This window comes from Anticarsia gemmatalis, chromosome 3 (genome assembly GCF_050436995.1).
Source record: "Anticarsia gemmatalis isolate Benzon Research Colony breed Stoneville strain chromosome 3, ilAntGemm2 primary, whole genome shotgun sequence".
NCBI lineage: Eukaryota > Metazoa > Arthropoda > Insecta > Lepidoptera > Erebidae > Anticarsia > Anticarsia gemmatalis.
The window spans coordinates 10,357,815-10,429,903 of NC_134747.1; the positions used below are offsets into that span (position 1 = coordinate 10,357,815).

The 72,089-nt window shown below is 35.2% G+C and overlaps 3 protein-coding genes across 3 annotated transcripts; all 3 read right to left on the minus strand.

The window, feature by feature from the left end:
• Positions 1-776: 776 nt before the first annotated feature.
• On the minus strand, positions 777-4,037 carry Axud1 (AXIN1 up-regulated 1). Its single transcript, XM_076136487.1, has 2 exons — positions 3,383-4,037; positions 777-3,111 (listed from the first exon to the last, which is right to left on the minus strand). Exon 2 carries the CDS (start codon positions 3,099-3,101, stop codon positions 849-851), a length of 2,253 nt encoding a protein of 750 aa, XP_075992602.1. The 5' UTR covers positions 3,102-3,111; positions 3,383-4,037; the 3' UTR covers positions 777-848.
• A 15,070-nt stretch (positions 4,038-19,107) lies between these two features.
• On the minus strand, positions 19,108-25,713 carry Oli (basic helix-loop-helix family member olig). Its single transcript, XM_076136488.1, has 4 exons — positions 25,354-25,713; positions 22,888-22,984; positions 22,413-22,552; positions 19,108-22,295 (listed from the first exon to the last, which is right to left on the minus strand). Exons 1-4 carry the CDS (start codon positions 25,554-25,556, stop codon positions 22,151-22,153), a joined length of 585 nt encoding a protein of 194 aa, XP_075992603.1. The 5' UTR covers positions 25,557-25,713; the 3' UTR covers positions 19,108-22,150.
• Positions 25,714-27,310: 1,597 nt separating this feature from the next.
• Positions 27,311-44,343, minus strand: LOC142987610 (ras-related and estrogen-regulated growth inhibitor-like protein). The gene is made up of 7 exons (XM_076136490.1): positions 44,126-44,343; positions 35,431-35,524; positions 34,495-34,551; positions 34,303-34,403; positions 31,326-31,520; positions 29,316-29,493; positions 27,311-29,198 (listed from the first exon to the last, which is right to left on the minus strand). The coding sequence occupies exons 2-7, from the start codon at positions 35,501-35,503 to the stop codon at positions 29,095-29,097; spliced, it is 708 nt and encodes a 235-aa protein (XP_075992605.1). The 5' UTR covers positions 35,504-35,524; positions 44,126-44,343; the 3' UTR covers positions 27,311-29,094.
• Positions 44,344-72,089: the final 27,746 nt, after the last annotated feature.

The window sequence follows — 72,089 nt, forward strand, 5'->3', positions numbered from 1 at the left end:
CTTATTAATCTAAGGAGATAGTAGAGCAATTGACTAATCGTTTTTATTCCGGGTTATTTGTAAGAATCGACCGAGGTAGTAATTTAGAGAATGAGGTTGACAACCTGTGTTCACTAGAGCACTAGGTACGTATACGTAATCTACAGAGCCATCAAGATAATAAGTATCGTTTTTAGTTCAGTACATAGAAATCAATGTAGCTAACCCCTTTATGAGCTGTCTAATGCTAATAGCAGTCCTAATATTACACATAAAGATGATATATATCAAGCACAGTAGCAAATAGCGGATAAATTTTAAAATTAGTGTACAACCAGTCACGCGATTTTGTACCAAAACATTCTAAAATACGCCGGTGATTCACGTCGATTCTACTCTTATGTGATGGGATACGATACTCATTTGTAAGTGACGTCACAAATATTGTGCCAACTGCTCAGTTACTTACAACAATTTTTGTAAACAATTTAAATGACGAGCTCACTGATTATCTTGTTTTTAATTTCGTCTAAACGATTCTTATTCAAGCCAATTCACAGTCTTCATTTCAAATGAATGCCGAAGTTTTTGCAACACACTCATTTCTGTTATACATTTGTGTTGTTCAACTTCGCACATATAGTTTGTTATATGCGAACTTAATCATGTTATGAACCGTAACCACGATACGCATTTAGCTATCACAGTTTACTGATATGAGTTCACTTGTTTATTTATGGAGATAAATCATATTATAGGTGACCCTCACGGTGAGACATTTCAATAAATGAAGTCAGTAAATTTACCAATTAATATAATTAAAAATTTCATAACATGATAATTAAGACGATTAAAATACAACAAGTAATCTACACAGTAACAGACTCTACCATAGTTTTCTTAATTAGTTCACCAAAGTTCTCAGTAGCCTCGGTATTATTGGTGTCCGTGGGCGCGGGCGCGGCGTGCGCGTGCAGCTCGGAAGCGTCCTGCGTCGTCTGGTCGGAGTGGTCCAGGTTCAGCAGCGTGTTGTGACTGAACCAATTCTCATCATTTTCTACAGGTTGCATCTTATTACTAGGTTGATATGGCAATGTCATCAAAGTAGTATAATGAGTATCACTTTTATTTTCATTATTTACACACTCAGAATTGTTCTTGTACATCTCATAGTGGTTTTGTTGTGCACTATGATACTGCAGCGCAGCGTGCCCGTGAACATTTGCATTAGTTTTATGTAAATAGTCGGGTACATACATGTGTCCATAATGACTAAACATGGACATCTGAGAGCTGTGAGCGAATTCCTCGAAGCTTGTAGCGGAAAAGCTTTGCAAGCCTTTAAAATGATGATTTTCAGTTTGTTGCTCGTAAGCGTAATTGAGATCACATTGAAATCTTTGCATGTTATTTGTAATAGTATCGAAGCCCATGGTGTTCGTTGCGGGATAAGGCGGACCTTTTCCTTGAAGTATGTTCGACGTGTAGGGGTCATTGTGATGTTGATGGTTACTTGTATTCTCGAAATGCATGGTGTTGGAGCTGTTCACATTGTTGTGGTTCGAAGCGTCACTTCTATAACCGTATGACATATCGTCCGCCATGCTAGTCTGAGCTGTGGAATTATTCATATCACAATGAACGTTGTTGAAACTCCCCGTGTTAACGCAAGACTCGACTTCCACTCGGGGAGTGAGACTTACATCACGCAACATTCCATCTTCTTGACCAAGACAGCGCTCTCTCTCGTATGACGAGTTAGAGGAACACGACGCGGAGTTACTGTTGTGCGCTTCGAGCCACTGTCTCTTAGCAGCTTCTTGATTTTCTTCATTTTTCTTTTCTAAACCTATTCTCATAAGAGTTTGAATGAAATGGGTTCTAACTCTTACTGGATTGAACTCTATCCGCCCAGTCGTGTTACAGCATCCCTCTCTAGTGCATCCACACGGAAAGTTTAATCTGTCCACTTGGCATTTTATGCCCGCTAGACTACATGAACAATTCTCTGGATTACAAGTTCCTTTACAGGCGCAGCCACAAAATTCTCGCGAAGTTCTTATGTCTCTACACTCGTCTTTTTCGTAACCTTCTATTTTTCTCACGCCAGCCGCTCGTAAAAGAGCTCTCCTTTGTCTTGTTGGAACCGGTTGTAGAAAGAAATAGCTGTCTAAATCTAGCTCTGATTCGGAAATATCGCTTGCTTCTTCTTCCGTATCACTGTCTTCACTGGACGATATAGACGCGCCTTGTAATGAATGACGTTCACTCTTCAGTTGCTGCAGTATTTGTCTATGTAATCTTCTTTGTTCTATAGCATGTTCTGCTAAGGTAAACTTTTGTATATGAGTATGTTCCCATTCCATTCCTAATGTAGAGCCTCCTTGTGAGGGAACGCATGAAAAGCCCTGGGCTCTAGGAAAATAAAATACAGTAACATTATCGAACTTAATGTTCTCTTTTCGTTTCTTAGGCTGTGGTTCATTTTTGTTGTCATCACTCCATTTTCTCTTAAGACTACTTTTAAGGGGTATCTTAACTTGTGCTACAGTATTATGGCTTTTATCTACATTATTCTCACTACAGCTAGCGTCATCATTGTTATGTTCTGGCGTGTCTTGTGTGTTTACATTCTTTAGACTACTTGTGCATGGCAGTGCAAGGTTGAAACTGGGTATTTTTACATCTTCTATTGCTTCCGATCCGAGGCCTGAGTCACTACCCTCTGACCTCTCTTGAGCTTCTTCTTCCCTATCGTTAAGAGCACTGTCTGGCGGCAGACTGCCGAGTGCTGAGTCTTCGCTGTCAGCCGAAGCACTGTCCGTTTTTATATCGTCAATGTCACTAAGAGTATCATTATCATCTATTTTTACAGCATAGTCCATTTTACTGTCACTATTCTCATAAAACTGAGAGTTACTACTACTGATTACATTACTTTGTTCATCATTAGAACTAAGGTCCTCACTGGGGGCGTCACTATCACTACTTTTTTCATCTTTCATCGCCAGAAAACTTTCCTCTTCTCTTTGCTCCGCAACAGTTTCTTTATCACACTCGTTCAAATCTGCCTCGCGTTGCTCTTTCGGCTCAAAGCCTGCCTCTGGTATGGCGTCCCCCATGACTCAGAATCTGTAAATATGAACAAAAAAGGGTTCTTATAATAATTGTTTTTTCGAACGGTCCGCGTAGTTATACGTTATAGAACTTTGGGATTAATTCAAAGTAGAATAACATGGGCATCTATTTATTAACAATAGTAAAGTAGAGTTGCCATCATTTGTTATAATAATACATAAATGCTTTTGTAATAATCGTTGCGATAGAAGAGTGCAAGCCACCTGCACCCGTCTGAACCGAGCACTATTATAAATCAAACAAAATGATAATTCAAAACCGGTACCTATTTCAAAAGGCTGTGGCCTCGACTAACTCCACCGGTATGCTCGTGCGCGCCAGCGGATCCTCCGTTTCATGATGATCACGCACACACGAATACGATCACCGGTTTTTCACTCTCATAATTGATAAAAATCAGTAAACTCAATCATTTATTTCAGCACAATTCGGTCATCACCCATAACGTTGCTACTCAAAAGTCACTCTTATTACACCGGTACAATAAGGTCTTCTTTTATATCACAGCTCACAGCGCGCCGTTGTGTTTTAACCCTATTTATTTATTTTCCGCCTTATTTTGACAGCGACGTTCTTTACTTTTCAGAAGGCGTTGCAATTGTCAGTTCTGGCCAGAAATAACTTGAATTAGTTTATCTGATATACAACCTCACGTGAATTGATTGGTCCACAAAATAATAAAGTTGATATCACCACTACACTAGCACAGAGAGAGGCCACTTTTACTACACCGATCTCACAGCAGTTCCCACCTCGCGTAATCGCGTTGGACGACTCGCTCGACGCAGGCAAGTTTTAAACCGGAACGTTACGAGAGTCAGGTAAACGCGTGCAAACGGGGTACGCGGTGCGGTCTTCTGAATTTAGCAGCGTATGGGCTGCGTTGTTCGACGTGACGTTGCCTCCCCCCGCTCGCCCCGCTCCGGCCTTGCGACCCTCCGCACCGCGTCCACCCGTCGAGTTCGCGCAAGCGCGTTCCGTTTCTTGTGAATGCAATGATACCAACGTGGTATTTACAGATTCCCCAAGTTGCGTTTAATATTATTTTATACTCGAATTTTTAGCTGTTAATACTTGATTGTAGTACATGGTAGAGTTCGAGAGACAAGTAATTAATATTAATTGATACTTTTTGTAAGTCACTGTAAAATAACGTAATTTTGCCCATTCATTGTTATTACTAGTTATCAGATAAAGAAAAATGTGAGTTGTGATTGCGTAGAGTCGTAAATAGTTTTAGATTACTGGAAAAATATACATTTGAACTTTGTAAAGAAGAAAGTTGCTCAAAAAGTAATGATGAGAATGCTTACCAAGACTCTACCGCTAAAAACAAAACGTAATGATATGCATCTTGCGTACATTCTCGAAATAATTTGCTTTGAATAGTTAATAACTGTGGGGTAAATCAACGTTTTTCCCTTCCCTTCAAAACAAAGTCCTTGTTTTGAAGATGTAGAGTTCATGTGAACTATGGTGATGAGGCACCTATATTACCTAATGATCTCAATGAAGACTTTTATTTCGCTATTTGAGTTAAATTCTGTAATTTTGAATGAATATGTTTTAGCAAGCACATCGAATACAGGCAGAAACGCTATATTTCCATGCATAGCCGATATACATACCTACATAATAATATAGTTAAATAAATCCATATAAACAGGCAAAGAATATTTATGACCAATTTCTATATAGTACCTAAATAGATGATTTGAAACTTCTCTTTTTAAACACAATTTTTTTTTAACCAATCTTTCCTTCATCCTATCTAAAGAGTTCTACTTCACCACTACTAAACACTATCGGTGAATAACAAAAAGATCAAGAAAACTGTTGTACATAAATAAATGCAATAACTTGCCCTCAAGATAGGAACAAATAGGATGGCAACACAGGTTCACAACCTTTAGCTCTCGGGCCAGCTCGACAGGTCTCGACCGACATAAATGTACGTCTGCGTCATGTCATCGCTGCTATGCATATATGCCTCATACTTATTGATAACATATCTTCATATACATGCTATGTCGAGCATTACGACGACTTTATTCCACACAAAGAACTATGAGAAGCACTCTACACTGTCAATGAACGGCTATTTCTGAACCCTTTCAGTTTTTCATAAGTTAACTATCTGGGTACTATTTATAAGATTTGCCTGCTACACACATTGCCAATCTGTTTACATGAACAGGTGTACGTAGGTGGTCATGACGTCTGCTATGGTCGCGTCACTGCAGCCGAGTACAGCTTGCTCGGCTCACTACGAGCATTCTTCAAATAAATTGGCACTCGACGGCAGTCGACATAATACAGGGCGAGGTGGCAGACTATACATACCAACCCGCACGTATACGATAATCAATAGATATTTTCAGGAGGCTTTCGTGGAGAGAGAAAGCGACACAGCCATAGCTCTCTCTCGCTCCCTCCTGTAATTTACATAGCATACGGCAAAAAGCACGATGTTGGATTAAAACTTTGTTTTTATAACATCATTCTGTTGTAGTTTATTGACAACGTTTAATATTTGTATTTTGTAGAGAACAGACAGTTTACAGATAGTTTGCAATGCAAAATAACCTCATAAATATTATTCAAATTCAAGTCTTTCTGTTTTTAAGGTTTACATTTCCATTTAGTAAAAACTTAGGCTACTACCATGTTGATTAAAATAAAACTAACATATGACATGGGCATACTCTTAATTGTTAAACTTACATATTGAATCAGATTTGATGTTAGTGCTACCCATCTTTTTAATAAAAAATAATTATTCATAAACACCACAACTAATATGGAGTTAAGAGCGGCTAATCCAATATTGTTAAACCCAATCTCAGGTAAGAATTCAGTAAATACGCGCTACTTATGTTCCCAACGGGCGAGTGATTCACAGAAGCAGACCAGCTCTACAACAATCGAACAAGTTTTTGTTCGTGTCACTATATTGTGTGTAACCAGTTTTTTATCTCATTTCTAACGGTTGGCTACGTCGCCGCCGGTCCTTGTATAGGACATACCTACTAGTACCTAGTACGTAGGTAGGTCACCCACCGCCGTCGTATCGTTCCGTACCTAGGTACTGCCGAGTCTGGCTATAGGGCGTATTAATCGTTCACATGGTAACGTCGGCGAAAAACAAACTTCCTAGCTATACAACAGTCATTACGCGAGTGTATAAGTGTATACCCATCAAAGACGCGCATTAGCATGAATAAATTATTTGTTCGTATAGATGTGTGCACGTCGCTAGATAGATGTAGCTAGGTGTTCGTGCCGGGGGTGGCGAGGAGGCGTCGGGTGGCAGACGGGGGTAGATTAAATTTCGAAGCACACCGCTAGCTGCCTCGAGCTCGCTTGTATTCATCACCGTTAGGGTTGCAATTGCTTCCCGGTGTATTTCAGCTCACTACACTCTCTAGCACATGTTCAGTAACTGAGCGCTTTGTATCCTTGCCTCATTCAGTGCATTCGATTTCAGACTTACGGAACAGACACAACATTAAATTGTAACGGAATAAAATATAACTAAATCAATAAGCTCGCTGCGCTGCGCTTGGTTCGTTATAAATAGCCGTATGATAAATAATTATAACGAGAGAATGCTGAACCGACTTATTATTTATGACGAGTTTTATGTTCTAAAATAACAAGCGGGATCCGCGAATCGCTTACGGTAACCGACTCTAAATCTCAGACATTTCACTCTGCAATCTTGAAAAATCTCATCCGCAAATATTTTGTTTAATTGTCCGTTATTTTTATGTTTGCACACGTCGTGTTGCTTGTTAAAATTGATATTCGTATTTCCGATCATCCTACTTTATTTTACAAAATCATTAGATTGGGAAAACATATTATGTTTAATACACTTCGTAATTAATACAAAAAATATTTACGAGAGCAGTGCAATAATGTTTTCTGGTACGTACAATTGTGTGCAGAGGTTTTATGACTTGAGGTCGTTCGATCCTAGAAGGCTGGAGCAACATCGTTTATGCCCTTGCATAAAGACAACGCTCTCGAGAGTCTGTGCTGAACTCAAGGCCATCGTTTGATCAGTATGCCAGTTATAATGTGTGAGAATGTTATTGAAAGGTGAGAGTGCCAAGTGTTAGTGCATTTGTGTACAATAATAATGTACGGTCAGTCTGTATGTATGTGCAGGTGCACGTCTACAGTATCGAGAATAGATATACCTACTTCGTGTAGGTGTACCTACAATCGAGAGGAGCAATGCCCTTATACGTTTTGATGTCTGGAGTGTGTTTCCCTCATTAAGCAAAATTATAAGGTATTTGGAATCTAGTAATTTACTGATGAATTGTGCGTAAGATAGCGATGATATTCGTTGCAATTATGACGCGAATTTAGTCATAGTTTATGTAGAGTTCATGTTTATGTTCCCAGACCAGGACGGCTTGTATTGTTTAATGTCTGGTAAGTATTTTATGAAGAAGAATTAAATTAGTAGGCAAAACATTAATCAAAGATAACATAGATGTACCTACCTAACAAACTTTCCTTATTTGCTTTTAAAATTACTGATATTATTTGATTAAGGATATACAAAATCAAAATCAATATTATATAACTTAGAATTATTGTTTACCAGCGGCTCGCCATCATCAACATGGGTACAAAATATAAGCCCTCCTCAGGAATCGCTCTATTTATTACTAAAAAGTGAATGAAAATCTATTCAGTAAATTTTTAGTTTTCGCGAAAAGACAAATAGACGCGGCAAGGGGACTACCTTTTATATTATATTATAATTATTATGTTAGTGACCATGTTATTACTGCAAGTACATTAATATAACGGCATAAAAACTATAAGCAAAGGTAACAAGCCACAAAAACGTTATCTAACGGTTAAACTGCAGCCTAGAGTAGAGCAATACTGTTTAATATTAATGCTAATAATTACTGTCTCAATATTAATCACTATGAAGGTTGTGCTTATTACATTGATTTCATTGTCGTAATCCTAGTGGCTGTTTCTATTCATTGACTGCAACTCTAATTCCTTGTTGACCTAGAGTTATGTATAAAGCATAAAAGTAATTGGAAGTTTTGTTGTCAGAGATACGTTACCTATCTCTAGATAAAATACACTATCTATGTACCTTGCCATAATATTTCCTAAAATGTTATTTACTGAATGTCTTTTAACTAAATACTTTTAGCAGTAAAACATTTGCTTATGTGTTTATTGTTATTTTTTAGGAGCTGAAATAGAAGCTCCTAATTTTCTTATACATATTATAACATAAATAAATAAAATCATGCTTATTTCTGTAGGGGAAACCAGGTAGAAACATACCAAAAGTAGAATTGAATAACATACTTTATCATATAAGTATGCAATACGATTCATATTAGACTAAAACTTTAAACATCGTGGTTATATTTAAAAGGAATGTTATCTCTTACAATTTGTTCATTTACATTGTATCGTGTTGGGGTCCGCGCGCTGTCTGTCTTGCCTTTTTCTACCGTCGTGCTTTAAGTACTGCCACGCCCATACACTATGCCGATGTATTTTTCTCGACGGAACATAATATATGGAGGTATAGATAACATTAATGTGGAGTACAAGTTGTAATTTGTTTTTGCCTTGATTGGTGATCATAATGTAATAATGTAGAGGTAATAAGTGCCTCTATTTCTGAAAATAAGACCGAGATTGGGTTTAATTTAAAATTCATATGTAACTTCACGCCTGATGTACTCGAAAGCTTAGGTAGAGGTGTATGAAATACTCCCATATTTCGCCGTTAGCCATGTAAGTCCCATGTAATAGAGGGCGAGTTTAATGCCAATTGCAAATCTGGTAAGATAAATCTGCATACTACGAAACTTGGACACATTATTGTATTCTGTAGTTATTAGTTCTAATAATAATATGAGAATAGTGCCCTTAATCTAAAACAAATATTTGAAAGTTTCGAAATCGTAGGTAGGTACTTGCTCATTAATGTCGGAGTTTCTAACGGTAAATCTGTAGGCGCGTTATCAAAATGCACAAAAAATGGTGGGTCGCTATTAGAAATGTATATCAATTTTACGTTTTAGAAAAGTAACATGGTGGTTTTGTGTTGCGTGTCTGAGATTTGAAGGTGGTTTATGAAGACATGAGAGGGTTGATTTTCTACGAATAGTGTGCTGTACAAGTCTTCAAGAGAGAACAATGTTGATGTTAGGTTCATACACTCACATCAATAACATTAATTTTTAAATTAAGTATTTTATATACATTCTACGTTAGTCGCATGTCTTAGTTCCACATAACCGTCCATTAAAAAGAAAAAAACTAAGAAGGACTCATCATAATAATCACAGCATCGTAAATCAAGCAAAGTACTCTGTTTATAAAAGCAATTACAATAAAAAACATAATAATATAATGAAGTTGTTGACGTAGTGAGGCGTCAATCAATAAATCATTACGGTGGGTGTACAGCACACAGTGAACACCTACTCGCTTACACCAAGCGTTGACGACAGGATGATAGGCTTCTATTCATTTACCCTGATTTTGTTGTTAAATAGATACACTATTTACTTCGTTTGTATGCTATCAAGAACAAGAAAATTAAAAGCATCACACTTTTGGACGGTTTCTTTTGCTCTCATGACGATTCTGATAATTCCACCAAATTATTTCCTATACGTTAAAAAAACTATATAATTAATGTCATATTTATTGTGAGGATACTGTCGCGTTATGCTTATTAAAAAAAGGAATTTAAAAAAAGAATAATGTAGAAAACATGATAGTGTGTACATATTTTTGCTTGGACAGTACTATAGGTAAATATGAAAGTTTATTGATGAATCCATATTAGTCGAGTCCTTGAGGGTAGACCTTCGAAACGGCAAATGTAGACGCCCTAACCTGGATGAAACTTACTCGCTAAACGACAGTATAAAGTTAACGAACACTCGGCCAAAACAATAAAAAACCGACATAGTTACATCACTAAAAAGGAAAGAACTCAAAATTATAATAATAATCTTATTTTAGTTCTTAATCTTATTTTTCGTAGTTAATAGTTAATTTATGCACTTGCCTAGATCTTAACATTATTATAACCTTTTATTTTGTAGCACAAGAAAAAAATGCTGAACAACATAATAAATCAAGAAGAATCGGTTCATTTTTTGCAGTGTTCGTTTAATGACTAGCTGCAGAACTTGCCTATGTCTTAACATTTTTACAACCCTTATTAAGTTTATATCTTAGAGCAATAACTTTGTACATACTTATCTGATTAGACTAGTTGCCGAACTCATACACCCAGTTGGTAATAAAGTTAGGCCGAAGGAAAGGTGAAGATAGACATAAACCTACATACTCTTAGTACTAGAACTTACCCAAATGTAGGCTAGGTAAGTCTATGCTAAGTTGGTTTATTGCTTCAGGATAGGATTATTTTCTCAGGGTATAACGTAATTGAAAGTAACAGATGTGAGCTATATAAAATCAAAAATTTTTGCGCATGGTTTGAATACGTATAAAGTAGAATTAACTTTGTGTGTGCTTCGTATGCTGGTGCGGTAGAGTCGATCTTCATTAATTGCAAATAAGAAATGGTAAGCTTAATAGAAAAATTACAAATCATCCCACACTTTAGCTGTTAGATGGAAAAACTCATAGTTACATAGGTAGGCGGGTAAATTTGCCTAAAGTATCAGTTCCTTACGAATCTCTCTTCGATAATTCTATTTAAAAAACCACACAGTATCAGGGTCTGCTTTGTATAATATGATGAGATCTTCAGGAGCTAATATTTTTGTAACTGTTTTTACCCGTGACTGCTGAGCAAGAGTCCCGAATGAAGGTAATTTTTCATACTGTCACAATATATATGCACGGTTTCACTGTTTCTGAGTAAGAATCTTAAGCTAGCTTAACAGTTTGGTTCTCATATATTGCTAACACTTAATCCGTCAGATAGGCTATCCATCACTAATCCATGAGAAGTGTAACTAGCTCTTTATCTTTAGCCCGTTATCTTTGAAATGTAATCATATTATGTAAACAAGTGGTATCAAGTACAAAAGTTAATACGTATACGTAATTGTCAATTTGCCGAGTGGTTTCCGCAAGTACGGTGGCTGTCTATTAGAGAGCTTCCCGTGGGTGTCGTATGGCGTCGCGCAGGGATCCGCGACATTATGACTGCATTAAAACTTGACTAGTGATCATGGTACACATACTCCATGGAGACTGTTCTATATGCCTATGTTTTGTAATGGTTCGGTTACATTGTATTTGTATTGATGCGTTCATAGCCAGTTGTGCTCACCGATCGATAAACGATATGTGGGTTAAGCAACGGTTGGCGCGGTCATTCTATAGATGGGTGACCGCATAGTGGTATTTGAACTGAGCGTCTCCGTGCTTCGGAGGGTACGTAAAAAGCCGGTCCCGGTTGTTGTCAATTAAGATAACAGTCGTTAAGCCATGTCAAAGGCCTTTCGGGCGGCATGAACAACTTTGACACTAGGTTGACCACTTACCAAACGATAAAGAAAGAAAGAACTGCATTATAACTTGACTAGTGATCACGGTACACATACTCAGTGGAGACTGTTCTGTTCTATATGCCTATGTTTTGCAATGGTTCGGTTACATTGTATTTTTTACTCGGACGCTTCTTAGCTGGTGTGATGACACCAGTTGTTCTATGTTCACTTGTCTCAGTTCTTGTCTTCGTCGTGTAATGGTTGCCGAGGTAAATAATTCAGATTATAAACTATTTGTGTAAAACTTCATCATCATCAGTTTAGAAGTTTTTGCGTAAAAGAGTAGCAAACATACATACATAATATACATATGTATGTACGTATCTTCACAAAGTTTTGCATGTAAATAAGGTTTTCATTGAAAAATCAATATTGTCTGAATTGTGAAATTGAAACGTTTCATCCAGTAACTATGCTGCGTTATTATATAGCTGTGTTATAAGAATCCTTTTCTAAGCAAATCATACGTCTTGTAGTGAGATACAAGTTACAATGATAGTAAGATAAATATTTTCTATATTTTTGTATGTTTGTAACTTCCCACGTCACAAGATCATACAGAGTGTGGGAGTCATCTTAAAAAAAACGCCTCGATAGCAATTTCCTGTTAGCAACTTCCTCATAATTTCGCTTATTCACTAATAGAATAAGTTGGCGGAATTCTAAGGAAAAGCTTGCTTTATATTCTATAAGTAGATACTTATATAGTGAAAGAAAGAGGAACATGTATAGTAAATATCATTTTACATAGGAAACCGTATTCTGAAACGCTCATGAGATCCTAGTTATGCTATAAGAGAGGGACAGAGTGATACAGAGCGTATAGAGACATCTCTTTCGAACAGCAGAACTTGGATGATTCGAGCACCTCGAAGTACAGCATCAGATGTCAGTGGTCACAATCCACTAGCGGTCGAAAGACTCCCTTCTATCCTTTAATTGAAACCTGTAGCTTAATTCTCTACTCTAATTGACTATAGTCAACCTGATAGCTATTGAGTAATTTTACACGAAAATCTGTTTAGCGCCTCTACCGGACTCCATAAAAACTATTTTGGTAATACATTTTAAATGTCAAGCTCTCGATACTCAACAGTACGGACTGTAGTAGAATTGCGCTACTGATAGTTTCTTTAACTGTCGTTCTACAACTGAGTCGAATATTTAAAAAGGATAACCAAACTAAGCTGTCTGAAAGCAGTAAAAACGTCTACATTGACATATATTCTCAATTCACCGCTGAAAGTAATATCACAAAAAGTAAATCAATGTTCAGTCATGACCTTCGTACCAGATTTGTTATATATTATGTTGTTAGTCGTAAAAATGAACTAGTCTGGGTGACGTAACCCCTTGATTACTCTATTGTTCAAACTACACATGCGTGCGTCTGCGTAGGCCCCCGAAACAGTAGTAAACTCGTGCCTCAATGTCTCACGTGAATTGTATTATAATGATCTTGTAATTGATACTATTATATTAACTGTAATAGTGTGCAAAATCCGGCATTTAATGGGTACTTAGATTTTATTTTACTTTTATACTCTAATGCTTAGTGTTTTTTAATCATTTGAATTCGTAGCTGGAAGTACCTGCTACACTTCTGCTTTTATTACTTATTTAGATCGCAAAGAAGTCTACTTTCCTAATTACAGCACCGCGCTGTCAGGGATCTAAAAATGTTTACTAAACAAAAAGCTTTTATTTCTAAAGCCTTAAGCGTTTACAGCAAGCAGTACTTCGCTATAAAGCAGACTTAATTTGCGGTCCTTATATCCGAATCCTTTACCTATACAACCTAGAAGAATACATGATAATCACAGTTATAACTAAACCTAAAAAAAAGCTATAAGTATTAGTCAAGGAGCTAACGATCGCAATTCCCCTAGGTAAGCCTTCCAACCCTCAACAGTGACATGTATTCCACAAGTAACACTCGACAGTCTCTCATTACTTTACCTTTGTTAGGCGAGTAGTGATAGCTCAGTATCACAGCATACATGTACAGTACGAACACACAACGATGAAACTCCATTCTGAAATATCAAGTAACGCACAGGGGTGCGGTGACGTTGCACAATGAAGGCGCACACATATGCGACGTACTACATAGCTGTGTAGGTATACTGGTACATACATTTAGGGCGGCCCCTTCACATAGCTAGCATATGCTGTAAGCACTGAAATACATGGATGCGTCTACTGAATATTGTATAGGCTTTAGGAAAATGATTGCTTCGCCAATTACGTTAGTATCTTTTGTGATGGTGAGCTCTCGTTTCCGGATAATTACTAATTAAACAAACTAGATCTGAATATAAAGTATGGATAAACTTTACATAAAAAATAGTAGAGCCATATTAAATTATAGGTACTTAAGCATCTAACCAATTATCATAATGTCTTTTACCACCGATGATAAACATAATGTTTATGCATGTACATAATTACGTAAATATGTTTATGTTGTAATCATTAATGTATGCTTTGATCAAAATATCGCCTATTGATTTCCGCGTTATCGCAACATTTTATCATCTATAGATAAAAAGATAATATTCGCCTGTGAAAATAAATTGAATATCGAGTTCTGAAGGTAAAGTTTAATAAGTAACGTAAATCTGCCATTAAGTTGGACTACTTCAATTAATTCTATTGATTTACGACTGAAGAAAAGCAATTAGTTAAATGTACCTGCTTCCAAGATGTCTCGGGCTTAAAACTTTACTCTTCAAACTTACTAACCCCCTTTACAATTAGTACGATTCGTATTTTGGCGCTACCTCCAACGTGTACTTGCGATGGCAATATAATAATTAAAACTGAATTTCTTTTATAAATCTTGTAACTGGTGAATTTGTAAGCCTTTTGAAATTGTGATTGTGTTTGTGTTTCGTCTGACTTGTTTTTATTTACAGCCATGCTAAGTATATACTTGGAATAACGACGATCAGGATCATTTGTACCGCGATTTTTAAATCACATTTCAGCAAAATTAGCCTTAGTTATGTTGGTAAGCTTTTAATATAGCTTTTTAATTGATAACTTTACTGTAATTTTGATATTTCGCAAGTCTAAATCTGTTCTCACTAATCAGTTTCTTTGAACCTAAACGTACAAGTAGAGTGGAATTGCAGTTTCAGCAGATATGCACAAACAGCTTACTGATTCACAGGTTGTAGAGTTAGCTTTCAGCTTCAGTTCCGACCTCGTTCGGTAAACCTTCACGTAGCATTATAAATGTATTATTTTATAACATGTATAGGGCAAAGATATCTATCAATATTTGACAATTATCTAATTTGTAATGCGTCATAGATAACAGTACTTTTTTGTATACCTAGAAGTGCATCCTTCTTTCATAGATATCTGTATTACTGCGATACATAGTAGTACCTACACGTTGTTTTATTTTAGAAAATATAGAAAATACGATTGTGATTATTAGTAGAACAAGAAATCTCTCGAACTCCCACTACAGTATTTTAGAGAGGGGAAGTAGAAATGCTTGCGTCTAGAATCTTAGAAGAAGTTACTTTAGAGTAAAGAATAATAACAAGTTAAATACAGACTAGATTTAAAACTTGCTCAGATTTAAAAGTGACAATTATATTAGTTGTAGGTTTTCATTAACAATAATTACATACCTTATCACAAATACACTGACAAACAACGCATTCTGTTAATAAAATTAAAACGTGATGCGACTTGTTATTAAATAAGTAACACAATGTTATTGATATTTATTTACATTAGGTACCTACTGGTATTAATATTAAAAATATAATAACATGTAAATGAGCAGTGAATATAACTGGCATTACCTGCACACAAATAAGATGACGTTTTTGTTGTTTTTGATGTTTCTAAAAATAAACCTCGGTGTTTTGAGATTACGCATAAAAGCTTTTGAAATAACTTGATACTGTTTTCCGATTGTAGCTAGATCCTATATAAGATATGCAAGGGATATGTTATAATGTAAGTATGATTCATAAACATCTGTTTAAGTTTAATTTTTCGTTAATTTAAAATCTGGCTGCTAAACAAATCTAGCTCAAAATACTGCAAGCACCAAAGTGCTTTTCTTTCTCGCCAGAGTTGTGACAATGGACACTATGTCTGATTTACGAGAACATAAGTGTTTAAGTAATCAATTATTGTGACGTCTTTACTATGACCTTTTAACACTTCACGTTCAAAAGTGGACGAGTGTAGTTTCATTAAATTCTATCGACCTGTCTAATATTAGGTGTGATGAAACAAATGAGTGTGGCTGGATTCATTTAAGTGAATCACTTGAGACTTGTGAGACATCCTTTCTTGTAGCAACATGTTTGGACAAGCTGTTGTATCTAGAATATGATATACTTTGTGGAAAATACACTTTAGGTCATAACGTGATGTACATATTTTAATCATAATATTATTCAATTGCGTTTAATACCCATTGCATTATTAGGTATAATATTACGTGTACTAGTCGCGAGAGTTTAAAATCGTTACTTACTAGGTTTTTTTTATCTTTTTAAAATGGCAACTATTTTTCTTTTTTTTAAAGCAAATCCCGCACTAAGCATTGCTCTTAAGTTACGGAGTCTTTACAAACATGCACAACGTTTTTAAAATACAAGAAAGCAAATAAAGGTTTCATTAATTATTTTATGAAAACGAATTTAGCTGAAGATGGTTACACCTTTCTTCAATCAATATTTTGCTAAGGTTGTCCTTTATCTGTTTGGTGTTCATTCATTTTCACTTCAAACCATTGAACCGGACAATTTCGTAACAAATACGGCATCGATCTCAATTTCACAACTTGTACCATGAGAAGACGAAGATGCTGCTTCAGTTTCTTAACTGTACCTATAGCAGAAATTATCCACCAAGACTGACCAAGACTGACTGATCGTAAGGTTGCGTACATAATTGTCGGAATTAATACAGAAAGTCACATAATTACATGATTGTATAATAACACTATGATTAATCTACGTGTATCCCACCAAGTAGGCACTTCTCTCTTGGTACTTACTCACACAAGGATTCCCCATGTTTTCGATTAAAATAAAAGCGTTCTGCAGATGTATTTTATATTTGTGTTTTGTGTTGCATAACGAAATTACTTGTACTTTTTCCTTATGAGGTTCGGTGAAAAGGAACGAAAGGAATGTACGGGCAAAGGTCCAGAGTAATAATAAAATGGTGAAAGTTTGTTATTGATTACTACTATTATACTGATGAATCATTCTTCCATATCGTTAAGAATAAATAATGAGAAGATGACAACAACAGTATATGTATTTATACATTTATATATTATATATTAATTACTTGTATGATGAGCCTAGTATAAGTAATCCCAATTAGTCCCAGTTGGAATATTATTTTCATATAATAGTGTTGATTGTTACGGTTTTGTCCCTTCACATTTTGCATTTAATATAACTCTACTTAGAGAAGAAAATAGGACATGGATCACCGCTCATTCTGGGGTGGTGTTATAAGTTTACACCATCGAGAAACTAAATAAAGTATTAGTAGATTTAAACAAAATACTCTTATAAACACAGTCCTAAGATGAGATGTTTGATAAATGATCGTGTGCAAGTAAATTGACTATGCGATGCTAAGTGATGTATGTATATAGAGTTGAGTGCAGATATCGATTGACCCGTCAGCTCTGTTCTGTGGGCATGGGTCTCTAAGTTTTAATGGTGATCATTCTCTTAACATAGAATCTGAAGTTATGCATTTGATGCTTAAACTACATTGATCTTAAGTAAACTAAAAGCCGTTTGCATGTCTTCTGGATAATGATCGGTTAGGTTACCACCTAGATTTTTTCATACATTTGCTGTTACTTTATCTATTAGGTAGCTTATCTGCCTCTTATTCAGAAGTGAACTAGTCGTAAATTTAATACAATTTCGTTGTCAATAGTAGACATTAAAGGGCGTCCTAAAGAACAAATAGTTAGAACAAAACGGCTATTTTCAAAATATATACTGGCGGTAGGGAAACAGACCTCTTACGGTTATCAATATAAAAATATTAAGGCAACTAAATTGTAGTCAGCCTGTCTCTCACAAGCAATACAAAAAGAAGCGGTCTCCTTGGGCTACGGGTAATTTCGATCATAATGTTTCTGTGGTTTTCCTTATATCAATAGAAATTACAAATAGCCAGCAAATGCCTACTTTCCAAATTTGCTACATTTCTTAACACTAAAATGTGATTTTATAATCAAACAACTTATAAAATAAAGCTTTATTTGGCTAATATGCAAGAACCTACTAGTAAGGTTCTGTAAAATTAAGAACGTCAGTGACCTGAGGCTTTTGCAACTGATGATAGCCTGTATGATATAGCTACTGTATTTTGGAAATACACAGAACCATCGATTATAATCTAGATAAATCTTGCACGCCAAGTTCTCTCCCAAGTTGTAAGTGTAAGGGCAGGAGGATAAAATTTCATAAATAAAAATAAATGTTGTTTTATTTTTATTTATGAAATCGATAATGTATTTAACGTCACAACAAAATCGAGGAAAAAATGTGCTCTCATTATTATCAGGGCCGTTGTCCCCGAGCAGATAAGTTTTAACGTGACTAATTTACTAAATAGGATACATAGCACCAATGTTGATGTTTTTGTTTCCTACATACATACAGGCTGGTGAATCAGACGATCTAATAATACATACATACATCGTATTATATCGTTGTGCAGAAGGCGTACATCAATACAGTGTTGCTATACCTTAAAGAATATAATATAAGTACGTGAATGTACTTTCTTGCTTAATATATTACGACACTAATATGTTAGCAATTATGCAATGCTTTTATTCGGGACAGTAATTTTGTGTTGCATATATCAAAATAATTATGTTACGAACAGTCTTTGTAGCGCCATCTTCTGGCCAGTTTGGGAACTTTCTGTGAGTGTAGTTGTTTAGAATCGTGGATGTATTACTAAGACTGAACGAACTCTACGTAGTACCGAATTTTACCGCGGTATGGCTTTACATTACGTAGAGTAATATTTTTAGAAAATATGTTTCTTCTACCTTAGCACTCAAAAAGGGTAGAAGCCCTCAGGTGTAAGGGCATACAATGATTACTAAACTATCAGTGTTCTACACACTGAGCAAAGCAACTTTAATGTGGTCGGCCTTTGTATGCCAACTTAGTCATAATTACCTACTCAGCGCATGGAAATGTAGAGTCGTCAATCGAAATACTCTAATAACATCAACATTATATTGATCACATATGTACCTACAATCAAAGAGTAAACGATTAGACTATAAGTACTACATCACATTTTTAGGCTTTTCTTTAGCCAATAGGTGTTATTTCGCCAAAGCCCATTTATTTAATACTTTTACGAAAAATGCGGGAAGGATGTATATTTTGTTAAATCAAAAACACAAATATTTTCCAGTTACGTATTTATTTATGATTGACATTAGCTTAGAAACTAAAGCAATTCTTTGACAATCGTAAATGGGATTACATCGAATTATATTAATATCTTAATACCAGTCGTAGGTTTTTAAATAATAATAAATATTGCTAATAACAATCACATTTCACTTTGGCTTAATTCTAATACTTTAAAATAGATAAATTATATAAACTTGAAATATACTTAGGGTTGTTTATCGTCAGTAGAAAATAAAAAGGTGCATTTACATATCCGAATCTCATTTTGACATAAATTAACATTATTATTAAATTTAAAAAAATATGACACAAAATCAGAGTTTTTCTTAATTTTTTTCTTTTTTTCCGAAAAATTAAATTCAAAACTAATCTTTGGCAATGCAATGCCAGTCGCATCTGCGAACTCACTGATTTACAGAATCAGTAATAAATAATATACTTATGTTGTTATGTATTCTAATTATAGGTTATACATAAGTTACTACGTTCCTTACACCTAAATAATACATGGATTGCTACAGACTTATCTATAGATGTTTAAATAAACGCCAGATGGCGCGTCTGTATTAGTACGAAGTCTTCACTTTATGAGCACATTAAATTATTATTTACTCGTATGTACCTACTAAAAGCATTCATCTGCAACTGAATAGGGTAATTTTACACGATATTAAAAGATTTCAGTAGTCCTTAGACTGTAAAAAAGGAGCTTATTATAATCTTTTCAATAATTATGATTTAGGGATTAAGAAAGTATTATTTGCAGAATACCTCGAGGTAATTAAAATTAAATAGTTTAAGAATAGTAGACTTTATCTACATTCGACCGTTTGAGCTAATAGGGGATAATCAGGCTGAAACCTGGCTTATGGAAATGATTTTCGAAAGGGCTAATTTCAATCTTATCGATACTCCGATTACAAGGGAGGTTTTGTTGACCACTTTCATGTTGACCGACCTTATACTTATTTATTATATAATTATTAAGTATTCGTAAACACTAATATTATGTTTTATTTTACAACTAATTCATTTTGGCACATGCTTCACATCTTGTCTCTGGAAAACTCACAGAGACGCTAAAACTATATTATTTCTAACCATTACTTTCAAATTCATGGTGTTTTAAAATATAGCTATATAATATTTAATCGTATAATACCTATAATAAGGTTTAATACTAAGGTACTTGAGAAATCATTGATACACCAAAAATGTTAAGCATTTTTTAGTGTTCCAAGTCACAGGAAACGAAAAACAGGTATAATTTATAATATGCCAACCACTGATTAATAAAGCATTATTTAAATTAATTTTAGCAAAATAGTCTAAAGATACAAATATTAGATGTTTAATAAGCAGGTTTTCAATTTCAAAACATTTTCGTCAACATTATAATAATATCCTTAAAGAATTACCGTAAAGAACTTCTGACAGTTGTTGGACGGCCTAAGAAGAAAGATTATACTTCTACAAAGTTTAATTTAGATATTAGTTTATGATAGGAAGAATACCTATATGTTCCTATTTTACATTATAACTATGTCCATATCTATTTTATAATAATGAATGTTAACAAAACTAACGTAATATGCTTTAGTATTGCTATAAAATATTTGTATAATTGTTATCAATATGAAGAACTCAAATAACTACGGTAAGAAAGCATTTTTTTTTGATACTGATAGAAAACAAAAACTTTAAAAGGGAAAACATAAACGTAAATATATTATGGTTACTCCTAGCCTTAAGTACTAGACTAACCTAATACCATCAAGATCTGGTAAGACCCTTCAGGCAATTTGTCTGTTATTTCATTCATCATCGTGTATCATCATTATAGCAGTGACAAATCATTTAGAATACACACGTTACTTCTAAGGTCAGAGGTGTGTGCCCGAACCTCCTTCGTAACGAGTAACGTTCATCAGGCTATCACTGCTCGGTTGTTAATTATTATAATAATATCTCTAGGGTTTGATTTTTCTATCATTAGATAAGACTATTTGAGAACATAGTCAAAATGATCTGAAAATCTTTCCATAAAGTCAATTTAATTGTGAAAAAAACAATTTCATGGTTTTATCGAATAAGTTTTGGTAAGCTTTCAGGTGGATTTTTTACCCGTTTGTTTGTACGTTTGCTATATCTATCGGAAAGATTTCCCCAGACTTATCCATAGGTAGTGAAACCGGACCTCGAATTAACTTATATCTATTGACTCCTTCATCTCGTATGTTTTCATATTGAGTAGATGCGACTGCAGCAGTCGCTGGAATCTTACAACTAATTTGGCAAGTGACTGCATGAACATTACATTCTCTTTGGTATTTAATATCTATTAATTTAAATAAATGTATGTATGTACACTTATCTTAATTTATAAGTCGACTTTGAGTTCTATCCTCAGGTTTGTTTGATTTTATTTACATAGTGTTAAAGTTAAGAGTAAAATCTACGTTTTAACCTAGTATCTAGGAATATTAGAAGGAATCGATAGAGTGGTCCATTCAATCCAGATTTACATTATATCGTATATTTTAGTGAGAACATAATAATGTAACATCCACATCGTTTTTGGATGAAAAGTGATGAGACTTTTTATGTCACTCACGCGATTTTTACGTATATAGTAACTTTTACAAGTTTACGCAAATAATATTTAATTGAAGATTGCCTTTTGACATAACAGACACAATAGAAAATACATCAGTTCTCGAATTGATTACTGTTTAAGCATTCCATAGGTTAAGTTTAGTCTGGCTCGCGTTGTCTGTCCGTTTAGCGCCGTGTGCATCCTTCAAGATTGTTTAATTAAAGCTGAATATTGAAAAAGAGCCCAGTAGCTTATAATGTAGTTATTTTTATTAATATTTTTGGTTACCTTAACAAATATTGCATAGATATTAAGACTTAACTTGTCACGTCAAGCTATCATACACTAGCTAATTAAAAGCAATCTGGACAGAATGGACTAAAGGTAAAATAAATTTAGTTTTAACCTTGCAATCAAGGTAGTTCTAGTTTGACAGGTATATCTCAAGACGGTGGATCAGGCGGGATTGGCGGGCCAGGCACCGGACCTTGCAGGAGTTTGGCGGCCGCTGGGAACCCGGTCAAATCGAACCCTGGAGGAGGAACGATACCCGCTGCCGTTGCTGTACTTTGCAGGTATGCTACCAATCTGTAAAGTCAAAATTTAATACGTAAATGTGACGTGGCAGTAGAAAGGCAGGAGTTTTTTTTTTAATTTATCATTATTATAATATTTGACAGGGTGCATGGAATGCACTCAACTCACCGTCTCAGCTCTTCCAAGGCGCTTGCTTGCATTAGGATGTAATTCTTGGCTAGCAGCAGCGTGGCTATCTTGGACAATTTGCGGACTGATGGCGAGTGAGCGTATGGGATCACTCCACGCAGCTCGTCTAAAGCATCATTCTGGAACCACACCAAAACCATCACTTATAAATGATATAATTCTATTGCGATTTCCGCGAATGCCGTTTGCATAACACATACAATTCTCGAAATAAACAATTATTTAGATTTGTTTAACACTAACTGGTGATACATTACACAGACTGCAGCACGAGGGTTAAGGTCAACAAACATTCAGTATTTGGATTAATTGGTAAAGTACCGCTTATAAGTGCCTCAGTGATAGGTAATGACTGGGAGATATATGCTCACTTACTCCTGATTTATTAATCAAATATTAGGTCAGTAGTGAAATTAGCGTGATACGAAATTAAATTAGAAATGATAATACTTACAAGATCGTGCATGCGGCGTCGCTCTCGTGCATTGATGTTAAGTCGCACGTTCTTCCCTTGACGCATCTTCTGTTTTGATTTCGCCTCATTGATCGGTCTGTGATGAATAAATAATTCATTTACAAGTCATAAATATAATTTGATAGGTTCATAATTCAGTAGACATAATATTTAGTTTAGAATTTCAAAGCCAACAGCAGATTACTGAGTGGATCCGCGTCCGTCAGATGATATACTGGCGAACTTATTTTTACTTCCTTGCAAATCTAAAAATAGAGGGAGTTGAACAGAAATAGCTTTGTCATATTTAAAAACAACGGCATTTTATTAGTCGACATCAAAAATATGTGACAAGTTCATTAAACTAAGGTGGAGCATAATTTAACATTTATTTTTGGATCGCGAATAAATCATAAGGTGACGTTGTTAAAAAGTAGAGTAATAGCCTCAAGATCCACATTGTCAGGAACAGATTAATTTGTCTCGTGTTTCGTATAAATAATTCAAGTGTTTATGATTGAATCTATTTCGAGATGGAAACGGACGCGCTATTTCAGAGCGGACAGTGATCGAATGTTGACGACAAATAAATACAATGAAAGTAAGTAGGTATTGCGTATTTGGTGGTCCCCTCAGTTAGAATTCGATAAGGGTTCGCGGTGACGTAGAGCGGAACAAGTGGCAAATACTCTTTGTTGAACATTGAATGGGTTTGTATGTCGGACGATAACGAGGGAGAGGGGTAGCTGCGGGAGTTCGGGTGCGGAATATTAATGCACGTTTGGTACTTGATACCCCTACCAACAGCAGAGATTATGGAGCCTGTTAGATAGAGCACAGTGATTCATAGATATATTAAGAATTAATAGGAAAATATTTTTTGGTAAATATACCGATATTTGTTGTATTTGATAATCCTGTTAGTCTATAAATTGTCTTCAAGCCAGAAGTGTTTTTATGCAAACGGCTTATGTAAGCTTTGATTTAGCACTTCGGCCTATCGTTTGATAGATCATCACGTTTTCAACAATCTGCTTAAAAACCTATAAGAAGATTATAAATAGATAGCGCATATGTGTTTTACCTTTAGTTATGCGTAAAGCGGATCCTATTAACGATTTTGCAAAATCTATGTGTCAAACAATCTGTAATGCTGATGAAATGTAAACCTTAATGGTATCTGCTCTTTGTGATATTTATGAGCTTTTCGTTTGTTTATTTAGTGTTTGTTTAAACAATGCTAAATATAATAGCAACGAAATGTTCTGAAATGTGTTGAGATATATTAATACGTATCTGGTTTAAATCGGTACATGGGGAACATATTTAGTTATACTTATGGCGACAAAAAGCTTTGAAGTTTCGTTAAGGTCAAATTTTAAAAGTAATTCATGATTGCGTTGGGGTGTCTTTATATCTATGGTAATATGGCGGTCATTGCGAACAAAATACTTGTCGTATAGGGGAGGATTTTAAATAATAGGGCTCTATTGTGCACAGATGCTCTACAAACGATTGCACTGTATACGATCAGATTTCCGAACATGTGTGCGTTTTGTGACAGATTTGGTGCAACAAAAATACGACAAAAAAATTTAATTATTTTTATGTACGTACATGAGTCTAGTCTACATTACTCTACAACATAGATAAGTAGTTTCAAGTATAAAAATAATATATTTTTGGTATTAGAATATTTGTGGTAAATTTAAATTATTATAAGTTATTTATAAGTTTGGGTTAAATTCATTTATTTGTTTGTACAATGTTATAAGTCTATTTTGACCTACTTGCTCATTGAGCTGAAATTTTGCTTACATGTGCAAATGCCATAACAATTCGATAATATTAGTTGCTTTGCTTTACTCAAGCCAAAATACTGTGCATTCCGCCAAATGCTATCATTTCTATAGTAATATGCCGCGTTCGATGTATTCTAATTCTTAAACATACATAAAATCACGCCGTTTTCGCTTGAGGTTAGGCAGAGACCAGAGAGAGATCCTTACAAACTTCTCTTGCTTCATCTTTAACCATACATCTAGTCACACAGGAAATTGTCTTTCTATTATTAGTAAGAAAATTAAAAAAAGCTTCATAGATAAAATTCATAACATAAAATTGTAGCTTTTTCTGCAACATGGGTTTTTATATATTTTTGTATGCTTTATATTTTATCAGACGATTTACGAATGTTAAGGGTGGATAGTTTATTAATGAAATAGATTTTAAGATTCATTTCAATATTATAGGTACCGAACATCTCTAGTTTGTGTTGTGCCCTAGTGCGCATGCGTAAAAACCGTATGTTCAAAATAAATATACAGCCGTACAGAATGTAGTATTGCAGATAAAACGCTCAAAAATACGTTCTTTTCCTAGATTTTTTGATAAATGGTATCTAGAAGGGTGCTAGAACATTATCTGTAGCATAAGACATGACTAGGTGCAAGTAAATTTACTAACCTCTGTGCATAGCTGGTCCCTGGTTCCGGCTGGTTCTCGTCCGTGGGGTAGCAGTGTTGCGGGGGCGGCGGAGGCTGGCCACCTTGCATGTAGAAGCCGCCGAGTCCCACGGCTCCCAGCGGGGTCCTTCGCCCCGGCACCGACTGTGGTGGTGAATGTGACTCGCCCAACGGCACGCCATCCCAAGTCCTCCGCCCCTCCATTGAAGAAAAATAAAATTAACGCATAACACTGACTGAAACCACTATTTTATTTTTTTTGTTATTTTTTGCGGGACGGTGTAAGGGACGTTTGTATTTGAGGCCGCTTTGACAGACAATGTGTCGTGTATGGCGGAGTGGTCCACAGATCGATCGCTGTACGCAGCTGGGGCGCGCACCCCTCTCATCTCTCCCGTGCGACCATTGTTCTGAGATGCGATTGTGATTTATTTCACCGGCGCGTGTGCGACCGGCCGGCGACGGAAAATTCGATTATTAATGCATCTCAACTGATAATTGGGTTATAGGTTGAATACAACGGATCATTTACATTATGTTCTCAATTTTTAAAAACGGGACAGTCTTAATAATCTCTTGTTACAATCATGATCGCCGAACGCCGAAAGCCATTTTCGTAGTCTTGCAAACTAAACTGCTAAAGTATGTTTAGTTATTAGACATTAATTATATTAATATTAAGATCACGCCATACAAAAATCTTGGCTGGAACGTCCGATGACACTGAATAATGTGCCAGATAATCTGTATTTTAATGCCATATACGTTTATATTCCTGAAAAGGCGAACCTGCATAAATTATATGGAGAATCCAGGTAGTGAAGCTATTAAACGAACAGGAGCCTTAAACGGAGCAGAGTTCAATGACCTGTGATCGTTAATCCCAGGTCGAATGTGGTGTAAAGACGCGTCCACAAAACTATAACGTTATTGAACTAATCTTTCAAAGTTATGTAAGTCCCGCCTTGAGCAAAAGCTCTTTAAAATAATTACAACTTTTTTATTTTTTCACTACGAACAAAAATTTTAAAAGGCTCTACGTAAATAACAAAATTAAAAACAAAACATAAATAAATTGACCTGTCAGTTAACAGTTACACTTTTTCAATCAGACATGATATAAAGAGTTAATAATCTGTTTAGAAATTCTCAATCGAAGTTGTTTTTAGCCAATAAAAATCTCACTAATTTGGTACCCAGCACCGTCCCATGTGCACACATCCCATTTCTATACAAAGATAATTTATTTGGCGTATCAGCAACTGGGTTAACTAAATACGACTGAACGGGAGATAAAAACATTCGCATTTATCATTCCTCAGTGGGTTTAGCATCCATTTAGATTATATTATATGAGGTAACAGTGTTCCCTGTCTATTTGAGAGGATATATAAATTAGAACTCTTTTGTAGTGTATTTTTTTTTCTTCTCGTTTATAGAATATACAAAGTTTAATTTGATTTCGTTTGATATATAGGCGTCGAGAGTAAAATAATGGGGCGTTATTTATTTTGTTCCGTATTTGTGTACTTATTTGAATTGTATACTTAAGTGCGGATTAGTGCTGTTACTCACTATGTGCTATTTATGGGTTTGCCAATTTGATGTTTATAAACAGTGTAGAAATCTTGATTGAAAGGTTGTTTTTTCCTCGTTTAATTGGGGAGCGTAGTCGTATTAGAAAACATCTGTATCATTTTGCTCCTTGATGCTTTGATAAAGATCCATACATGGTTTGTGATGTGATCCATACATGTTTGATATCATCTCATTAACCATGGGGCTCCGGAGACTTAGGTTTAAGACCACCAAGCTTTAAGTACGTTTTCTCCTTATTTCCTTGTAGTGTATAAAGATGACTCATTGTAAATTGTGAACAGTCATCATTAGACATATCTCTCTGCAAAAATGTTTAAAATTTTCGGTGGGTAAAGGATATAAGAAAGAAAAGAAAAATATAATTATTATAAACGTTTAATATTATTAAAGCTAATCAATTAAATTTATTTACAACTTATTCCAATCAGTTCCGACATTTTAGTCCCTTTAACAATTTACAAATATTTACAATTCACTCCTTGACTTGTTCTCATCAATATTCTTGTGGAATAGACAATTTAAACAGTGGCTAGATAACTACATAGCTAATATTAATATGTAAGGCATACAGTATACACATTACAAGTCCACCGCTCGACCACGAATACGATACACAATTACTTAAATATTATAATCATTACATTCAGAATAATAACATCTGATCGATGTATAAACATTATTGATTATTGCTAGCTACAGTGAGAGCGGCGGCCATCAGTAAACCTAGCAAAAATCACAAATCACTACTGAACACGTGTCTTTAGCTACACGACTTTTACAGTATATTAGCTTTACAGTTCATTCACTTGCTAGGCCTACTGACTATTAATAACAATATTCCACTAACCGAAAGTTTTCCTTCATTCCACTACTCCTAAACTACCCACAGTCACAACTGTGTCACAATACTTGCAGGTTACATTCATCTTTGGTTATCCAGACTGTCTCGTAAATCATTCCACTCCAAAACATTCTAAATGTCTTTTCACAGCCCTTAATCTATGACTAGAAGATGACTATAATGCTTTAGAAATAATAGCATACACGTACGTATAACAATATGACGGCTAGCTACTGATGCTAGACCTTGGAAACATACAAATTGTAGTAACGATACATTTTCTATAAACTGCTGAATTACACTATTTTACAACAACGGCTAATATTGAAATTGCTTGATATTAACCCCTAATTCATTACTGTTTAGGCCGAATAAAAGGCTTGAATCAATTTTTATCCAAAATATTTCAGAAATATTTTGTTTCTGAGAATCGAAAGTTTTTTATCATAGAGACGTAATGAAATAGGGTCATACATGAGTAAATTACAAGATTCATAGGTGCTTAGCCTATAGAAAACTTATATTAATAATACTGTGAAAAAGTAGAAAAATTTAGGCCATATCAAGTTGATATACACGCATAAGAAGGTACATGCAGTACAGAGAGTCAGGCACCTTATCACAAATATCATTATTATATGTATAAGGTACTCGAACGTTTTACACGTTTATATTATAGGTATTTTATCTACGAATATAACTTTTTGTTTATCTCTATAGACATTTCATAAACATTTTATAATATGTAACAGCAAATTATGTAGTGTTGATATTATGCAAATGAGTATTTAATTACTGAGTTAATAAAAGGTCTTAATTTTTAGATTTGTAAGTAAACACTTTCTTCGATGAATTAATACATATTAGGAGATCTTTGGCACTTACGTATCAGCGTTGAAACACGACATCGTAGCTACTAATATTATAGCAATTATTGTCAAAATTACCTAAACATCAAATTCATATAACTGATCAAATAAAAATGTCACTTTGGTTTTGATACAGCGCGAGATCCAAGCACAAAATGAATAAAAGCTCAGCGTGCATCTGTCATCATATGCACATCATATAATTTATATTATTGACTAGGATGGTCTTTGGCGACAAGTCCACGAGGTTAACGCGAGTCGAGCACCGTCTGAGCACTACCACGAAGAAACATCACTTATTGTTTGTTCAAATAATAGTGGCGGAGAGCTGCTGTGGCGGAGCGAAGCGAGCGGCCACGGGCAAGCAGGCGAGCCAGACGGCGCCGGCGCCGGCGAGGCATCAGCGCGCGCGATGCGCGGGCGCGGCGCCCGGTCAGGGTGCAGCCGCCGCCAGCGGGGGCCGCGCCGGCGCGGGCACGCGCGGGCACGCCACCACCGACCCGCTGCGGTTTGTCTGACTGTTATTTGTTGCACCACCTGTAACCAATACAAACATTTTGCATAAGTAACTCGTACAATCACGGTTGAAAAGATAAAAAAAAGATTTTTCCAATAGAATATTATTATTATTTAATTGATAATTAGTATAATTACCTATTAGTGAACCGAGCATCTTGGTGACCGAGAACTTGCGCGTACGCTGTGGCGTACGGACTTCAGCGAGCAAGCGGTCCACGGCGCGGTATAGATCACCGGAGTTGTCTGCTACGCTCGCCTCGCTGAAAGAAGCGCCGTGAGCTGCACTTATCGCCTGGCCTTCTTTTGTTGTAACCTGTTGACAAATATAATGATTTGTTAAAACTCGTTCCAATTATTTCTAGCCTAACTACGAGCACAATAACGCTACCTACGTCAGAAAGTATTTAAATCTAAATGGCGATTTGATCCTTTCCAACTGGAGTCAAGTATCACGGTGTTGTTGGACAGTAATGAATTCGAAGTAAACTTTGTAAAGCCGTTGTTTAAATTACGCAAATTTTGTTACATAATGAAACAAGGTCAGGAGTGTGTACTACCTACTTTTATTTTCAGAGTGTTTACATGGCCTTCGTGATATAATATTTAATCAGCTTTACTTTGTCGTTGAAAGTTTAAAGTTGTCACGGAGGCGTGAATAAAGTTATAATAACTTAAAATTCCTCAAAAAGGGCACGAGGAAAGATCTCTTTATTTATAATAAAGTTATGAAACCGACAAAGATGTACACGTGGGGTGTTAATAACACTTGATATTGCCGTTATATCAAAGGCCTGTCTGTCGAGCTTTCAGGCGACAAGCAAAGTTTCACAGATATGAGTTTGAGCGTTCAGTTTCTAAGCGCGTCCCTGTCTACCTATTATGCGGTACACAAAAGCTGTCTGTTACTAACTCTATGTATACCTGTACTTCTGCCATTCAGTGAGAGCTCAAAAGACTCAATAGCGATAGAGGACTGTCTCGTGTCTTTGCCGCTATACAAACAACGTGAAACTTTACAATTCTGCTTATCATCATTTTGTATTGGACTTCTACAAAGGTTTCTAAAAATACTATTCCAAAAATGATTTGTTGGCGCTAATTTTAAAGTTTACAAAAACACTATATGGGCCCAATCGAAATTTGTGTGAAAGCTCTTGATAAAACATATGAACGTATTACAAATGTTATACTATTGAATTGAGAAATCAATGGTAGTAAAATTGTAAACGGTTGTAAAGGTGTATAAATCGGAGTCGACTTCTAAAACTAGATTTCCTAAACCAAGATAGGCAGGAACATGTCAATCTTCCCAATATTGATGTTACGTGATCGTTATGTAATCGTGACAGCGATCCTGTATCGACTTATTTCGATCGCTGAAAGGTGAAGGTCGACCTCCTCAAATATTCTAGAAATATCGTGATCAATCTCCAGTACAAAGGAGTAATAGATTCCTATTTACAGTTAAAAAGGTTCGTGTTCAAGCTTCAGATAACATCTGTATTTACGTGCAAATTAAATTATTCTCGAACAAAAACAGCATTATTTATAACAAAGGTGATATAAATAAGTAAGGAAGATGTAATAGAAAAGGAAAATTTATTGTTATTATTTCTTTTGAAGTTAAACGTAAGTAACTAAATTAAATTAGTACAATATACTATATGATATTGTGAATACTCATCAAGTGTCGGAAACACCATTACTTTTAAAGAAATTAACGTGTGTACCAAATAAATATTCGGTATTACGTATTTTAAATGAAGTACATCTCCTGAATATAACTACGGCTAGACGTGGCGTCGTAGACATTTGCATTGATCGTAATTTACTTAGAAAGATCGTTATCAAAAATGCGTGGCGCTTTCAAGCTCGATATTTTTGCGAACACGTTCGTCCTATGAAATACGGGACGGGTCATGCACGAGTTATTTTAAAAATAAGCATTATAACTAACGCCGATATAAGAGTATAAAATACACAAGGCTACGAAAGTGTAATTACGTCTGCATGTGCAAAATATACCAGTGAAATAAAGTATGTCGTCTACATTGGAATAGATATATTTTCTATAAACTTTTCCGCCGGGGTTGGCGTGGAAATCAATACACACTTGAAATGTTATCGATGTTATGAGATACTGACCTGTCTCAAGTGGTCGAGGTCTGTTTTGTTCCCGAGCAGCGCGAGTGGCATGGGCGCGGCGGCGCCGGCGGGCCCGTGTGCCGGGCTGCCGCCGGTCGGCGCGCGTTTCAGCGCGCTCAGCACTTCAGTGGCGTACTCGAAGCTGCTGCGGTCTGTCACCGCGTACACTAACAGGCAAGCATCTGCCCACTGGATCTGTAACAAGGAAGGTTTCATTTTATTCTGAACTGATATGTGAAAACTGTTTTAATAATACTAAGTCTATGATTTTTTTTATTTATTTTAAGAATAAATTATTCAAGATGTCATCGTATATAAAATTATGAAATCCGCATTTTAGTTCACGCGCAAATTTATCGACTACGTTTTAGATTCCTTTACAAACTAACTCGATAAAATTTATGTTGTGTTTCGGTTTGGATGACGGAAGTATGAAATGAAATTCATGTTAACACATAATTATGAATATCTATCAGAGCGTACGTAAACTCGTAAACTTCTAATATTAGTGGATAGTGTAATCGATTAAATCGAACATCTGAACTAATCTTAAACTCTATAATGGCTAAGGAGAGTTTTTATAGGTCACATCTGTTGTGATCATTGGATATCTACCTAATTAACTGTCCAAGGAATGCGCTTGTGCCAGATTTGACATTTCTACTTCAATCCAAAATAATAGATGTCGGCATTTTAACGATTTCGAATTTCGTCTTCCTCATTCTTCATCTGTACGATAAGGAATGAAAGTGTGAGATATAATGATATTTAATGTCTACTTCGTTTGAAAAATTTGAAATATATAGAGTTGTGTACAAAGACAATTTAAGCGCATCAGCGAGCCGTTTTCCAAATGCTTTGCATGAAAGAGGCTAGACGAAGAAGAATGTTTAATTAATGCGGCGTCGTCGAGCCAACATTCCGGCTTAAAATTAGCCGTGCAAGCGATTCACGGGCGCACCCACGCGACTCCAGCTACGCCGCGACACACGTCCCACACCGGCGACCTATACGAGTGTACGCACTCATTGTTGTCGAAACACCATCGCACCGCTACATTTGTTTTTGTCGATCAAAACACCCAACAGGAAGTTCGAATTGACGTTAACAAAGGTCATTAATACTAAACCTTACAAATATCGAGTTCACAAAACCAATGATTTGGAATTAAAACATAAGTGCGCAATATTGGTCAATAGCATTTACAAATTATGTTTCATATTACATTTTTCCCAAGTTCTTTGGCGTTGTAATTGAACGGCTTCTGTTATATGCTTTGTTTTGCTCAGGACAATAAACCAAGAAAAAGTTTTTAATTATATATGTAAGACTTCTTTCGAGGTAACGTTTATTACGGAACTTCAAAGTAAGCTTGTAAGACTTTCTACAAGAAATTGCGCAGCTCCTCATATTTGTGTTCATCGATTAGACCTTGCTAGAGTTATAAAACCGCTAAAACCTAATAAGGTAACGGTGCAATAGAGATACAATTACCAAAGGATGCTACGATTTGTGTGAAATAGAGTGGTTTTCTTTCGGTTTCGAAAGTCGAGTGGTTCGAAATAAATAATACAAATTGTAGACGTCCAAAAAAGCATTAGCATAAAAGCAGACCTCTATAATCGAAATATAGACAATAGCGCTAAAGGAAGACTCAGAAGCTCTGTTTCGTAAAGTGTCGTGGACACGCGTCCATATCTCGCCATTCACGGTCCACTCACAAAGACTGATTTTACGATGAACATTGAAATATGGTGCGTACTTCTCACAAAGCTGGGTCTGCTCAACTACTCAAAGGAACTATTTTTAAGGATGCCCAGAAAAATATTTTTGTAAACTTCAGACGATATTCTAATTTCACAGTGCGGGGCGGTCGTCGTTCGGATTCCAACTGTTTAACTGACAATCAAATATCAAGTTGAGGTGTTCGAATTTGAGATAGTGTAACGGCTATTAATAATATCAGTGTTAGCTGTGAGTCATCGTATTCATAGTGCGGTCACTGGAGCGGCTCCTGCAGCCATTTTATGCTGCTAGTATTATTTGAGGCGATTAACCCAGTTATATGCACATAAAGCGTGTTCAGACTACGGACACCAGTGCGTTTTGTTTGCGGAAGGGCTCGGATCAATGGTTTGACGTGTTGTGAAACTTTGTTGCTAGAATCCGAGAATATCTAATCTATTTATCAGTACCAGTAGTATGGTAGCAACCGTTCCTTTTACATCGACTCTATAATAAAATGATTGGACTATTTTTATAAAACGGCTGATCTTTCAGTGTTTCTGTTCAAAATGAAACGTAAAAATATAATTAGCTGTGTTACGGTTACGAAAATATCAACAATTTTTGTTTAATCCTGTCTAAATTGGTGCCGTCATAAAATATTATTCTCGAGTCAAAAGAATGTTGGACATAAAATAGTTGAAAAAATTTGACCTTCCAGACTGAATACTCGACATCCTTAAGCTTTCTCTGATTTGTGAACTTATTTATTGTTTAGAAACTAGAGGTCGAAGTGGTTTAGTTTACACTTTAATTTGTTGAAGGTGAAGATTAGTAGGCATCGGACAAGGTTCCGGTGTATTAACCTACATTTATACACTCGTTCACTGTTGATAATATTTTAACGTTAGTGTTATTTCAGAGTACCTTTGAAATACAGTATTTTCACTGCTTTGGTCAAAGTGAAGGCTAAAGTTTACGATGGTTCGTGTCGTGCTCACAACTGGTGAGCGTTGTTTGTTTTAGTGCTGGAGGGTCAATAACTACGTAAATATTTTAAATGCCGTTATAAACTATTTCATTGCTGAACTCCTCGGTTCATACACAGTTACAACACATGCTTACACAAATATTTAACGATCAAAGAGAAAATTCCTCTTCATGTTGTCGTCGGTTTATTTTACTGTAACCTTCGACGTGTAGTTAAGGTTCCATAACAATATAAAAGCAATATATTAAACAAGATATTTACCTGTTCGGCGGGGAATTTGTCTGAATTAGAACCGGATACATCTATAACTTCTAGTTCAACCGGAGTGCCGTTAATTGGTACTGTTTGTCGGTACAACAGATCTGAAAGGAAATCGTAAAGTCAGTGAATTGTTCCACTTGTTACGTGATTTTATATATTATTATCAGTTTACATGCTTGCGTAAATACTAACCTGTATTTGAATGGTATTCGCCGATGTATCTTCTGGTAAGATACCGGACTATAAGAGCTGAAACAAAAAGAAAATATTGATAGAATTTCACCGAGAAATTGAAAGTTAATGTACCGTACAAATATACACATCATTTTGTTTACGTAACTAGCTGTTTTTTCAAGAGGAAAAACAAAAGATATTTGGATGTTACAATAATATAAAAGAGTAACAGTTAGTGTAGTGACAGGTTGACTGACACTCGCGAAAATAAGTATGATTGAAGTTACACGGTATTATATCATCTAGGTCATTAGGCTGTTGGCCTAGCACAGTTTATATAACACCATGTAGGTCAGATTCCTTAGATATTCGGTCAAGGCTTGTAACTCAAATTTTGTTTATTGTTTAACTAAATTATTCGTTTGCAGTAGTTTATTCTCGATCAATCTAGTTAACAATTCTTCAAGGACTGAATTTGTTTCGAGTTGTTTACAACAGTTATTCAAGGAAATAAGCCTATTTAATATGTAATTGTTGATGTTTAAAACGTAATTTAATTAAGATTTATTTATTTTATATTTCTGGTATCTATGTCCGATTCGATATACCTATACCTAATTATTATGTCGGCTAACTGTATAATAGCTATTGTCAAAAGTGTTTAAATTTAAACTTTGCTGTGATAAAATTATAGGGAAAATCCATTGATTTAACTCTAGTAAGTGGAAAAATATTCGTCGAGTACGATTCCGTGGAATATGAAATCCATCAAACGATGACAAGTACTCTCAAACATTTGGGTCACAACAATTAAATTAAAATATTAGGATTTTTCCTGAACATTTTTTTGATATATTATTTTTACTTGTCCTATAAACTGGGTTTTGATGACTTCTGTAAGTGCTTCGTGATAGAGATGTTATGTATGAGAGGAGAGTATATAATTTCACTCACCGGACTTGCCAACTCTGGAGCTGCCAATGACGGCGATGCGCACGCGCGGGAGGCTGGCACGTTCGTCCTTCATGGCCGATATTTTGGCGTTGATCTAAAACAAAGGTATAACAATATTAATAAAAATTCAACGAAAATTATATACAGGTCAAGTCTAATGAAAAGTTACACACATTATTAATAAAGAAGGCAGGTCTTTATTCGAGATTATCATTATGTTACGCATTTTCCTAACTGTTATTTCATTAAATCGTTACTAACGATCATTAGAATGGTTTCGAGTGCGAATCACAACGAGATAAATTCACGTGGTGTTTAGTTGGCGAGCTTCAGTTTCATTCATTACTCGGTCTCGCTTCCATGACGCGCGCTCAGCTAATGACCGGCTAACCACGTCAGAAACCAACGCTCGTTTACACTTGTTTCAAATCAGATAAGATTTCACGCAACATTTACACTACGCCATTATTTTAAAAACTCTTCATTATTCAGTGGTCACCGACACCTGGACGAATGTTATAACAAATTATTTTACAGATTTCGTATTACAACCTCGAAATCCTACGCAGATGTTATAACATTAAACATACGGAAAGGCTTAAAGAATAAAACAAAAGTTTATGTAACAGTTGATGTGCGAATTTGATAGTTGACCTTCGCCTTGGTTTTATTTGCTGACCTCGACAGAAATGATATTATACCCTTCAGATTCGACACAGTATTTCCCCGTAGAGCCACGTCATTTGTTTTAGTTATGGAATGGGAAAACTGGCACTTTTTTGCTACAAAAACAACATTAGAGCGACATGCATGTTCGGAAATATTTATAGATCGGATACGCCTCTGCGTCAGCAGCTGCCGCTGAATGGTTGAATAACCCTAGAAATCAACGTGATTAAATTCATCGGAACTCCGCACATCTGTTTGACAACATTGCAGAAATTAAATAAAAACGTATACGTACTCGTATATAATCATGTTACGTAAATGAATAGCAGAACACTTTTGTTTCGAGTTCTTTGTTGATGATTATTCGTTATTTTTGTGCGTACATTGAAAATAAACAAAAAACATTTTTGCACGTGAAGTTTGGCAAGAAACATCACAATTCAAACATTTTTTTTGTAAAATTGTTTTTAGATTTTCAGAAAATAATACTGTTTGGATTTGAAATGAAGTCTGATCAGCAGCCGTAGGACGTAAATAAAGCATTCGCATTGGTACGTGTACCCACGATAGTTGTGTAAATTAATATCACAGGCGTCTTTGTATCGTAAACAACGTGCCATGACGTATTAGAGCTGCTATTATATTATATTATAAAGCATTCAATCAACAATCACTGATCGTAATCCTAATGACGTTTCAGTGACTACGCTAAGAGCTTACGATTGTTTACAATCTCGATTTCTTGCGAGCTTACATAATATTTATATTACATTTTCATCGAAACAATTTTGCCGATCCGGTGACACATTTTCATTCCGTTTATTTTTCCCTCCTTCATCGGATGCTGATTTTTTGTTTATTGTGAATCATAACAATCATCTTACGTGTCAGATCCATTTTTAGAACCAGTGAGTTATAACAAAGTAAGCTATGTATTTAATAATGTCAAGTAAAAGCTTTGTGTTACCATGCTGCTAACTTTAGATGTATAATAAAGAAAATAATTTCAATAGAATGAAATATGGAGTCGACGTTTTAACGCAGAATTATTTTTGTAATATGCGTGTTAAAAATGCAGTGGCATCTCTTGATAGCTCACCAAGAATAATGTATCAGTGGCGACAACGACGCCGTTTTTATTTACGTTTGGCGCCAAATAATATCGTTCAGTCGCGTCTTGCTGCCAAAAGAAATATAGAGTTTTAAATTAACTTTCCGTGTTACATAAATAATTTGAGGAGAGTACGTTTTAATATATAAATAATTCAAAAGTGTGACGCTGCACTCATTTTATAAATGGAAACTCAATAGATTCATTTGGGTCGTAAAAAGCGCGAGTTAAATCAATTACGGAGCTTCAGTCGTGTGACCCGCACGTATCACCTATCTACGTATGTATCTACCAAACAAAACGTGTGTGGCTGAAATTCGTTTATGATGAAAGTAACGAATATTTGATTTACAGAGCGTAATGTACTTTGCTTATAAATATGAATGTGTAAGAGTCTACGAGGATTTTTATGTCACATTGGCAGGGATTATAGGGCAACTATTTTGCAATAAAAACAATGTATTTTTATAAGCTTTTATCGAAAGTCGGTTTGCGTGGGTGAGTATTTGTACCGCTGTTTACTATAGAACGATGTGGAAGGCTGATATCAGTAGCGCGGCTAGACTTTGTTTTCGTTTACTGCACGTTTCCATCACTTATACAATATTGTGAATTTATTCGCAATAAATAACTGTTTAAAAATAAACTAGTATAATAAATCGTAAAATCTAGACAATAACGTTAAAAGGGGCGTTCGTGGGCGCACAGCTCTTTCCGTGGGCGGACTCATCTGCCTTGCAGGGATTTACAAGCGAAAATGTGGGATGTAATACCAAGTTCGTCTGAAATATCACGTCCTTATTTACTTGTCCTTCAACAGTTTTACTAACAGGAGTTATAAATTATTAATTGAAGGAGGAAGAATATTCCGACACGTGTGTAATGTGTGTATGTCTATACAAATTGATCCAACACTCGAGAAATGTAACGTAATAAGTCCTTGATGGGAAGTGTGACCGTGGGACCTTCACCGCGAAATCGTTCACGGCATCAATACCCCAAGGCCTGGCGGACCCGCGAGTCCTACTCAAAGGACATAGCCTTGGCAACAAATCGGCGGATCACAGTATTAATTTCCCTCTTAGAAGGTTACCAGCCAAGGACTCCACTCCGCTTGTTGACAATGACACTGACGACTATGATAAATAGCTTTGACGTCGTGTAACAAGAGATTGAACAGTAATTGAGGTTTGTTTACAGAAACGGATAAGTCCCCGTTGGATACAAACTATCTATATTAAACGAGTATTGAAGGACGAAAGCCACTATCGTGATAGGTAGTAAAAGATGAGGCTTTAGATAAAACGCTGAAACCGTGCTGCGTTGTTATTGCAAAACAGATTTATGTCTGATAGTGTGATGTCTTTCTCGGTAGTCATGCAAAGTGGTGTGACATTAAAGTCTACTGAAAACACTCGGTGAATTTATCGCTAACCTCAATTTTTGTACATAAAAAGAATAAACCCATTGATTTTGTAACAATTCCAAATAATGTTATCGACAGTTTGATCGGCCACTTTGCGGTATATCAGGCAAAGAACAACAAACAACTTGCTAATAAACCTAGTGAACGAGTTTTCAAATCGAATACCTACCATAGTTCACGACCTGAATCTTGTAATTATTGTTCTCATTCCTCACGAACACAAATTGCATTAAGTAGGTGATTTCGATATTGTTAATAAGGTGTTCTAAACTCGAAACAAAACGCTACATAACACCTGCTTGAGAAAACTTGAGGCAGAGTTTAATAAGTTGTGATATGAAACACAATCGATCATGATCGATACAAACTTCACACTCGCACTCGAAGTACATAACTTCTTAAGAACTTTATACGTTGGCGTCAGTAGAAAATTTTCTCAGCGAGTATGACCCATCTTTGTTATCTCAACATCGCTACGAAAATTTCAAACGTAAGTCCTATATTTCATCTGAATATCTCTTTAGTTAATATTGTCGTGACCGAGATCTTGAATTCAAAGCGAAATATTCTGTGAGATAACATCATATCCGCAACATCATGTCACGTAATACGGTCAGTTCTCGGGGCCATTTTGTAATATGATTACATAGAGTTGAGCGAAGATATTCACGCAAATTTTGTGAGGAGGAATACCTTTTACTACACATATAATGACGTACCAACACGTCCATAATTATAAGCGTAGCAAGCTTTATACATATTTGATTTTAGTGCATTGTTTTTCCTGTAAACTGTACTATGTCTATATTTTAAGTTCTTCGATTAATAGTACAATATAAAACTTGGAACGTTTACATTAAACAAGGGACGGGCTTATTACTTGCACATACATTACGTTACAGCAATGTCGTAAAGGCTATGTTTTGTGTTGAAACGTACGAGCAAGCCTATAAAATAGTTAATCGGGTAGCGCGGGATACGCGAATTACTCTTCCTAATGTCTTGAAATGTTGTGAAGTTGACTGTGTGTTACCTTATTACTTTGATGGGGTCATTGGCTTCCGTCATTACTCGCTAGACTCAGTGTTGTGATCAAACGTATATTCTATGGTGTATTTTTGCATATGCTCACTTCACAATAGAGTTAAATGTTACAAATTTCAGAACATATTTGACGAAGAGTTCTTAGCCATTACTCATAGATCTAAAAAAAACTGAGAACGTTATGTTAAACACACGTCATTTGCCTCGGTCGCTTGAGGGGCTGTTTACGTGTTATAATTAATTTAAAATAATTACAGCAAAAATTTCCATGATTTATAACAGAGTACGTTGTAAATGATGTAATTTAACCAACCATATTGTGTTTCAGTACGTGTTATTATCGCTACATGTAATTAATGTTTCATCTCAGTGTAGAGCGGAGCAGATTCCAGTGACCCCCGCATGACCTGCATCGATCCGTAACCCGGTCATACTCGCTCACCTGAGACCTAGCACTATTACCCATAACGTGTACTTAAAAGCTCTTAGTAAAGATTATATTATTGTTACCGCAAGTCTGATTCATTTTAGTTATGAAATATTCATGGCCAGTGCGTTATTCAGTACCTAAGCTCTCCGATGAGCTGTCGATTTAGTGCATATTGGTATTTATTTTACAGCTCACTGAATCTCAATGCTAGGAACTGTGTGTAGTCAAATAACTGTAGGAAATTCCCCGTGCTCTTGATGTTAAAAATACAGTCTGTTTCTAACGTGAGCCCCAACAGAGAAATCGATACCGTAAACTGTTTATACTTAACAATCGCGAATTTAATCTCGTTTTATAACGAGCCGGTATCAAATTTTACGTTATTATAAGTGTAAATTTCGCTAAAATTAAACCCAAACACACCTTTTTCGACCTCAGCCTGGTATGTTCAAGAAGGTCGGCGTATGACTTTCTTACGAAAATACATTTTGCAGTAAAATTTGGACTATTTATCTTAATTTAATTAAAGTGTAGTAAAGTATCTAAGAGCGGTATTGCGTCGTAACACTAATTCCGTCCGCACCGATACCTCAAGAGATTTACGATCGAACTGTTGCTCCAGTACTCCGATAGGAAAGTTACAAAGTTGTTTATGGATCGACGTAGTCCGCACCTGATCCCGCTTCGGAAAACTTGTACACGATTGGCTTTTGCCCGGGTTTTCAATAAGAATGCTGGCTCGCGGTATTAAGGTTGAAAATCCATGGTAATGCTTAGTGGTCAGGTTTGTTTGAGCTGTCAGCGCGCAGGTGTGAATCAGTAATCGAACATCAAACTTGTATGACGAACAATGCTAGTTTTGTTGTTTATTATATGTTTATTTATGAGTACTAACCACACTGAAGTGCTTCTTATTTCAAAGAACGAAAAAATCAATCAAACGTGATTTAACAGGATTGCTCACGTTTGATTTAGTAAAATGCATAAATAACTCTGATAATGATATTCTAGAAGCAGAAAAAGAGCTAGTAAACGATTTATTTATAGCCAATTTTAAATGTTTTACCTTAACGATTTGGTTTAAAGTAAAGAAATAGATTTAAATTAGATCAATGAAATGAGCCAACAATTTACGAAACCTACTTAACAACAGATAGATATAAATAGCTGTAGCAGAGTTCTAATACTGAGTTCCCAGGTACACCTAATAACTGAAATTATTTAAATGCCGGGTGTATTGAGTGAAATAAATTCGGTAAGTCTGTTGCGACGCGGATAAAGTGTAGCCGTTTTCAATTATACCCGGATACATTTATAGTCTTGTGTTGAATTTATATTGAGCACTTAATACGTTTTCTAAAACTGTTTGATCGAGAAAGCTATAAAATTTAGAAGATACAAAACATAGTGTAACAAACTGTATGTCTGTAACTGTCCGCTGCATATGTAGGCGAAGGGCACAATTTGAACTCCTCATTAGCCAAATGTAATTCATGTGTATTGGATGCATGACAGCCGAGAGTGTTGCAACTTTCATAACTGGGTTACAACTCGCTCAGTAACAATATTTGGGTCAAGTTTAACCGAAATAACGCACAAAGCTTTTTCAAAATCGTTTGTTTTTTTTGAAAGAAAATAAACCTTTAATTGACATTGAACTTTCATTTGTAAGGAGTATTTTGCAAGTAATCGTGCACAGCTGTTACTGTTTCCAGTGAACATTATAATATTGGGTCAAGTACAATTATACTTTGGAGAATTCTGTAAATTCTGTTCCAACATTGAATTAATAATGTTAGTTAACCTTTCGGGGTTGAAAAACTAAATCATATAATTATGGATGTATTTTAAGAAGTAAAATGTTTGTCGGCGCCTTTCAATTTTCTGTATTCTTAATATTATAGCACGCCAACATTTTACAAATTAAAATACTTACAAATTCTTGCTGGCATTTTCATAATGTTTAAACATTGTGAATATTCGAGGTACAATTCGTAACGTCAGTAGTTTTTTCCTCACAATATTTATTAGGTGTAATCTACTCATTCATGAGGGAATGAGCGATAGTGAACGCGCTGACGTTGGTCAGACATACAAAATATTTATCTTAGCGTTTTCCTACGTAAAGATGGACTAAAATTATAATCCGTTCGTAATGAGTATAGGAGAGGGTCGGCGTGCTTTGAATACTTGGCAGTCTGATCGCGTCTTCACCGGATATTCTCCGGTCCATCCCTTCATCTTTATTAAGGCGACTTTGACCCGAGGAACTGGGTTGTCAGCTGTGTAAACCTCATTTACACGTGAAACAAAATATTTGGAAAATTACGTCGGCCATTTATCTTTTGATGTGGACGAGTTAATTTAGCGGGAGTTTGTGCACAATGAAAATGAATGGTTACGGTGCTCCCGTTCAGGTGGCAACCGCTTGATACGTAATAATATGTTTAATTGGCTTTACTGCTTTTTTCAGGGTCGTGTTATGACGAGGCAATTACGGAACTCACGGAATACATGTTCGGCACGATTTAATGAAAGCCTGTCAAGTTTTGTTAATTTATACAAATTTCCCTACACGTGTTCGCCATGAAATCGTACATTGTATACATAACGAATTTACACTCGTATTTATAAACACATTTTCACGCTGTATATTAAATTAATTAATTATAAATTTTACTTTGTAACAAGCTTTCTTGATGTATCGGTGCCATTATGAAAAGTGTTACTTCAGAGAAAAGTACTTCGTTACAGCGAAGAGTTACCTAACTGATTTTTATAAATAAATATTTATTGAACCTTATCTAAAAATCTTAAATTCATCTTAAGTTTTTGGAACTGATAGTTTTCATCTACTATCACATAACGGTTAATTTACTTTCAATCAATATCTAATATTCGATTCATAAAGGATGAAAGTTTTCGCTACCACAAACAAAATGAAACCAATAAAGTGATTTTTCATCTAAATTCAAAGTATCCGAAGAATCCATTATAGTTTGATAAAATTGTTCGTTTCGCAGTATTTGCTCTGTCGTGCTCAATAATTGCATTGGGCGGCGGGAGTCCGACAATTTAATTTCATAGCTTTTACACGGTGCAGTGATTTATTACCGAGAAAAGCAAATTCAATGTATTTATCGTTGGAAAACTTCATTTCATTTGATATAAAAGGTTTTCATTTGAAATAGTCGTTCTGATGAATTATTAGGTAGTAAGTAAAAGAATAGCTAGTTATTGACCATCTACACGAGATATAAGAAAAGCAAAATCATATTTTACGAAAGCACAGGTTACGTAGCATTTGAAAAAATATTTTTATTATGTTGATAAATATAACAGCATAGAATATACAATTCAATTGTGAAGTTAAAAAACGATTCTTATCTTTATACGATATTGTAGAATATCATAGTTAGTTAATGGGTTTGTCCATTTCGTAGCATATGTTTTACAACACCATTAGTTAAACGTCATTTATTGCAAATATAGCATTTAAATCTCATATTCGATATTGACGAACCCTGTGAAAACCATTGTTCTCGTGTCTATCATTTCATAATCAAAAATAAGTATATATTCCCTATGAATAAGAAGTGAAATCCAACAAGAAAACAGGATAGAATATTTTGAAACTATCATCTAATAAACGTTATTCGTTCTTTTACTATTACAGATAACATTTTTGTGCACAAATCTTTACAGCTGTTTTACTTGCTACTTAATTCTAAAGATAGCAAACATAAACCTACGAAACGACTCATTACATCAAAGCAATGAATGTAAAATCTTTAAAGAGATGAAAAATGGAAAAGTGTATTTCAGAATGATTAACGACAAAGATGTTCAACAGCCACGTGCATTAGTGCTTACAGAATAACAACTGAATAAAAGAGCAGACGAAATAACACCACTACAAATAAAAATCAATGATTTAAGGAAAGTCCTAGGCATAAACATGAACGGAATGAACTGTAAATGTTTTGAAGCAGACATGAGTTGAATGAAAACTCACCTGATCTAAGTATTGGCGTCCCGGGCTCACAGCTACAGGTCGGCTGAAATCGCCGACGATTCACCACACAGCCAACGAAAATACAAGCAGTCTTAACACAACACTAAACTTGTTCTATTTCACTGTCCTTTAAGTCTTTATTGTAGCAAATGATATTCTTTGATAGCAGAATTGCAGTAGTAAGCGTTGTTGATAGCGACGTGGAGCGCGGAGGAGCGTCAACGTGCGACTGGGCGGCGCGCAGTCGATTCATCCTATATATACGTAGGTAGCTAGCAACGCCGCCCGCCCTCCGCGCGGCTCGTACATGCAAAAATATCGGTGGAATTCAGAGCCTAATTTTCTCTGTCACTGCCTTATGCCGACACAATGAGAGCGTTGATCTCCTCGCCTGCATCAGCGACACTTGACCACATTCTTTTAATCTGGCGGCTTTACGGCGCGGTTACTCATATCTCGGATTTGTTCAAAGCCATATACGGAAGCTTTTAATTATAAATATAGCCGTTAGGACAGGATGTGGCTGTTACTTATTATATGCAATTAATATCTTCTGTGGCAATATTTAATTTGATGTTACAAATCGTGTGTAGGACAGAAAAAGTTATTGAATAAAATTAATTATCAACACTCGCACGTCATTATAATTTGCAAAGGTTGAATTATATTTCTTAATAATATCAAATCGTATAGTATGTATACAAAATAAGCTCCTCGGGTATAAAGCGCGATGAGAAATGATGTCTTTTACGATTTTCACAAGTAACATTGTAACAAGAATGAGTTTATGAAGAAAATATGAAAACATCAGTGCATAACAATAACAAAGAGACTGTGAACAGTTGTGGCTGAAGCAATAAAGTTATCGATAAAAGAGTACCTACACAACGCTCGCATTAATTTTATATAACGCAACACTCAAGGTTCTCGATTCCTCTTAGAACAATATGTAATATTATTTGCTGCGAGAAATCCAGTTAGGATGTTGTTTTCAAAACGCGATTCGCAATTAACAAGCGTTTATATAAATATAACAAATCGGTTCACGGCAGTTTGTTTAAAATAGTGTTCGATCGCTATCACAAGTCATTGCACATAAAATGGAATCAGTTCAAGGATACAAGCTACAACAAACGTCGGAATCTCAGTTTTTATTGTTATTGGCACACACATACATCTTCCTGTAAAATATCGATGACTCATAAAAAACTTTCGCTGTACCATTTAAATTCCCATTTATTACGAATGGAAGCTCTAATGTAGATGCGAAAGATAATCAGTATCAGTCTTTTTGAAATATCGATGGAGTAGAAGAAAGAATAGCAATAAATATCATTGAATTAGTATCGCTTAATGTTTTTTGAGTAACGATTCAAATAATATATGATGGATGATTTCAATTCTAGTTAATCCGCAAGTTGAATAATATTTGCGATGCCGTAAGTTTGGAAAACAAGTTTGATATCCAACAAGAGGCTTGAATATCGGCTGATTGGAAGTCATAGCAACAGTGCGGAATATTACCAGACACAACAAGAAAGTAACTCACAGATGACAAGTACATGAGGTCACTGGAGACTTATTGTTTTACCAGTTAGATTAATATTGGACCGAGTGGACTCATATCCAGCCACCCTACATACTGTCTCGTTCGCAATAAAAGTTTTGTTATAAGATAAAGACCTCGGGTTTGTATCTTTTGTTATAGAACAATAATTACTGTTTAGTTTTTAACGAACGATGACCTCATGAAATTATATAATTCTATATATAAAATAGTATATCAAATATAAAAAGTAGTAATTTTCTTAGATTACATAATTTGATAGCAGTTATTTATTTCTCACTAGTTCATCCTACGCGGCTTTCAAACTTGCTAATGAGTGAAGTGGGTGCACACAAGTTTTTACTTAACTACTCAACATGTATATCTTTTGAGCTTTATTTAATACTAACACGTTATAAATTATTTGACTCAAAATTCGTATTTTCACAAAATAAAGCGTTCTTTCGTTTAGTTGATGACATCCATGACACTGCGTGTGCACAAGGTGCCCGTTAAAAATAAGAAAATACATTATGTGTAAATAACAATTAATTACTCGGACTATTTAGCTGATAAATGTATGAGCTGTTAACAAGCTTCAAACATAAATCATTAAACAGAAAAGAATTTACTCCCAAAAAGTCAATCATGAATTTAGTTCGTGTACAAAACAGATTTATACAAATGCACTCATACCTTTCGGATAAGTGGGCTATTTTCAGCTAACATTGGTTTTAACTTGTTTGTTGATATATGAGATCTTTTATTCAATAACAATTTGGAATCTCCCGCTCGATGTTTTTACCAATAAATTACCTTGAATGTCCTTGTTTATTGATTTTTGTATAGTGGTTAAGCTGTCGATACCATCATCATTAGGGCACATTATCTGTAATTATGTTTGATCGTAAATGTCCCTGAGACCTTGACCGTACACACGACGTTACTTCCACTGAAAGAAATACTCGTACTGAGGAATCGTCTTACCGGCTTCACCTTCAAACCCTCATTTGTACAAATGACATACGCAGTCGGCGATCATTTGAAATTTTCTTGACGTCCATCCGGGCAGTTTGTCTTTTTCTTAAAAAGTCACAAAGACTGAGTAATTTGTGAGGTATAACACATTTGTACAATGTTATCGTGTTTCCAGAGCTGTGATGTCGCCAATATTCTCGCATGTAACGATCGAGGTTTCCGTCCAAGATAATCACACGTTTATTTATTTCGTTTGGACACACCGCGTGGAAACGTGCAGCCATCCTCTTCCTGCGACTGTCCACAGTATTGAGATGCTCAAACTAAATAATGGTTTCATGAATGGAATTACGTGAAGTATAATATGTTAATTCGTTTTTTAAATCAGCATACTTGTTAAAACTACACTTAAGTGGTTTTTTGAAATACTTATTCGCGTATACTCTTCGTAATAATTTGTAAAATTTGTGTTTGTCAAATTACGAATACTTATACAGATTAACTACAATGTACATGCGGATGTTAAAAATTTAGGGTACCCAGAAAATATAAAATGTAATTATATACTTACCAAAAAAAAATATATATAATTAAGCATTATTCAAAAAATACATGGATACGTAAAGAAATGTTAGTAAGTTATTATGTAAAGTTGTCAGAGCTCATGAAGTACGGATTATGAAATATTGCGTATCCGAGGGAACACTTTGTTATTTTATAATAGAGAAGGTAATCGACCTCGAGGACGCTATGTCGTAACGTTGCCGTCGAGTTTTTATTCAAACTACCGAATGATCGCGTCCTTTGTACTAAATTCCACTTAAGGATGTTATGCATTCTATGTACGGTTGAATGTATTATATCGAGGCAGTCGAATGGTATATAACATTGTACAAGCATCGATAATTCTAATGAAATACACCATAACGTGAACTTCAGGAGTTAAACTATTTACAGGACGAATTTCCTTGAATTGAATACATATCGTTATGCAGTAACTCACAGTAGACATAGTAACAAACTATATTAATATTCATTTTAATTTTAGATTTTACATAACCTTTGATACAACGAACATTTTAGTTTCACCAAATCGCTGATAAATAATGACGAGCACTTAAGAGCCGTAGTTATTATTTATTAAAATTGTGTAGGTAAGGCTTAAAATCGCACTTTAAAAACGTGTTTCAGCAATACATTTGGGAAAACGTGGATCACGTCTCTCATGAAGTGTAGGCGTAAAAATAAACTATGATAAACGGGTCCTTGCGCGCTTGTTCAGCTAATATGGTAACACTGGACAGTTTATGAGATATTCTTTGAAACTGAACGACAATACAGACCGTGAAAACATTTCAAGATCGCTAGTTGCATGAGTCAAGTGCGCGATAACGCGCCGGTTCCGGGAAAATGAGAAAATCATGCGAAGCGGCGCTCTCTCGTCGCCGGAGAGTGTTGTTTATTCGCAATATGTTCAACCGCACTGAGATTAAACAGAATCTACGCAATAAATACGATCATATTATACGAATTCGAGTGCTTCCTAAATATGAATATGTTTTCGGAAGTTCTTGTTTGTGTCAGGTTTTTTATGTCAAATACACGGAAAAAATATTGTCCTTTAGTTGATTCATAACTCTTAACTAACTTGTAAAATTTTGTTACTTTACAATAGTATTCTCACGGTTTCTTGGCAAACAAAAATACTTGAGACATTATAATGATCTCAATAATAACAATACATAATCGTCGATGGACCGTTTCCGTTGGCACAGAACTCTCGCATCTATTATCTTAGTGACAAGAGCTTTAAATCAAGTTTTACAAATAATGGCTGCTCAGTTATGAATCTTTTAGTCTGATTACAACATAACATTGTTTTATCGTAAAAATCTTTTTTTTATTATTCCTTAGTCTACTTCTCAAACAAAGTTATGATTGAGGTTAACAAAAGCCTGTTATGAGTGACCCGGATTCTGAAGACTGTGTACTTGTTATTAGAAGGCAATTTAATTCACCAATTAAGTGTGTGTATTCTGTACATTACCGTTTCAGGCTAGGGAACATTTGTAACCTCAATTTCGTAATCATTTCGAGTAGGTTTACTTTTGTCGTTTAACTTGTGATGTTGTCATTTCGTTGCTATTATTCTACAATTATTAAATTGTCTAGAAATCACAAGTTAAATTTTTGATCGGTAGGAACCAGGTTACCAAAGTTAGTAACTGATTTTACCACTGATCGCAAACACAATATTGGTTTTTCGAGCCGTTGTTACAGTTGATGCTAATACTGTTGATGTGAACCGATGACATTTGGTATATAAGATTTTGTTATTTTTTTTTATATTAATAACAAAAAGTAGGTGTATTTCATTTTTCATTGTTCAGGGAAAAGCAAAAAAAAACTAATGACATTTTAAAAGTGAGCTAGGCTGATGCATTGTAACAACCGGCGAATGACTAACAGGAATAATTCATGTTAGTAGCCTCTTTCTGATTGCTGCATTTTCCCAGGCTACGAACACATCTCTAAAGTTAAATCAGCTTTATTATGTGATGACATAATTTATCGCTATCAATCATGCAATATGAAAGGTGAACAAATGTTTTTACTTCGTGCGAAACGTAGGCGTTTGATTAAAAAATCCCAACTCGGTAAAGTTAGTGTAGGCTTAGAATGCCAGCTCCTACGGTCGCCTACGTATCCAGCTTGAGTCATAAAACTTTTTTAGATTGCATTTAAGATACATCGTGCTTGTTCTTACTTGCCCACGCGTTTTCAGCACTTTCCCTAAGGAGCCATGCATCAGTTTGCATATGTGGCCCTTTTTTATATAAGTTTTCATAAAAATATATAAAGTTTTTTGTTAACTGGTGTATGACGTCTTTGCGAAATATTGTGTCCGTCCTAACGTTGAACAAGGAAGATCGTATTGTGACAATCGGGTTTCGCATTGTAATTTTATTTGCCTAAAGCTATAGAAACTAGTAACTACACGTTTGGTTACTTATGTTTTACCGGTATTGGGAATTTTAGGCTACAACATCACTGGGCAGCCCGGAGCAAAGATGTTAATAGTTCATTTACTATCGTTACGAACGTCAATTATATACTTTATAGTATATATTTCATCATAATGTTAGGCAAATGTCACGATTGGATAGTATAAACCTACGCACAAGAACGTTTAACTCATACACATATAATAACGTTTTGTTTAATTATACAACGTACTTTGATTGAAACAAAAACAATACTTTGTAATAATAGAAACTTAAATTTAATCATGACTTTTAGCGGCTTCCGTGTAAAAGATTAGAAAGATCAAATCTTGACGCCATTGGACGACGTAGAAAATAAAATTAGTGACGTGGAAAATTTCCTTTAAAAACAAACAAAATTCAGTCAGAAGGATTAAGAGATTTAGTACAGTTGGTTGAACGCACATAACAACCCACGTCGCTTCAATCCAATCAATAGGTGGTTTGCAATTTACTACGCTACATGAAAATAAAAAATAAAACTCGTTTGATCCAACAATTCAAATAACAAATCTCTCTTAAAGCTTCGTGCACTATCCGATGAATAGGAAATTCATTGGAAACGTTTCTATTGGTACGAGTACTACCTACATGCACATGCCGCTTCACTGGAACCTTTAAAAATCCAGAAATAGATTGGGAAATTCCAGTGATATTGGAGTTCGATACAAGGGGACAAATGCCAGAGTGTTTGTGTTAGGCAATACTCATTTGTGAAGTTTTAGCCGCTACTCCCAATCACTTTATATAAAACTATATCACTACTATGGCATAAAGATTTTTTATAGCCTTCAAATTATTTATTACGTAACTAACCTATTAAATTACTTCTCAGTTCTGAACTATTCTAGAAGTAACAAGGCCGATACATGCGGGTAGGTTCTAGTACAAAGTTTTAGCCTTCGACGGCGCTTTGTGTAGAACACGTTAAGGTCTACGTGGCGTAGCGCGTAGTCGTAGAGCCTTCGTAGACTGTAGAACAATTCGTAGAGGGACGACAAATAGTCTACAATTTCAGTTTTCTCTATTCATACTTACAATAATTTGGCTGAGCGTTTGTCTTGGAATAATGTTCACGTGCACGATACTGCGCAATAGTAACAATGTAATCACGTGCTAGACTTATCTGCTATGTAGGCTGTAGGCGTGTTTGAGTTACTGTTTGTCCATATTGAACGTATACTGTAACAATAACTAATCAAAAGCATGCGTATAATAATTCTATACCTACATCTCACTAACGCTTTAAGGATTCGTGAATCAGCTGTTGTTTACTAGCCCGTGTGGGGAAATCTAAAATATTTTTATAAGATAGTATAAAAAATTATGTAAATATTTTAGTTTTATGACAATATTTACATTCTAGTGCAAAGTGTTTACGTTGGGTACTTGCAAGAAAAAAATGGTCATTAAGTTCGAAATATGTAGGTCAAGTGAAGTCCTTGATCAAATTTTACTAGCGTCTACTTAGTCGAACAACTTGGGGACCATTTTCTTAAGTAACGTATAAATTCACACCGAACGTAACCTCAATTGGGCGGTGAAGTGGTCCAATCGTAACATAGTTTATGTTCCACGCAATCTTGGGCGAGTTTGACACGGTTCCGATAACGAATTGATTGCGTGAGACCCTAAGGGAATTGTCGGCCGATGGCGACGTATCCCGGATATCCCACATTCGATTATTTATTGTTTAAGGCACGCGCAGACAAGTCTCAAACTAATAAAGCTTGTTTACCGCTGACCGTGTTTTTGCGTGCGATATTAGAAGCGCAGATGAACAAAATTAAATACGATAGATAAATTGACGCGATAGTTTTATATCAGAGTTGTCTGAACACTATTCTAAGTGAAATAATTGTCAAAAAATTGCGGGAGATCAACAACAGCTTGAACAACATCGACAAGATTACCTCTTGACAAACGAAACAAATCAAACCATATTTAAATTTACTAAACGCTTGCACATTATACCTAAACGTAGATACACTGAGATGTGATAACGACATAAACGGGTCTGTCTTTGATGTCCTTCAAAAGCTTACATCGCTTAGCTGCGTGCGATGTACGTGCATACGGCAAACATATTACGGTAGGTACTTTACAGAATTCGTAGAACATGCTTATTTCATAACTTTCATACTTTCATGATGTAAAATAAATATCTAATATAATACGAAGATTGACGTGATCATCATTAATTTCCTTGGTTTTCTTAACGTTTTGGACCAGTCGCTCGGGCAGTGGTATTCAACTATCGAATTGACCGAATTTCCATTAGCAATTTAAGTAAAAAGCCTTCGTTCGATACTCAGAAGTGATAGTCAACCTTCATTGTTTACGTGTTTGTATCAATAGGAACCATTGGCGATATCGCGTTTGTATTGAAATCTGTAGATAATAGTCACACAGTTGATAAATCTTATACATGTACATATATTGATATCTGTACGTGTGGCGTCTCGTAAGCGAGGCGCGTTTGAATATCACTTTAACGTCATGTTTTCATGCTAATATTTAATACGACACTCGCAACGCGGCATTTTCGCCTTTCTCATTTGATTTGTTAAAGCGTAAATATAATATATTTTACTCTTGTTATATTTTATTTATGATGGCATTCAGCATTGATTTTGAAGGCGATGAATATGGGCGCTGAAAAGGGGAACGAAAATTGCTATTATTTAGTTAAAAGCTGTTGAAGACGCTCCAAACTTCTTCATCTCTTTGTGCACACAAGAATACACGATAGCACTTAGTTACCTCGACCGTAAATAGGTAAAAACCCCCGGGTAATATGTTAGCCGTGGTATGACCGTGTGGGACGCATCATAATCCAAGCATAGGTAATAAAGAGACATTTCACCTACGATGAAGACGTGACAAGATCCTTGTACAATATTTTCTAAATAATATTCGTTACTGAGTTACGTAAGGTTGTGTAGGCTGTATGTATTTTATCTCAGACTGGGGGCTTTGTTACGAAATGTCCATTGTCCACGTAGCGTGCATAACAGTTACCGGAAAAAGTCCGCACTATCGTTACTTGTGTAATTCTGTCTAGTAGTTATGGTGATAATAGATATGTATATCACATCTAAAGATATACATATCCAACGATACAAATATAAAGATACCTTGTTAGTAAGAAGATAGACATTTTATTTATATCGCGTTAGTAACAAAATCATTACACGTTTCCATGTCTAAATTATAACTTTCGGCTCGAAAACTTTATTCTTTGGCATAAAATCATACGTATTTACTTAGTTGCTAACGTTGCTGTATTACAGACTAAGAGATAGTAAAGGTGAAGCACGTTGACGCCCACTACATACAAGTAAATGGCAGAAGTCAGGAGAGCCGTCCCGAAACAACAATTAAACCACCTACAGTTATTAGTACACTGTGCTTAACGAGCTGCATTAATATTTGAAAAGGTTAAACAATACGAATGTATGATATGTGACTTTAGACATTAGAGCAGTGGGACATAAAGTTGTTGATGCTTTATGATTATGCAGGTAATCTTTATGTAGAACTGGAAATAACATGTATAGTAGTATAATTATTTTTCGTTCGGTGTGACTCAAAAATGTATCGGCTCATATTTTCATGTTTGTTGTCAGTTTATCTATAAGATGAAGTGACTCAAGCAACACATAGAGCCGGACAAGCTAAAATACAAGTGATCGGTTATTAAAATTCTCTTATCATGAACAATGTTGGCAGTAGCAGTGGTTTCATTTAACGTTATTAACTTAATATTTTGAATAATTATGTTTGTTTGGAAATAACCTCGTTAACTGAGTACGAATGATTTAGCACGCGATCAATTAACAACTTTCCTTGTGACGAGTTCAACGACATTTAATTTTCATCAAAACAGAAGTCAACTTTTTTCTTTTCCAGAATCTTTTAAATTTACGCGAAGTTCACTGTGTCAATTATTTCGGTAAAAAATTCCTACAGTTATGAATAAAAAATGGTTGCCGATTTTATAAGAAGTTATGAAGAATTATTTTTAAAATGTATTAATGTATATTTGATGCTCTATTATAAAATTGTAAAGAATGTTATCAAAAATCTGCGACTCAACATCAAATGACGAATCTTTCGTAAAAATCTGCACACAATCTATCTCGCCTAGCCATCAGCAAAGAATTATGTAAGACAACTTTAGAATGAACTATAAATAATATGCAAACAAATGATTTGATAACAACTTGATGGGGTTCATTCATGCAAATACAATTAAGGCTCGAAATAGAAGCGATTTAATTGGAGTGGCTAGTTACCTACATTGTATACATTTACTGTCATTGTATGTGAAGTCACGGCGCGCCGTCAAGTGGGCGCTCCGAGCTCGCCGCTCAGTATCGACTCAGCACTTCACTACATTATAAATAGAAGCCGAGGATTATGAACCACTATAGACATTCATCACTTTAACAGTAGTTTTAATAGTGCAGCCGCTAAATATATCCTAATTTACGATGAACGCTAATTTCTTTGGCCCGTGCTCTTTAGGAAGTGGTTGAAAAGCTTTGAATTATAATGCTATAAAAACTGTGGTGTAGTAAACAGTACATCAAAGAAAGATTTATACATGATTAGTGCTTTTCACATAACGCTTGAGGGTATTATTATATATGTATAGTAATAATAATCATTACTTACGAGAAACAACTTACGTTAGCAGTAATATCCATAGTTACTGAGAAACAACTTGTGCGCAGACCTTGGATCATTATTTTATTAAAATGTGGTACTTATTTAGTTCATAATCAATGTAAACATCATCCGTTATGAATTCATACAATGTCTTTGTCCCAGTTGCAGGATGAAGGAAGTTATTTTAATATTATGCCCTTCGGTTCTCATCCTGGTTCCAATGTTATTTATAGAAGTTGATGAAAAATTCTGACGATCGTCTGGTATTAGTATGTTCTAATAGCACCATTTGCTTCACTATAAGATAATAAGAATAATGTAGGTACGCTTTTGTTAAGACGTAGAGTTGGCCGTCGACACGACAGCATGTTCGTAGTTTGGTCATTAGCGTATGTCAGCAGCTAGGAAGACGCCCGTTATATTTAATGAACTGGATTATTTGTAGATAATTCTAGCCGGTCGGTCAACGTAACCCTTTCTGTATAAAACAATTTTATTAGCTACTCGTGTTCATAGTAATTTATCACAATCTATCATAAAATCAACCGGTCAGCCGATATTGTAATATTCAAATTCTTATCTCACTTTGCTAGATAACCATAAAATAATATGTGTTAACACTTCAGTTTTATTATAGGAAATTCCATAAAGTAGACCACGCAACGGTCTACGATCTAATAATCGTAATATGTTTCGTATTTCTGCAAAATATTGTGTGCTATGAATTTATTAATGTCCGTCTGCTTTAGAAACGCATAGACTTTTATTATTGAGAAAAACCGAGTAGCGAATCTGTGACGTTGAGTGTCATCAAATGTAAAGTTGTGTCAATATGATATACTTAGTTTTTTAAGAGTTTGGTATTCATAAACTTACGGGATATGGTACATGATGATGTAACGCTTTTCGAAACACCTAATTGACACACCCATTTACATGTATTTGCTAAACTCTAACAATCGGTCGTAGAGAAGTAACGTGGGATGCAACAAGCATGCAAATCTTAAACACACGGTTTTCCTGGAACCAAAACATTTATCTTTTGATTACGCAAATGTTTATCCTCTATGAGCATTGTATCGAAGACAATGGTTGTAATAGGACCACAGTTTCCCACCAAGTTTTTGTTTGAGAGCTATACATGTTTTTGTTAGTTCATAGTGCTGCATGGTTTGACCTGAGTAACTCATAGATATGATAAACTCACAGGAAGTCTGAGCTTTTTAACTCATCTCTGAAATCGATAGTGGCCATGTTGTATGCGATTTTTGTACAAAGTACCTTGCTTATCTTTTAATCCAGAATCTCTAGCAATCGCCATGCGAAAATTTGTGGAAATCGTGTAAGCAATTTAACCACCAAAGCGTAAAACAAAGACTTTCATATCAATAATATTAGTAAGCGAATATGAAAATTACTGCACAATGTATCGTTTAATTTAATGCACTCAGCTTACGTAAGCTAAGCTATAACAAGCATAGCTCAAGTTCTTCGCTAGTAGCGTTGAAGAAAGTTTCTACACGTGTTGTTAAGACATACAACGTACATGCTCCATGACGTAGCTGCGATCGTGTAACCGTGCGTAACGAGCAGTGAGCACTCAAACACTTCACTGCCTCAACTACTTATATGGATCGAACTAGGTCACCGAACATTTTTGCCTTTTACAGCTTATAACCATAACTTATTTATGTTAAGCTATTTTTATAACTTATCCAGTAAATGTCAAAGGTATTTTTTGCATATTTTTCTATCGAGTTGTTTGATCTATTTATGTTAATGTAGTTAATTTATTATGTTTAGCTAATGCTTATATTATCAAGTCCCCAGTATCGTTGGGTTTTAGCAAAATTGTCTTTCTATTTCTATTCATCAAATCTTTCTGGACACTAATTCAAATCTTTCTGGACACTAATCCTCTTGTAATGACAGAGGTGATAAGCCTGCATCTGCTGTACTGGCCATTTACAGATTGGGACTTAAAGAACTTAAATCAGAAATATCAAATTATAAAAACACGGAAGTTGATCTTATAGCCTTCAAACGATGTTTAATGTCGACCTATAACTCTCTTTCAATGGGGTGTTGCCAATATATTGTATTTTTATGTTCACTTTAGGATAGTTTGGAAGAGCCATAGTCATCTCACGGTCCATAAAAACACTGTAAGTGGCGCTGTGGAAACTTTGTGTAACCTTGCCGTGGCCTTAAGATTTGGCCCTATACTATACGTATATAGTCTATTTGTGCGTGTGTTTATGAAGTGGTTAAGAGGTTACAGATTTTAGTTACATTCATCATAATATAGGTACATTATTATAATACTTACAACGACATATCTACATATATTATGTGCTTTAAGCTCATGTTTACAAAAAATAAACATATTTCATTACAGCGTACTCGACTACTCGTATTTAGTATACCATTTTCTTGGCTTGGTATCTTTTGAGTACGAGTAGTACTCTGAAAAGGAAGCAAGAATCTCTGTCACGACAAGTTGATCGATGACTTTAACTGGGTAATTGATTACTTTCATTTTATATGTAGGTATATTGTTCCTAATCGTGCCATTGAACTTATTTTTCTATTGCAAACGCGAGGTTCGATCAAATTTCTGCAATAAAAAACGACAATACAAACTACGATCGTTTGTTTCCTGCATTCCAAGTTTACGTCATTATGTGGTGTAAATGTTTGTGCTTTTATTACGTAACGCAAATCAAGGGCGATATCTATTTGAGCCAGCATGACATGTGCATGACACATACATTCATCAATTTTCATGTTCATTAAATGTAATGTAACCATGTTTTACATACAGGAGCTATTTCATCTGCTCATTGCAGCCTCATGGCACATATTTGGGTCATTTCCAAAATTACTAATTCTCTTGCTAAATAAATAGTTGTATTTACCTATTATATAGAAAATATTTGCTTAGTTTCACGTGATACTCAGGTAATAAACATTTGGGAACACGCATATGAAAATAATCCGATTATTTATAAAGGAACTGAAGCGACATTGTATAAGAGTAATTTGTTTGTTATCGTGTCAAAGCTCTTTATGTAAATGTTGTAAGTAAGAGCAATACGCAAATACATACGGCATGTTTAATTAAAACAGATACTACATCTTACCTTGTATTGTTTGTTTTCAAGTGTGAACAAACTTCGTTGCAATAAGCTGAAAAAAATACCTCCGTGATAAGCATTATCCTTATACATTGAAGACACCGTACACAGCTAAAATTACAAACACACGCTAAGTATACTCGTTCGTAACTCAGCCCGAGTGTGGACACATCTTTCAAACATAAAGGACTTTATATTTGTTTTTAAATAAAAAGTGTAACACGACTGAACCATGTAAAGTTGCTAATAATACCCGTTTTATTGAATCACAAGTCAAGTTGTAAAAATAAACCGAATTATTCGTCGCCCACTGATTCCAACCGAACTCTGAATCACAACGACGTTTAAGTCGCTGTGAAAAATGAATTTCCAGGTATCTTGTCATTACATTTCAATGACACAGTGCATTAATATTGGCTTACATATTGTTTGTCATTAGCTATTATTATCAATGAGATTAGCCGTTTCTATGAAAAATGCTCCGATTTTACTCTAATTGTGATTTATTTTATGACACTAATTTTAAAATATTTTTCAGTTTAGTAATAGTGGTTTCATAGATTTTTGTGTAATTTTTAACTGAATAGTAATTGCTATGTCAATCTGAAATCGTTGGTAATACATTTTGAAGTAAAGATAAAAATGTAGCAATTACGTAGTGACATGAACCCTTAAAAGCTCAGGCGTAAGTACTATGCAGTTGTCAGACTTTGATCCCAATTTGAGGATAAAGAAGTTGTCGTCTGTATTTAATAACTACCGGCTCATGAAAATAAAATATCAACACAATAAAAACTTTATGTTAGGAAAAAACACATTCAGGACGAAAAAGGCGTCGCATTAATTCAACTTTATAGCGTACAAATAAAGGAAATCGTTTATTTCAGCGTTTGTTGAGATGCGTTGATATACGTGTGCGGTGGTGGCGGGTCGTTCCTCCGCCGCGGTTGCCGGATTCCTGCGTGACAACTTAATCTCGGTATCCTAATTTGTTGGGCGCCGCGTGGAATCTCGTGTATGTCAAGTGCGCGGTCAAACACCTCACCTGTAAGCGCCGCGGCTCCTGCCGACGACTCGCCGATATCGCCCTAGTTCCTTTGTATTACTTCAGACATGTTTTACGCTGTCGTGACTCAAACGTTACATTTGTAAGGATTGGTCGACAACCTTCGAACTTCGTCCGTTGATTACAATGATATAAGAAAAACAAAGAATTTAATTAAGGAAAATAAAACGCTATTTGTGAAGTTTCTAGAAATTCATTCGATAACCTTTTTATTATTTGGTGTCGTTTGAAGAAAAATATAAATAGTTGGGTGCCCAAGAAAATCATACCTCTATTAGGCGACATTTCTCGAAATTCTATTTGAGCTGGAGTTGTTTATATTGACAACTGGCAATCGTACGACAAATAAATTAATCAATATTTATCATTTTCTGAGTCCAACGTAGCATCACGGTGTTTCTGCTTAATTTGTAAAGGATTTATAGAAACTGCAAATATATTAAAATCATGCAGTAAAATGTTATGTATGTCAAATTTAAGGCGTCAGGCGTTTCCGAAGACTCTGAATTACCACGGCGTAGAAAATGACTATATGTAGAGTATACATTTTTGAACGAAATTGATTTACTAATTTAGAGCTAAGCGGTAGTAGATTATAACTGCAATTCTCGGAGGCGTTTCCTTTGATTCGCCTGTCAAACGTTGCCACAAGCTTTCCGTGACGCGTGCAGTGTGTGTACATGTATGTGCATGGAACCATGAGTAGTGCCACGTGCCCGACTCATTGATCGCCACCTACAAAGAACACTGGCAAAGGTAAACATCGCTATTTGCGCTAAATAAGCACCGGCTAGGTAACTTTCATGTTTTATGTTCATTCACCTCTACCGTTGATATTTTCAAAACATTTAAGAGTTATTTCACAAAGCTCGGGACTGAGAAAATAGAGTTTCATTATATTAAGTAAGAAAATTAAATTTTTCACGCTTTTTCTTCATTTTCCTGTTTGTTGGAGTTATTACCTGTGATGTAATTACGTCTTCATTATTACTAATTAAATCTGACTGATGTAGTTTAACGTATTTAGTAGGTAACATTAAACGATAGTAAAATAACGTATCATAATAAATAGCTTTAGGAGTGCACGTAAGAGAAACGTTACAGCACGTAATGAACCTAACTCTGTCTAGTCGTTATGCTTCCATGGCTTTACTGGCGAATAGGACCCATTGAACCGAGAGGACAGGGGAACGAAAACATGAAAGAGGACGTTTATTTAAAAATACGGCGGCAATGCCATAGTACAAGCTCTGCTTAGTTTGGAATCAAATGACCGTGTGTGAGTTGTCCAATGATATTTATTTATTTAATGTTTTTTTTTTCTAAATTGTCTTGTAGTTAGTCATGTTTATTGATAGTATTAAAATTATTTCTACAAAAGACTCGAGAGACACGATTGTTTTTAGTTATATTAATAATATTGTCCACAAGTTAGATGAAATAATTAAAGCTGTTACATAATTTTTCTCAACTACTTGCGCACGTAATAATAAAAGTAAAGACAAATTATAAAAACGTTCAGATACTAACTCGAGCTCACGCCTGCTTAAGTACCAAGAGGTCCTCTATAATGTTATCTGCAAAATTCTAAGGGTCAAAGATCACAGTGAGCTGTAGATATCGAAAAACGTAGATAAACGTACAATAGGGAGTGACGTAAATGGAAAGAAATAAACAAGTACCTAAATTAAGTGAAGAACTTCGAAGTAGTATACTGACGTCACGAATCCAGGATCGAGTTCACATACTTAGCCTGTTTAAAGAACCTAGAAAACAATGTCGTTACGATTGTCTGGTAAGGTAATATTCAAAGAGATGTAATATTCTAGTTTTCCTATATGCCTTGACTATAAATGCTTATTAGTAATTAAATAAATACTTTCAAATTAAAATTACTCGTAATTAACATACAAATTCACATTTTTATCGTATCTCATAGTTTTAAATCATTGGCCTAGAAAGGGCGAATGTGCCGCACCGGATCGTGAAAACTCATACACGTGTTAGCAAAGTGAATAGTGCCAATACGAGAGTTCGCTTCTGTGCCTTTTTCAGAACAACGCCTTCGAACGACGCGTAAATTGTGTCATCGTATTTGCACGAAGCACTAAGGTTTCTCCAACTACTAGTATAAATTCCTACGTAAGATGTATTTAGTACTAGAATGAAACATTATGACGTTAATTTATTTGAATTAATCTCTCATTTTCATGACTTCATTTGTATCTCGTCACATGGAATCTGAGGAACGCAATGATATCTTTAGTAATATTTTATTGCTCATGAATTTACGCATATAAATTATTTTCGGTATGCCCACTTCGAGCTAAGTAACTTATTGGCACGTGTTCTACTTTCCAAAGCCCATTGCCATATCTATATAGTACAACTTCGTTTACCATATTTAACTCGCAATCCATAATGGAATTTACCTAAAGAGCAAGCAAACTTGACATTTCGCTAGTTTGAAAAAGATCCAAAGAATAGGATTTCACTTCGCTAATGAGACAACTAATTTCCTGGTAGAAATACGATCTTTCGCCCTACTGTGAGGCCTTCCCTCTTTCTATTCAAACCATTTTGCCTCAATTTTTTTTTATCTTGTTTAATTTGCCCGAAACACATATTAAACGTAAGCACGAACGTAATAATCCGTTACTTATAACCTTAATTATGAAAACTTAAGAGTGCGATTGGAAAATTTATCCCGGCAATGAAACACAAAGCTTGGAGCCTTATTCCAAATAGGTCGGGTCAGCACAATTGGGATATTATTAAAAGCTTAAGGGTAAAGGCGGAAACTCTATCTACAAAATTTGAGATTAATCCTTTTCCGTTTGCAGAGTTCGATTAACCTCAAATGAGCGGCGTCAGGGGTCACAACAGATTTTTAATCTCGATAAAATTGTGCGACGTAGTTCATTGAATAAACTTTTATGCATTAGCTTAATTGTAGACTTATATATAAGTTCGTTCTGCAACTTGAAAGTATTTGATTTGTGTTTAATGAATGTTAGAGATAAATGTTATTTTAAAATACAGTTTAGTTTTTATAGCGTTTTGACATAGTGTTTTTTTCTAATACATTCTGCCGTGCGGCAAGCAGCATACACCTGAAATATCAGGGAAGCATTGGATATCGATGCAAAACACGATTAAAGAAACAATTTATCGTTTCACGCATGCTAACGACCAAATTTTACGTGTGTAATAAACTTGCGGTATATTTTGTTGTATCATTGATAAAATAACAATGTTTTACGATGGTATAATGTCTCACGTGCGCGGTAACACAGCACGTTTCAGCCGCTAAAACTCGTAAACTTACAGCGATGGTTCAATGTTTCCGAATTAACCATGTCTTGTATGAGAGGTCGGTGAGATTGCCTGAGGTTACGAGGTAGCTCCCGACCACGTGTGCCCGGCGGGGTCATGCCGCGTGATGTCAAACGAACTACCGAGACTACCGACACTGTATCAACGAGATGAGCGTATTTCAATAGACTAATGTTCACTTGTAGAGTAAGTCACCTTTACAGGTTATTGTTCTTGTGTTTGAAGTGGTTTCGTGTCAGATTTATTGAGCGTAAGTAAACATGCGTATACATTTATTAGACACGTATTCATTTGACGTTTTTACTTCGCTTGATTTTATTATTTTTTCGCCATTGATCACAAGCAATGAACTAGATGTTCTTGAAATTTTTCATACAACTAATATAACTAAATTTTAAAGGGCAAAGAACCTTACGTGAACTCAAAGCAGTATTTTTCGATTTTCACTTTCCATTTATAATATAGTCCAGCACTAGATTGATAACTCCAGCAGCCATTGATACAAAAATATATAACGTTAGCTCTATATAAAAACATGTATCTTATGTATTCATGCCGAATAATAAATAGCCACTATTTTAAAGATATTATGTAGAATATACTGCATTAAAATATAGGTCCTTACTCAATACTGAATATATTATAATATATTTCATCACAACAAACAATTTTCTGAAAAACATCGTGTAAAAAGAGGTGTTTATGATCCAAATTGAGATTGCGACGACATAACCTATTTACCTTTAAATGTTTAGTAAAAGTTGTGAGAGAAGTAAGGAAAACATCAAAAATAAACATGTCATCGCTAGAACGAATTGCTCAGTAAATTAAGATAGATCGTAAAACGACAATTGTGTAAATTCACACCCCATTTGTAAGAGTGTTAGTAAGCCATCGTAAAAATACTCCTACTGTCCAAGTGTCCACGTGAAACTAACATGTGATCATTGTCACTACATTATGCTCGCTACTTTTCCATAATTTGCCTGAAACATTTCTATTTTGTTTTTGCTGTTCACATCCACACTCACACAAACATATGTGCAGACTTTTATTTAACGAGATTTTCACAAATCTTTGGTTTTAGTTGAAGTGCAAATTCCTTTTTTTTATCTAAAACTTGCACCATGTCAAGGCCTCAACGTCACTTGAAAATGTAATTAACACTAATTAGTCAGCTTTATGAAGTGCTCTAACAATATTGTTTTAATCTTCAAGTATTCAACAAACGCAAAGGTTAATATGAAACAACTGAACAAACACAAGTCAATAAGATAATTTGTTCAACGAGAAAGATAAAGTTTACTTTTGTTAAATACACATCGGTCAAAAGATTTTCAAAGCTTGCTAATCGCTGAAACGAAAGAAAAATGTTGGCAAAACGTGGAATGACATTACCTACTGTTATTATAAGTTCAGCGACATTTTTCTAGGTCGGATTCTTTCAATACAAAGAATGTTAATGTCTCTCGTATATTATTTGAGTGTCGTTAGTGGAAATCTGTCTAATAATCGACTTTAGGGCTACTTTCAACCACACTCATCGACTTCAATGTTTGTTTTAAAGTGTACTTTGGAACGTTCAACTTTACTCATCACTCAAATGCGATTGTTTAATCGGTTGATTCACGTGGAGTGGATAAATATAGTGAAGATTGGGCACACACGTCGCAATATTGACAGCTTATACCTTAAAATGTGTCTTGTCAATTGTTTGACCCGTGATAGTGAATGACCGCACTGGTCGGTGTGATGAACCCTCCTAGCAGCAAACTGAGAAGCCCACGTGAGCACTATTCTGATGATATATAATTGTTCGCGGCTACTTCCATGTTATGACATCTCGTATTCCCACGTGAGGTCGACACCCTCCACCTCGCGTGTGCCATACAAAACACCTCTAAGGATAATATCCTTAAAGAAACTCAAACATAATAAGCGTGAATTATAAGAGTACACGAGAACACATACTGAATGAGAAGTGTTTTCGTTATGGTAATGAACTTTTCAAGAGCACGTTGCACGTGTTTTACTTAGGAATAAGCAAGATCGGAGTCATGTGGTATGCATTTCTACCCCTGGAATATCTGGAATTAGTCATAATTGAGCTGTTGTCTATAGGCTACATTAATATCTAGAATATATTTTAAAATTATATTTAAAATTTGTAGATCCCGTAAGCTGTTTTATTGCTCGTGTTATGCAGCGTGGTTGCATTTAGCTTGTAAATCCACTAACATTTCAAACTACAACTTATAGGATCAAACGTATCATAACGCGGCTTTTCGATTTTAAAATAAAATACCATCAATAACAATGAATTGTGTACACTAACCCAGAAACTGAATTCAGATTTAATAATGATCACAAATCAAAACTACTCAATATACTTGCTGATTTGTTTTATCGGTCGTATAAAAAGTTGAGAGAAAATTTATATTTATTTGCTCTATTTTTTGTGGCATAACCCTAAAGTGTACCGGTCGTATAATTTCGAGGCGTAACACAATACGCGGGAGTTTCAGGCGTGCGGGGGAGTGGGGTGGCGAGGTGAGGTGCTGAAGAGCGCACCAAAACAATGAGTCATGCGCGAGCGCCGCGTGGCGAAATCCAGGTCAGCCGCGGCCTCGGGGAAGGCCGCCGGAGACTTGAGACGAGCGTGATAACTGCTACACTGCTACTACTACACACTCTGTATTTGTAAACACCAAGGGATTATTCATACAGCATATTTCGTAACTTTTTAGCCGGTAAAGCTTTCGCATCTATCGTGTTTTTTTATACGAACAATCAATAAGTTGAGGGCGTGAAATAGTATATGAAAAATTATTGATAATTAATAAGAACACAAAACAGTTTAAAATTATTAACAGGAGTAAAATTACTATTTCAAGAAAAATGAGCTTTTTGCAAATCAATTAAATTCTGTACTCGGTACAATTATATCCACCCAATAGTCTTGAAAAGAGATTTTGTAAAGATCTATGAACGCTAATTTAACAGCTGTTGAAGATTAAATGAACTGTGAATTCATATAATGAACGATTATTACGACACAGGCCTCCCGCAGTTTCAGTTGCCATTCCAATTTTTCACCTAAATTCAGAACTGAGCGGCATTGTCGTGTTCTTGGCTGTCCGGGGTACCGGCAGGTGTCGCTCATTCCGCTAATTATCTGTAAAGTAATACCGACTCTCCGACAGTTGGGTTTCACCACTTCGCGACCTTCTCCTGGCAATTAGTTCGGATTAACAGTTCCTACTCTTCGTAGTGTCATTGACATTTAAAATTTGTGTGGCTTTTTTATTTCGCGATTTTATTGTAATGATGCCTATAAAAACTCACTTCCTTGATAATCTATTTCAAAACCAATAATATAAGCAGCTTCAGCAACCGAGGCCTTGGATTAAGGACTGTTAAAATTAGGCGAGTTTGAAAATTGATACGATGACTAATGCTTACAAGATATTTAGCGGAACTTAAACCTAAACCGACAACAACAATGTTAAACATCCTGGTAATTTAAGCTATGCAAGTTCCTTCTGGTTATTAATAAGTGTCCCAGTCACGCCTACAACGAATACCATTCTCGTGAGTCTTTGTAAATCAATCAATCAATAGTACTTCAGTGGGAACAACCTCGTTCGTCCATCAGCGCTCGGAACCTTGGCCTGCAAGGTTCGTATGCACATGACTGAAAGATATATTGCAGTTATAATTCCAACATGTTGCTCTTCATAATAAAGCATGCTGCAATGTCACATGTCGCCGTCGTCGCGGCTGGCAGAGAGTAGTGGACATCCGTCGTGAATGTCAAATATTCACTCAACTCATTAATATGTTCTAGCCAATTTGAGAGCTGACTCGTGATTCCACAAAGTGCACATTTCAGTGTTAAATCGACCTGAAAATTAAACTGGTAATGCTTTTATGCTATACTCGGTTAGATTGTAATCATTTATTTATTTGTGTGCTGTGGAAGTGTTCGAAACAAGTGATAATTGTTTACTGTCCCATTTCCTATGAAGATATTGACAAAAGCTTAAAGGTGCTATAAATAAACTGTATAATATTTGTGTGATTCATTCATAACAAGGTGCCGAGTGTGCAAAATGTGTGGACAAGAATGTGTCATTTGTCACTCAGTAAACCTCAACTAAACGTAGGTACTTATGTCAATAAATTGCCAATGAACATTCAAGAAGCAACAGAATTGATGATTTTTTTTAGTTGTATAATGTCAATAAATCTTTAAATTACATTAACTAGTATATTCCATGCAACTACATAATTTATATGTGTAATAAAGTGCGTATATAATATGTGTAGCGAAATACTTGTTATATGAGTCATCACATTATAACTAGCTTTATACCTACACGTAATTATGTCAAATTTTATATGTATTGCAATTTTGAATCAGAAAAAGCGTAGGTAAACTTTTTGATGTGGGAGTAGGTACACATCTCGCTGCGCGTGGCGGGCAGGGCAGGACAGGGCAGAAAGCTCGCGGGCATGCGGGCAGTAGGTACCACGCGCTACAGCTACGAATTCTTTAGGGCTGCCGGCATCCGGCGAGTGCAGCTGGCTACGAGCCAACTATGCGCACACAAAGCTAACACACTGTGGAATCTACCAGCCAAATTTTATATTTTACAACCGGTGTCTTATGCTGTCGTGAACTTTTCCAAGAACTAAACTCATATTCCTTGAAAGTTATAATTTTTTTGCAATAAGATAAACATTTTTTTTCAAAACGTATTACTGAATTGTTTTCACGGTCATGCATTATTCACACGTGTTCGTTTCACAATATTTCCGTTCTTAGCTTTTAGCCTACGCAAAAACAATAAAATATCGAACGAGTGCATAAACAAAACCAATAACTGCCAATAACTTCTACCACTTTATGTAAAAGATTTAACGAAGTGGATTAATATATAACTTGAATGAAATTGTCGTGGTATGTTGTTTTATTTTTTTTTATCTTTATTTATTTTGTAATTCAAGCTCAAATCTTATATAAATAATCAATAATTATAATAATTTATTTATTTAGAGTCACACTTTTAAAAAAAGATAAGGAAGCAGATTAAACCTTACTTTATTATGAAGACTTCCTCTATATCAACAGAAGCTCTTTCCATATCGGTGAGCTTATCTACAAGTGGCGGCGATTTGTGGCAAGTTAGCGACGGCGACTCGTGCGCATCGCCGCGGCGCCGACTACAAGATTTATAACATTCAACACCGCTCTCTTGATAGATATTCCTTAACACCATTCAGAGATAAATATCACATTTAAATTCTTTAAGAGTTTTACGTGTCTTCATACTTTTTCACACGGCTATTTATACAATCAAACAAAAACTGTATGAACTTTCAATTATACGTCATTTATTTTCTTCACAAATGATTCAGTGTGAATAACATGGAATACATTTAATCGTGTGTTTTGAGCCGTTTTTATAGCCGCTATATGAAGCATTGTTGTCGACAATGAATCATGCTAATTTGAATGTTATGATCAATATTTTGGCGCCATGCCTTAATTATACCTTTTTCAGATTTTAAAGCTTTTGATATACGAGTCATTTTAAAGTTTAAGTTTTACATGTCTCTTTCCTTTTACGGTATGTAAAGTAAGCTGAAAAATTATGTTTTGTACGCACATAAACGTAAAGATGTTCTTAGTTTATCAATTTGCCTATATCTAGTTACAGATCATATGAGTAGGTACTACAACTAATAGAATGTAAACATTTGTCCAATTCTAACCTATCACCTAGCTAATATTATAGCCCTGCAAATAGACTAACCTATATTCAAAATTACCACAAATACATTCTATTATACTAACTGATATCTATGTGAATCGATATCTACGTCTTAGATAAATTTCCTTCCATTACGCAATAAAGTACAATGCAACTGTATTCCCTTGACAGCTTTCCAACAATAACTCAGAGTAAACTGAACAAATGCCACTGAACACAGGTCAATATTGTGGTGGAAATAGAAATAATACAAACTGAGAATAAATAGTGTTTTACATTATTCAGACAGTGTATAGAAGTACGCAGTTTGGAAAATGTATGCCCAATCACCCGTAGCGATAATGATTATTTGTGGTAAAGCTCGTAATTGAGTTGAGCACAGTAAACAAATCGTTTGAACGGCAGAACTTGTGTAGAACACGAGGCGTTGTTTGGCAACAGGCGGGCGGGCCACGGGCCGGGCGGCGCGGCGCGGCGGCCGGGCGGGCTCCATTCACTCGGGTGTCGAAACATCCACCGTTACGTTGCACAATCACACGCATACATGACGTTTCCTGGTTTATCTAGGTTATTGTTTTTCACGAACAGTGTCATATTTCCCAGTACATTACGTCTGAACTCGTATAATATTAGCGAAAACTCGTCATAAAGAAAAGTTTTACAGCAATGGTTAACCGCAACTTGATTTATGTTTTTGCGGAAGTATATTAAATTTTAAAAGTATTTGTGTTAATGTTGTTTTAGATGCGGAAGTTTTCTACAATGTAATAATATGTATGATTACTGCAATTTATGTGGTTGTTAGATAAACTCGGTTTTGAACACATCACAGTTATGCGATGATATAAAAACGTGCAGCAGTAAATCATAAGTGATCTAGATTAAATCGGATTTTTCTAGTTTACCTACTAATGGTTTGAAGGCATGTGTATAACGTAATGGTTACTGGAGGTGACCTTTAACATAGCATTTACGAAGAACGGGGGCACGTCGGTTGTCTACCGAGGGCTATTTCTGGTCACTCACGAGCCCTTCGATCATGGAGAACACGACAAACAACGACCTATTATCGTCGCTGGAAATGTTTGCGCTCAGTGTTACGATGCTCGTGCATTCCTTCGTTTTTTAACCCCATAGTTAAATGACACGGGGAAATTCCGACGATCCCAAGTGCACTTGCTGAGCGATCTGTCGATATTTTTTATTAGTCTTGACTTTTTATAATGATAGCTTCTGCTGCCTTTAAAATTTTTAGACGTAAGGAGACGGTTTACTACATTAAAGTTGCCATCTCGAGGACAAATTTGAGAACATGAACGTCAATATTTTAAAGGTGCATGGTTCAATATTCGTATCAATATTTGCAGAATGATTCTAGTACATAAAACATTTAATAGAGTGCACATAGTAGGTAAGTTTATGTGCCATTTAGTGATCGTTATCCAATATCATGCTCGTGCCACATAACATTCCTTTTATTGCGGGCCCTTTTATTTGGTATCTTTATTTTACGACTGTCGTTAATCCAAATAGATAAATATTGTGTCATGATACTTATTATATGGGTGTAAAGATGATGGGTGGGCGGCTGTACCCACTTATTTGTAAGTATTATAATTATTAGTACATAAATCAGTAAAAGGTCACATTACATATTTAAGGCCTGATTTTCCAGTCTTGAAGTATGAATCTTTGGGAAATAACTTACTTTTTTTATAACAGTTAAGGTTCTGAATAATCAGCATGAAACACAAAGCTATATTTCGCTTAAGATGTGAATAAATCGACCCATAATATGGTAATGGCTAATTGTGGTAAGTAAATATATTTTAAAATTATCAATAATTTATAAAATTAATTAATTTGATTAATGATTTCTTAATTATAAATAATTTAAGTACGCATAAACTCAATCAAAAATTGTTTCTAAAGTAATTGTTACTACTCTACTCTTATTATGAAGTGATTTCCCCTAATTTGTGAGAAGAAAAATATTTTAAAAGTTATTCTTACTGTCAAACGCGCGTAAAATAATGTTTTCAGATTTGTTAACGGGCTACGAACAAAACAATAACACTATTCACGTAAATGTGTGTATGTGCGTGAACAAAAACATTGAAGGTACTGAATTTATTTGTTTAACTTTTATGAACAGACTTCCTATACAAAACGCGAATTAATCCAAGACTAATCCAACCTTAAGCTTGTTTTGCTTTCGAGGCTTGTGATGTGGCGCTTCCAGAGTAACTCATAAAACATTCATAATATACTGACATGTCTATGAAAAGATTCTCGAACATTTGAAATGGGTCGGCCCTTCGGCTTCCGTGTATGCGCTTCACAATACCAGTGGCTAAGAAAACCCGCCACAATACACAATAACATCATATAGTTTTGCATTACAATTTATAGTACCTTTACGATGTGATACATACGTCATCATAGATTCACAACTTCTATCGGTCTCACAAATATCTCCCATGGTCATTGTTGCTTTAAGAGAGCACTAAATCTAACTAACCGTTGTTCAAAATAAACATGAAACATTTTTATTTACTTCCTAATGTCGGCTCTAAGGTCTTGCGTTGAAGACGCGATGATATATTATGAAGAAAGAATTTTATTGATATACGTATTTTTAATTTTATTGCTTTTTGATTGTGTCTGCTGTTTGTTTGTACAACTTTGAAAAACCTTTGTTTTTATTATATTTGCAGCCATTTAGTTACGAGATATATATTAATTGTCACACGTTGCAACAGTAGAGGAAAACGTGGCCGTGCGCCTGCCAGTTCTCCAAATACTTCTTGAAACGTGGACTTTGCCAATAAACACTTAGCCGTGATGGACTACTTACTAATCTTAAAGAATGATATAACAGTTTAAGTGTTTCGCACTATAAAGTTTCAATCACTTTTCCATCAATCAGTTGAACTGAATTTTCTTTCATACGATGAATCGATCTAAGGTTGGGGCAGCTTGTTTATCATCTGTCAAACGCTTTGAACCGAGTATTTTGGTAAGAATTTCGTCAAAATTGTTTCCGTTCACGCAAAACAAACGTCAAAGCGAACTTTGTCGTCATTTGTAAATAATAATAAGCTAAGATTTATAGAATTTGTATTCAAAATATCGAATTCAAATTTAATTAAGTCCGGAACCGTCGATCGTAAATTAATCTGAGTATAAATAATTGTTTACTATGAAAGTTCAGGTAGTGTTGAACTCTTCAGTTCAACGACACTGATGGAACAATGGCGCCAGATAATTATAACATGGAAGGTGTCGTGGGAACCTCATAGTACTTCATTATAGTAACGTGACTTATGTTACTGTGCGCTCACTTTGTAATCCACTTGCGTGGGACTTCTTTTGTGTCAATCGTTCGTAAAACCACGGAAATAAAATGTGTCACTTCTCTGGCTTCGTTGTTTACATATAACGTAAGTTTTACGGCAAACCTGCATCCGGTAAATAAATGTGTTTTGAGTTTACCAAACGTGAGTAATTAAATAACAACTCTAAGAATTTTGAGTCATCTTCACAAAAATCAAACTCACAGCACAAATAAACAAAATAGCACAAATAATAATCACTCACTATTATATAATTTCGAAATAGGGCACACTTTTAAACCACATTGACCTATTTCATCTATTTGCAAGATTGCAATATTATGAAAGACTTCTGTTGTTCTACATTAAAACTAACAAAATGTTAGAGAAAATAATCTCACGAATATAGGTCTTTAATAAAATAACAAAATATATGATTTCAAAATAAAACAAATGCTCGACCAGATTCCATTCATAAAATGTTCACTCTGCGAGTGTTATGTAATCAAATTAAACAAAATGAGGTTACAGACTGACATTATGTAGTAGATCAGACATTAACAGAACAGAACAAACTGAGATTTGTTTATTTTACAATCAGGGGAATTCCACTTGTCGATGTCTATGAGTCATATCGACTTGACGACCTCAATACATTTGCGCTACACAGATTTATAACTAAGCGACAAAGAAATATAGATTATCATAAGAAGAGAAACCATAAATTATTCAAAAATATCACGGCTTAATCCTCATAAAGTGATGCCAAGTCATAAACCTGTATTCACCTTGATGAATTGTCTTAATTTATGTTTACTATTCAGTTCCCTCCCGGACGCGAAACAAATATTTTTTTTAACTGACAGCGTTGCAAATGAGACTAAGAATATCCCGAATATTTATAGCACCTATGAGTAAACGTTTACTTTAGGTCGGAATAAACTGAATGAGATCCCCATTCCGACAAAAATGTGCGTACGATCATTCTACGAATACTTACTGTTTTGTCAAATTGCAATAAACAAAAACATTAGTAGGAAGTGAAACGGTTTCAATTTGATTCATTCGCCA

Bases quoted from the DNA above. Each gene is read 5' to 3' on its own strand.
- Oli (XM_076136488.1), bottom strand. From the start codon at position 25,556: ATGGAGGGGCGGAGGACTTGGGATGGCGTGCCGTTGGGCGAGTCACAT. The intron at 22,985-25,353 runs GTTAGTAAATTT...TATTCATCACAG, and splicing joins GGGACCAGCTATGCACAGAG to ACCGATCAATGAGGCGAAAT. The intron at 22,553-22,887 runs GTAAGTATTATC...GTGTGGTTCCAG, and splicing joins GACGCCGCATGCACGATCTT to AATGATGCTTTAGACGAGCT.
- LOC142987610 (XM_076136490.1), bottom strand. From the start codon at position 35,503: ATGAAGGACGAACGTGCCAGCCTCCCGCGCGTGCGCATCGCCGTCATT. The intron at 34,404-34,494 runs GTTAGTATTTAC...ATTTCCTTTCAG, and splicing joins CGAATACCATTCAAATACAG to ATCTGTTGTACCGACAAACA. The intron at 29,494-31,325 runs GTCAGTATCTCA...ATTTGTCAACAG, and splicing joins ACCTCGACCACTTGAGACAG to GTTACAACAAAAGAAGGCCA.
- Axud1 (XM_076136487.1), bottom strand. From the start codon at position 3,101: ATGGGGGACGCCATACCAGAGGCAGGCTTTGAGCCGAAAGAGCAACGC.